Source organism: Phragmites australis, chromosome 22 (assembly GCF_958298935.1).
Source record: "Phragmites australis chromosome 22, lpPhrAust1.1, whole genome shotgun sequence".
NCBI classification, from domain to species: Eukaryota; Viridiplantae; Streptophyta; class Magnoliopsida; order Poales; family Poaceae; genus Phragmites; species Phragmites australis.
Window position 1 is genome coordinate 15256282 of NC_084942.1, and position 72089 is coordinate 15328370.

General features: G+C 41.8%; 2 protein-coding genes, 1 long non-coding RNA gene and 1 pseudogene across 4 annotated transcripts; 3 read left to right on the forward strand and 1 right to left on the reverse strand.

Moving 5' to 3' along the window:
* LOC133904237 (uncharacterized) overlaps positions 1–1282 on the forward strand; it is a 5832-nt pseudogene extending 4550 nt beyond the window's left edge.
* Positions 1283–17826: 16544 nt separating this feature from the next.
* LOC133904722 (uncharacterized) lies at positions 17827–33036 on the forward strand. Of its 2 annotated transcripts, none has more exons than XR_009907497.1 (5): positions 17827–18266; positions 18363–18464; positions 20076–20249; positions 27591–31895; positions 32565–33036. It is a non-coding gene; the product is annotated as an uncharacterized LOC133904722 (long non-coding RNA). The 2 variants fall into 2 exon arrangements; XR_009907496.1 differs by having other exon boundaries at positions 17833–18266; positions 29258–31895.
* Positions 33037–50589: 17553 nt separating this feature from the next.
* LOC133905127 (serine/threonine-protein kinase D6PKL1-like) lies at positions 50590–54672 on the reverse strand. Its single transcript, XM_062346837.1, has 3 exons — positions 54478–54672; positions 52165–53891; positions 50590–51598 (listed from the first exon to the last, which is right to left on the reverse strand). Exons 2-3 carry the CDS (start codon positions 53703–53705, stop codon positions 50761–50763), a joined length of 2379 nt encoding a protein of 792 aa, XP_062202821.1. The 5' UTR covers positions 53706–53891; positions 54478–54672; the 3' UTR covers positions 50590–50760.
* A 15365-nt stretch (positions 54673–70037) lies between these two features.
* On the forward strand, positions 70038–70427 carry LOC133904531 (uncharacterized). The gene has a single exon (XM_062346027.1). It carries the CDS (start codon positions 70038–70040, stop codon positions 70425–70427), a length of 390 nt encoding a protein of 129 aa, XP_062202011.1.
* The last annotated feature ends 1662 nt before the right edge of the window (positions 70428–72089 follow it).

Sequence of the window (72089 nt, forward strand, 5' to 3'; positions counted from 1 at the left end):
TCTCTCTGGCCACAACAAAGCTCCGCCCGTAACAAGAAGTTTGAAACAGTTACAAATGCGCTTTAAATCTCAAGATTGTGCTTATATCTTGTTGTGTTAACTTACCAATGTCCTTCATGTAGGTTAAAGAGGTCATAGTTTCTTAGTACATCTTAATGGAGCAGGGAAAGCCAACTGAACAAGTAAGCATGACTAAATGGTGTTTCATTATATATCAGTTATTTTTATGCTTGGAATATATTGAGCGTTTGTGCCCTCAAGATGACCTTGTCCTACATATTTCTGTTCTTGTTTTACCCTTGGTTGATAAAATTTGTGCTTGGGTGTACAACATCGTCATCCACTGTTAGAAGAGAAAATTTCTGACTGACAATTTAATTATCCTAGAGCCTCTAGAAATTTAATCATACTACTATACTAGAGTAACATTGTATTACTTTGCTTACTGTTGTAGCAGAGTAACATTGTTCAGTTAAGATTCTTTTCGGTGAGAACGTGAGAAAACAAGTTGAAATATGTCTTGGTTTATATATGATGAGTGATTGATAAGGTTGTCGATTTGGTTTGTCGAGTTTTGGATTGCTTGAACTTGATTAGAGTATTTTGATTATGAACTAACTGGAGTTGGAGTTGGAGAAATTTGTGTGTTTGTCTCATAATGTGCAGGTGACAGATGCAATTTAGCGGTCAACGACAGGTGATTAGGGGTAAGCGGTTGCTTGGTGCCGGACGATCAAGAAGGTCGGATAAAGTCAAGAGTGATCTTAGCTGTACACGTGGAGGTCACGAAAAGTATGAAACAGAGGATGAAGACGGCGTGTTGACAAAGTTAAGCGAAAGAGATGCTGGTACAAGTGACAAGGCAGTCCGATGGATCGAGAGCGGGAGAGACTTGCCGGTGGTCCGGATCGCAAGACGGAGTATACGTGTTGACATCAGAGCATTTGCTTAAGGTGTAAGCAAGTGGCGAGTCATGTTTTGAGAAGCGTGGAGAGGGTTTTGCTGTTTGGCCTCAAAACTGTGGGAATACTGGAGGAGTATGTGGCACCATCGCGAAGCTTATGTCGTGGTGAAGCTAAGTCATGAAGACGTTGTGGCCGTCCGATGAATGGAAAAAAAAATGGATCAAAATAGGTAGGATGGTATTACAAGAGAGGGGTATTTTGGGAAAAAAGCTAGAAAACTTAGGGGTCAAATTTCCTAATCTTATAAATAGAGGGGTAAGGCTATAAGAGAGGATGAACTAACCACTTGAGTCTATTGTGCCACTCATTTGAGGGCCTAATGCAGTTTTAAAGGAGAGGAAAGATAAGTGTTTAGCCTATGTATTATGTGAGTTTTGAGTGAAAAATATTTGTAATTCGTTTAAAATAGGGCTGATCTCTTTGAGTAATGAAGTTTATGTTTTTGCATATGCTTGAATTCTCCTCCTTCTAGTTTTTCTCTATCAGTTCTCTTGCAAGTTTGCAAGTTTTTGGTGTTCCGTTATGATTTTTATTTTGGTTTTTGGGCTGAATTTTCTGCTCCTTGTGAAGTCATTCTTGTTGCTAGAAGTATAGAAATCACATACGAGTGTATACTCATGGGTCTTGAACTCATTTGCCTCTAAATCATCAACTTGGAGAATTTTTTAAACCTGTGATCTTATCTTTGATTTTTGAATCTTTTTCTCAAGTTCTAAATTTTATATGGAGACGAGTTATGGATTGGTTTGCTGTGTAACCTAGTGTTTGATTCCAACTATGAGACCTACCTTTGATTGGATCTTCAAGTGTGCTTTTTAAATTCTTTAAGTTTTTGTTCTGTTCTAGACGGATCTTCTAGATTGGGCTCTATGTTTCCGTTGTGTTTCTGTGTTTTGTATTGCGCTTTGTTCTTGAGGTGTGTTGGGTGATAAAATAGGAAAAAACTATCAATTTCGAAAGAAATTTGTTGAGATGTTTATTCATTCCTCCTCTAGTCATTATTCTCGATCCTACAATTAATATCAGAGCCGGTTTGATCATTTGTTGACTTTAACCGGCTTTATGATTCATAGGTGATATGGAGAGAAGTGGGAAGATTTCGTTGTTTGATGGTTATGATTTTTCGTACTGGAAGGTGCGCATGTAGACTTATCTTCTAAGCTAAGTGCAATATGGGAAGTAGTTGATTCCAACTACGAGATCTCTGCTGCTCGCACGACTTAGGTTCAATCGAACGGTATGATGCCAACAACAAAGCTAAAAATATTTTGTTCACCAGTCTGATTCGGAATGAGTTTGACAGGGTCCATTACATCTATAATGTTTGGGAGATCTAGAATACTCTGAGTGTCTTTCATAAAGGCATTAATCAGATTAAGGTCAGACGCCAAAGCACATAGAACTAAGAATATCAAATGTTTGTGCAAGGCCTCAGAGATTATTTGGATGTGATGTTTGCTCGCTTTGATGGGATTGTTAGCAATCTTCAATCAGCTGGTGTTTTGTCCTATTCTGATCATAAGAGAGAGATCAATCTTCTCTATACTCTTGACCGTCGCATATGGGAAATGAAGATCTCAAGTATCGAAGAGTATCCAAATTACGACACGTTGACTTGTGATGAGCTCTTCAGCAAGCTCAAGTCCATCAAGATAGCCAAGGCAGCTTGGATCGGTCTCGGAAATTTCCTGTCTTAGAACATGGTGTTGGTTTCCAGATTTGGTGGTGGCAATCAGTCTGCAATTGGATTTTCTTGTGCTAATAATTCATCGAGTATATTTGCTTTGTCTTCTTTGGTTTTTGTCACAGAGGAGCAGGTGGACGCACTGGATGATGAGGACCTTGCGCCGATTGTGAAAAAGTTCACCCGCTTCTACAACAATTGTCGAGACTGGAGGAGGGATGGTTCTCGTGCCTGCTTTAAGTGTGGTGACACTACCCACTTCAAGGCAGACTGTCCTAAGATCAAGAAGAGGGAGGACAGCGACCACGACTACAACAAGCACAAGAAGAAGAAAAAAAAAGATTCTTCGAGAAGAACCGTAACAAGATGGCCAAGGAGGCTTTTAGGGCATTCGTGGCAGCTCTCAATAACATCGACACATCTTCTAGCAAGGAAGAGAGCTAAGAGGAGGATGAACCACAAGCAAAAAACAAGAAGAAGGCCAAGGACTTCACCGGTCTCTGCTTCATGGAGGACAACAACGACGACGACAGCGACCCTGATTAAATCCTTCTGAGGTATTGTCTTCCTACGACCATCTTTCTATCGAAGTCGATACCTTGAATGATGCTCTCATTAGCCAGGATATGTTACTTAAGAAAGTTGTGCGTAAGTTGAAGGATTTTAGGCCTAAATATGAGTCTATCTCTACTGAACTTGCATTACTTAGGTCTAGACCAAATATTGAGGAGTCTGAGAGTTGCCTGATTGTCATGGCTGAACTTGTCGGGCTTTGTAATGTGCATGCTCAAGTCACCAGTCGGCTTAAGAGTGCTGAGAATAAGCTTCTTGAGGAGATGTCTAGGTCTACTCTCTTAGTTGCTTACAAGAATTGCCCTTTGTTTGGAAAAAATATTGAACTGAAATACAAGCACCTGAAGGAGCTAGAGTCTAGATTAGAGAGTGCTGGGAGTTCCAAGGATGTGCAACTAAATTGTTTCACCTGTACCATCTTTCAGGACAAGCTTAGCTGGGTTAGAGGGAAAGTTCAAGAGCTTTTGACTGAGAATGAGTATCTCTTTTATCTGGTAAAGTACTCAGAGAGCAAAGGAAAAATGAATTTGATCTTGGCCAAGATCAAGATGTGTGCTGACAAGACGGGTTTAGCTCTTGGATTGGGTTTTGAGATGGTGGCTTACAGTGGGGAGAGTAAGATTGTGTTCATCACACCTACTTTCCTAGAAGCTGAGAAATCCAAAATCAATAGGAAACACATTCTAAGATGAGAGAGCCTGTGAGAGAGCCCTAAGTGACCGGCAGATGGTTCTCGAGAGACGCTACCACTACACCTACTGCCAAAAAGAGGGTCACTAAATTGGGTTTTGCTTTTGTTGTAGGAGAGATGAGCGGCGTGAGTGGGAGTGGAGCACTTGGGATATATACCGCTCCTTTGTTAGTGTACATGAGCCTTTTCTTCACTTCCACTCACTAGTCCTTAACGTTTTTCACTCTCGTCCTAGAGGTGTTGTCCGGCGTGGATTTTGTCATGACTCATATGATTTTGATCCACGTGTAAGAGGCTTTGAGTCTTAGCGCTTCGGCGAACCATGTTTTCCTCATCGTGGTACTCGTCCTCAGCATACTAGACATGTTTTACCTACACCTGCTTTTACCACTTCAGGGCGGATGGATCAGTACAAGATTTTCAAGAGGTTTTTGACTAACCCCAGTACTGAGCCATCCACCTATTATTCTTCTCATATGTAGGTGGCATGTTGAGGCTTGGAGAACAAGTGGCTTATTGACTCTATTTGTTTGCGCCACATGAGCGAAGATTCATCATAGTTCTCCAGTCTCACCCCCGTGAAGCAACACGAGTACATCATATTCTAGGATGATCAGAAAGGAAGGGTGAAAGTCAAAGGTATAGTAAGAGTGAATGAGAGATTCACTCTCAAGGATGTAGCTTTGGTGGAGCATTTGGGATACAATCTTCTCTCTATATCTCAATTATTGGATGGGGACTTGGAAGTGCATTTCAAACGCGATATTTCTTGAGTTCTCAATTCTTCTGGCGCTTTAATTTGCAAGATTTCTTGAGTTTGGAGAGTTTTTGGAGCTGATTTTTCTGAGTCTTTTGGTTCTTCTCGTTGTTTGATTACTCAACCTTCTTCTGAGCTTTAGATGTGATATAGGATACTAGGGCACATAAGTTTTGGTTTTTTTACTCGTTTAAGTGCCCTAGGCTTGATTCGAGGATTGTCCAAACTCAAGTTTGTGAAGAATTTTGTTTGTGCTCCTTGTCGGCATGGCAAGGTTGTTGTTGTCTCCCACCCACTAGTCAATCTGGTGATGACTGAACGATTGGGAGAACTTCTCCATATGGACACTACTGATCCTTTTCGGGTTCGTTCGGCGGGCGGGAAGTGGTATGTTCTTCTCATTATTGATGATTTCTCTCGTTACTTTTGGGTCTTCTTTCTTGTGAGTAAGGATGAAGTGTTTTCACACTTTCGGAGCTTAGCTTTGAGATTGTTAAAAAAACTCACTAGTGCATTGAAAGCAACTCGTAGTGATAATGGCACTGAGTTCAATAATTACCTCTTTTGATGCTTTCTGTCTTGAGCATGGCATTGAGCATCAATATTCTACTACACGCGTTCCTCAGCAGAATGGTGTGGTTGAGAGTAAGAATCGTACTTTGCTAGAGATGGTTAGGATGATGCTTGATGAGTATATGACTCCTAGGAAGTTTTGGGCTGAGGTCATTAGCATGGTGTGCTATATCTCCAATCAAATTTTATTACGCTCGATCTTGAATTTGACTTCTTATGAGTTGCGTTTTGGGAGGAAGCCAAAGGTTTCACATTTGAGAGTTTTTGGGTGTCAATGCTTCATCATAAAGCATGGAAATCTTGACAAGTTCGAGTCGCGTTCTTCCGATGGATTTTTCTTAGGGTATTCTGTTCATAATCATGCTTACAGGGTTTACAATCTTGACACTAACACAATCATAGAATCCTGTGATGTGATTTTTGATGAGTTAACCTTTGTGTTAGTTCTATCTTTGAATGTGTAGGTGATCAGGAGATGAGCGAGAGCTTCTCTGTAGATAGCGACCTTCCAGCTCTTGATGACGAGGATGATTCACTAATTCCCTCTACCACACCTGCTCCTGCTTCTTCTACTCTAGCAGAGAGTCTTGTAGCCTCTACTTCCACTTCAGCTACTTTCAAACCTGCACCAGCAGTATTTGAGAGGGAGGTACACTCACAGCATGAGGCCCGTCAACACATTCAGCGGTGACACCCTTCACAGGCAATGATCGGTGACATCAATGAGAGAGTAACGAGGTCCAAATCTGCTTCTCATGCTTATTTTACATATTCTGCATTCGTTGCTTCTTTTGAGCCCTATGATATTGGATATGCTTTATCTGATTCGAGTTAGGTTAATGCCATGCATGAAGAGCTTCGAAATTTTGAGAGAAACCAAGTTTGAGTCCTTATAGAGCCACCCCTAATATTCACATTGGGCACAAAATAGGTTTTCAAAAACAAATAGAGGGAGGATGAGTCTGTAGTGAGAAATAAGACTATACTAGTGGCTTAGGTTTTTACTCAGGTGGAGGGGATAGACTTTGGAGATATCTTTGCACCGGTAGCTAGACTAGAAGCCATTAGGATCCTCTTTGCATTTGCGGCATCTCGAGGTTTCAAGTTGTACCAAATGGATGTCAAGAGTGCTTTTCTTTATAGTTTCATTCAGGAAGATGTCTATGTTAGGCAATCCTCAGGCTTTGAGAACCCTAAATATCCACATAGAGTTACAAGCTTAGAAATCATTTGTATGGGCTTAAGCAGACACCTAGAGCTTGGTATGATAGGCTTAGGTCTTCCTTGCTATAGCATGTGTATGTGATGGGATCAACTGATAAAACTTTGTTCACTCTCAGGTATGATAATGATTTATTACTTGTTCAGATATATGTGGATGATATCATTTTTAGTAACTCTTCTCATGCACTTGTTGTCAAGTTTGCAGAAACTATAAGCAGGGAGTTTGAGATGTCGATGATGGGTGAGCTCAACTTTTTCCTTATGTTGCAAATCAAGCAATACAAACAAGGTACATTCGTTCACCAAATGTAGTACACCAAGGACTTGCTGAAGAAGTTCGACATGAGTGATGCGAAGTCCTTGACAACACCGATGGCTACATTGGCCATGCTTGATACAGATGAAGATAGCGAAGAGGTGGACCAGGGGGAGTATAGGAGCATGATCGGTTCTCTCCTGTACTTGACGGTGACAAGACCTGGTATCCACTTCGCTGTTTGCTTGTGTGTTCGCTTATAGGCTTCACTAAGGATGTCTCACTGCCAAGTAGTGACACACATTAGGAGGTATCTCAAGCACACTCTCGCGTATGGGCTTTGGTTTTCTGCTTCCTCTTCGATTTCTCTTCGAGGTTTTTCGGATGCGGATTGTGCTGGTTGTAGAATTGATAGAAAAAGTACCTCTAGTACTTGTCACTTCTTGGGTACTTCTCTTGTGTGTTGGTTCTCTCGCAAATAGTTTAGTGTTGCGCAGTCTACTGCTGAAGCTGAATATGTAGCTGCTGCTAGCAAATATATGGAATATAGGAGAAGTATGCATTGATGCCTGCCTTGGTGCTCAGCATTAAATCAAGATCACCAACAAAACCCGTCACGTTCCGATTCATCGATCACTAAAAGAGTGAAAATGCATCTGTGAGGAACGGTGACATCCCAAAGAAGAGGGATGATTTAGGACACTTAGAAACCTAAACCAAATTAGCCCCAAAAGCTTCACAAGATAAAACTATCTCAATTTCTATCTAAATATGCTATATGTTTATCTAGTGTATCTACTCTACCGCTCAAGAGGATTGCAACCTACTCTAGCAAGGTAAATTGTAAGTATCTAAATGCGGAAACGTAAATAAAGTAGAGAGACAAACTTAGCATAATAGATTTTTATTCCGTGGTATCGATGACATGAATGCCACTCCTAGTCCACGTTGGAGCTCCACAAAGGATATGTTCCCAGTTGGCACAACTCTTCCTGTCACAGATCTTGAGCTACCAAGTCACCAAGATAAGGTCTCAAGCACGATGAGTCACCAAGCCACCAAGACAAGGTCTCACCACTAGCCTCTTTTCCTATCAATTGCCGTCGTGATCACTTCGGAGCTTGAGCTACTAAGGCAAGGGTCTTCGCGTCTCCATACATGTGTCTTGTCGTCGCTCCACACCAAGTTGGAGGGTCAATAAGCTTGATCCACCAAGGCCCAAAATGCTGGCAAGTCATTAAGACTCCAAGGTGTCGGTGTACCTCTTCGTATACGCTAGGATCACTCTTTGATCCATTCTTCAAGCTGCAGCACCTAGCTACAACTCATTATAGGTCTATAAGCACTAAACACTCTCAAATATTGTGCTTAATTGTCTTGGATAATCACTTTAAGCACTTCGGTGGTTTGGATGTCTTCTCAAATATGTATGAGCTTTCTCTAGACTTTAGCACATGCCACACCTTCAAATGACTCAGTGGATGGGGTATTTATGGTCTCAAACCCATCAACTAGTTGTTTTCCCAGTGGCCCAGAAAAGCTATTAACACCAGATGATCTGGTGAGAATAGTAGTACTAACATCGTATCATCCGATGAGTACAACCTCAGAAACTAGCCGTTTGACTTCCACTCAAAGTCTCTATGAACACCGAACACTCCGGTGTGCCTTTAAATTCATCACTGGACCTTCCGATGAGTTATCTTTAGCCATCTAAGCCTTTGCAGTATCTCTGTGTAAAATACTCTGGTGTTCATTCTATTCATACCGAATCATCTAGTGAGTTAAATTTTCTCTTCTTTTCCCTGAAAATGCTCTGGTGCAACTATCTCTATGATCACCGGACTATATGGTGAGTTGATCTTCATTCTTCAGCACTTACAGTTGCCTCTGCAAGAAATATTCCGGTGCTATACTTCGGTCTGTACAAACCAAGCACCGGACCTTCCGGTGGGTTGATCTTCAGTTTTCTGCACTTGCATTCTTCTCTGCAAGAAATGCTCCGGTGTTACTCTGTGTAGATCATTAGACTATCCAGTGAGGTCCTCAGCATTCTCCCTCTTTGTCAGAAATAATCCGGTGAGTTTATATCCTATTCACCGAACTATCCGGTGAGACTATCAGCCTCTGTACACAATACTCTTGTGAGTGCAAACCCCTCTGCACCAGACCTTCCGGTGAGACCAATTCTCCTAGAACTTCTCCAATTCAATCAAACTTTATCCCAGTTGCGGTGGCTTCTTGATGTATTGCATCTATGAGACCTACTAACATATATTTTTGATAAACATGTTAGTCCCAATGACTATGTTGTTATTAATCACCAAAATCACAATCATAGTCTAATAGAACTATTACTACAGTATCACAATAAGCAAGATGAAATGCTATAAGTATGATTTATGTTGCATGATCATGAGCAAGATGCAACACGATATGTCATGAAAATATTTGCAAAAGAACGCTTGATCGATTGGGCTAAAAGAGATCTAAACATCACATGTGATAAACTAAGCTCACTAGGTTATATGTGTCTCGCGGTCATACTAGGTGAGGTGGCGGTCGGACCGTGAGGGTCGGACAGAGGAGAAAATAGTACTGAGTAGCTATGATGGTCACACCAGATCCATGGCGGTCAGACCATGAGGTCTGGCGGTCAGACCGACCATAGTGACGGTCTAACTCCTGACTATGGAGTCTGAACTTGATTCTAACCAGCAATACCTCGACGAGGCCTCTGGCGAAGGCTACGACCATGCCTTCGGCCAAGAGTGGTACCAAAACATTCCACAAGACTAAGGGAGTTCATATTTTGTGGTTTGGGCAATATGCACGGGGCCAAAAGCTTGGACCCCATGGATCGACGCCCATAGCTAGGTGGAGTTAAGTCCTATGGCTATGGGGAGTGGGGGAACTCAGGAGAAAAGAGGTGAAAGGAGTTGGGGAGGTTCACCTTGGTGTGGAGAAACTTTCTAAGGGTTGGTCGGCTTCAGGGAAGCTTCAATGTGGAGATCGACTTTGGAGTGCTCCAACCGGCCTAGAGATAAAATAAGGGCTTGGGGCTTGCTCCGGCAAAGCGGATATTTGGGCATGAGCTCGGGGATGAAGTGGGGAACTCATGGGAGACCTTCTCCTTCAATATTCAGCTTCTATTGAGCTCTCCTTGCTCCCTCCCTCTCTCTCTCTCTCTCTCTCTCTCTCTCTCTCTCTCGGGTGGGAAGAAAATGAATGAGTGAGGGGGAGAGAGAAGGGAGGTGGTTGATTGGGTTTAAAGTGGGGGTTTTCGAGCCCTGGAGGTCAGACCGCGGTAGGCCCGATCAGACCGTGGGCTAGGCCCACATGCAGTGAGTTCTTCCTCCTTTTCCCCTTTTCTACCAATCGCTACAATAGAAAGGATCATCCTTGCCACTCTTTCACCGTCGGTTCAATAATAATCGATAGTGATAAAGTATCACTGCAGGTTCTTAAGCTCCAGACACGCATCAAAATTTAAGCCAGCAAGAACCAACAGTGATAAATATTGTTATCACTGCCAATTCTTTAAAAGACGAGCATAAAAGATGCACCTTTAATAATCGGCAATGATAATTTTATCTCAACGGTTCATATTCCAAACCGGCAGTGATAATATTTATCACTGCCGGTTTTTGAAAATACGTGTATAAAAATACATGCCTTTAATAACCGACAATGATAATTTTTATCTCTGTCGGTTCGTATTCCAAACCTGTAGTGATAATATTTATCACTGTCGGTTTGTAAGCAAAACCGGTAGTGATAATTCTTGTATGTAATCCAAACCGGCAGTGATAATTCTTGTATAAATAGAATCCGTCTCCCACACACTCTCCTATCTCATTCTCGCTCTCCTGAAGCCACTCTGGAGGCACAGATGTAATCACAGTGGAGCGGTGGTCACGGTCTCCACCGCGGCTGCCTTTGTTCCTTGTGCCTGGCTTCAACGCGTCCTTGTTGTCCGCCCAACCATAGCCACTTCGCCGTTTGCCAAGCTTCGAGTCGCCATATCATTTCGCTCTCCGCACTGAGCTTCAACTTGTCCTCTACACCAAGCTTTGACTCGTCCTCCACGCCGAACTTCGAGCCATCTCGCCATCTCCTGAGCAACCTGCGCAGCCACACGCCTTCCCCGTCTCCCCCATCTCCTCTCCCACAGTCACCTCATCTCTGCTCTCCATCTCCTCTCCCGTCTCCACTGCGAATGTAGATTTAGATAGACGTCTCCACACTACGTCAGGACAAGGTTTTAGTAACACCATTTTGTGTTACTATATATCAAAAAATGTGTTACAATGATCTACAGTAACACGTTTTTAAACTGTTACTATAGCTTATGTTACTGTAGTACAGTCTATTGTAACACATCTAAAAGTTCTTATAAATAATAAAAAGTGTTACATCTATGCTATAATAACAAGTATTTACATGTTACCATAGACCATAGTAATACCTTTTTCTAACTATACTACACTATTAGTAACATCCTTTTCTAGTTGTAGCAACAGATTTGTAACACCTTTTTGTACATGTTGCAACATAATTACATATGGACTAGTAGTGCATCTCTTGTAACATTAATACATTTAGAAAAATTACTGCATGAAGTTTTGAAAGTTCAAAAAAAAAGGCATGACCATATATACACAATAGACAAATATTCATAAGTGAAGTGAACTAATCATAATATATTGCTGTGCAATAAGGAAGTTTGTAGAAGTATTGTTTACATCATTCCATAGCATTCAAAACAAACAAATTCACATGCATGTCTTTTAAAAAGAAGAAATACATATTTTAAACAAAAAGCTGCTAGCAAATATATGGAATATATCTATTCCTATCTAATCTTCATAAATCCTTTTGCTTTTTGGTTAGTTGTTGAAGTGAGCATTCAACCATGAGAATTCAACCATTGATCTTTTGAACCTGCACAAGAAATTTATTATTACTCATCACAATTGCAATTACATAATATTCACCATATATGTACTTCATCATTGTTATAGAAAGCTACTATGAGCATACACAAAACGAAGGCCAAGCAATCGACATTGCTTCAGCATGGGCATATCGCCAATTGTTTTGCAGTGCTTCACTGGCCTTACCGGCTCTCATTTTCTTTAAAAGGATGATTGACAACCACTTTAGTGAACTAGTTCAAAGACATAAAAAACAGCTACTCACTGATTCCTCTAGCAATAAAGTGAGCCCAATGGCCACCTGAAAATAGATTAGGAGTAGTAAAGTTCATCAAGATTGCTGCTGATCCTATGGACAATATAATTTATTTGGTGGTTCCTATCCTTAGAGATCAGGAACTGAAGAATTCTGATTTGTTTTGGACATACCTGATACTAAGGAGCTTCATGTTCTTTCTCCTTTTTCAGTAAAGAAAAAAAAAGAGAGGCTAACCTTTCAGACCATCGAAAACCCAAAGTGTCCTAATCATCTAAAATATATTCTTCTGAGCTTGCTTCGCACAAAAAAGGAGGATGCAACATCAATGTATCAAATCATGAATTGAAGGAAGAAACATTAATCCATGTAAAGTAAACTATCTCACACCTTCCTATGATAATAGCCTGACTCTAAAGCCATGTTTGCAGAGACTTGACTGGATGCATCATACCTCCTCCAAACCTGCCTGCAACTGCTTCCCACAAACATTCCCTCAATACTGCAGCACAAGGTGTATCTTAGCAATAATATTTTTTTAACTATCTCAGCAATAATGTAATGCAAGATTTTGGAAAACACAATGCTCAGGCATAGTAAAACCTTAATACAACTTATCAAATAGTTTGATGTTGAAAATGCAGTGAAAATTGTTGCCATGGAAACATTTACTTAACATTGAATTTGTGTTGCAAAAGAAACATGTATTCTTACTTGAGCAATGAAAGTCTGACAGACCAAACTGAGATTAAGAGTTAATTTACACCTTATTGAATTAAAAGATGTGTATAGTGCAAAAGCTCCAGCAATTAAAAACTTGTATGCACAGCTTATTGCTCTATCATGAGATTATTTTGTTCTTCCAAACAGAAAATGCATCAATGCATGCATTTTATGAGTTTTGTTATCCTTTTATAATGAAATTAAGTGTTTATTAAGCCGAACCATATAATTATTGAAAGGAGCATGTGCTTACACTGTGGATAAAAAAGCATGGCACATGGACAGTGTGACTCAGCTCTCATTTTGCACCATTGCAAGCCATGGACCATTGCACACAACTTCTCATATTAAAAAATAACTCATACTAAACTGCAAATAACAGCTTTGGATACAGTTCAATTACGCAAAAATGCAACGGGGATATACATATATGTGCTAAAAAAGAACACATTTGGTCTCAAGTTGCATTTGCATGAATAAAGTATTTCCTTGTATTGTACATTGAACTAAGGCACATTATCATATCCCACATCGCACATTATTTGCAAAATTTTACATTATGTAAGTAAACTTTGATGTAGCACTGGATATAGAGATGTAAGTAAACTTTCATATTGGTTTTGATCACTGGGTATATAATCAACACCATGTCATATAAGTATTGAAAACTTCTAGAAAGAATATATGCATAAGATTATTTATTTAGTATTGACCTTTGACCAAGTGCAGAGTACAAGACTACACAGGATTGTAAAGAGTCAAGATCCACTACTAATCATCTCAGACCTTGTCCAAGTAAAAGAAAGTATATTAGAACAATATAAATCCCATGGCTAGATCTTTTACATCTTTACGATTTGGTTCAGTAAGACTTGAAAGCTGATATGGCCACTTCACGCATAATTTTGTCACCAACCTAGGAGAAAAGCACCGTTAATTCATAGGAAATAGTATTTTCTTTTGTGAATGATATAATATGCACATAACATTTTTGAAATTTCACGTGTTCAGAGGTGAAGAGAAAAGTGAGAATGAATGGATTCCACATATAAACCAAACATTGATGATTGATCAAAGGTTGTTCCAGTGCGCAACAATTATCAGTGTGACAATACATGTAGACAAATAATAAAAGTTCCGTTTAGTACTTGGATGGCCCAAATAGTTATATTGTAAAACAACCAAGTAGAAAGCCCAAATAACTGAGCTCGCTACAAGCTACAAATTTGACCAGTTGAAAACACAAACAAAATAGAAATAACGGGACGCGGACAAACTATTAGATCAGAATACAAAGATCACAAATTTGAGATAAAGTACACAACACAAATGCTTGCAATGTACATACTGTCAACTGGAGAAGCATACATGAAAGCACCAAGCAAAGAAATATTATATTCTCAGGATCTTCTATTCCCACATTTTACAATCACTTAAACTGTAAAAACTACAATGTACTATGATGGAAATAGGTCTCAGAACACAGATGGACAAAAGGTACAACAACAATAGTAAAGCAAAGATACCAAGGAGCAATTTTCTTTTTATACATGAAGGTTAAGTTGTCAATGACAAAAAATTCACTAAAAAAAGGTGATAAATATATCGCCACTTCACTTCCCCTAAGTTAGTGGCAGTATGTACAGATGATAAATTTGTATTCTCTTTTGTGCAATGCGATCAATTACCTAAAAGACTCTGGAACTTGCCTAAATATTGCATTTTCCTAGAGCTTGAACTCTAGCCACTTGTCAAAGGTATTAAGTGCTGGAAAGCAAGAAAATCATCAGTTGCTCCTAAATGTAAAAGCAGAGTTTAAGGTGGCAGCTACAAGAAAAATGCTACAGTTTGGCTAGCCTCTACATGAAAACCATGTCTTTTGTAAAAATTGGCAAACTACGGCTTCGAAGATATGAAAATTTTTATTCAACAAATTATACGAATGAGGCACATATTTTATTCACATATTATACCTGGCTTAATATGACCTAACTGGATGCCTATAACCGAGCTTAGATGTAACAAGTATTACTAAAAACTACCAGTTAAGAGTGTGGCATTGATTTCATGACAGACAAGACCATACATATGACCTGTTTGTTTGATGTTGGTAGAATGGCCAGACATTAATTTGTTGTCTTTCCTGCCTGAAATTATGTCAGGGTGCCTGTGTGTTTCAACACAATAATATACTATATTTTTCTTTGAAAAGTAATCACAATGCAAATCCTTCTTCTGTAATCAGGACAATAGAATCATTGCCCATAATTTCCTTGTTGAGTATGGATTCTGCTATGCTGGAGAGAAGGTTCAGAAGAGACATGTCTCAAGTATGCAGTCAAACATCTCATGGGACTTAATGCGAAGCATGTGTCAATTAATAATAACTAACATAGACTTTTGGAAGGAATATAAATCTGCACAAGACTATGTCTTCACTATTGAACCTTTGACCAAGTACTGAGTACTAGCCCCACACAGGATTGTAAAGAATCAAGACCCACTGATCAGTGTCTCAGACCTCATTAATATTTATGTATGAAATGTAAATTAGAACAATATGAACCTATTGCTAAATTTTCTACGGTTTGGTTCAATTACACCTGACTTGCAAGATCAGATGGGTACTCATGCAGGATTTTGTGGCCAACCTAGAGGAAAAGCACTGTTAATTCAAAGAGATTAGTTTTTTTTTTTGTCAATGATCATATGAGCATAACAATTTTGCAATTTCACGTTATCAGAGAAGGTAGGGAGAAAAGTGAACAAAACATCAATAATCATCAGTGAGGTCAAAGTTTTTCTTCTACAGAGCTGGCATGGACTGTAGATGGTGAGGCTTTTCACAGAACACATTGTGTTCATACGTGTAACCGGGAGAAAGCCATCCACTCTTATTGAAGCCTAGATGTTCAATCTCTGAGAAATAATCATCAAGAATTTAGTGAGAAGGTACACCAGCCGTGGAAATGGATCCTTTGGGTTCAAACGCCGAATCTTGTAACCTGCTCACCAAGCGTACGGGCTCGCTAACGCGTGGGCTCCCAACCAAACGATGGTCTAAATCATGTGGGTGCGCCAACGACTGGCAGGGCAAGCATCGACGCTAAACCAAACAACCGTCCTCCAGGAAAAAAAGGAGGTGATGCTTATGGCACGAGATGGAGATGTGGAGAGAGATTAGCAGGTTTGTTAGATCTGAAATTTTGACGGTAATCGCTGGAGAAAAAATTGAGATTGGCTGGAAGTATTTGTATGCAAATTTGCGCAAGAAAAACTGACAAGATGCAAGATGTTCCCTTTTGGAAAAATGAGGCAGCACATATTTTAAAAAATTGGTCCACACGCGAGTATTAAATTAATTTACATTTTGTGCATATATGTAAAATTTATCACTCCCTCAGGTAAAAAAAATATAGAGTAAATTTCACCGACCCCTAGGTATTATTGTTCAAGTTGTAAAAAACTAGAAGTGTTTTGACATGTGACACATAATCTCAGGTGTTATAGTCCTATAGTTTCACGAAACCACACCGTTAACTAATCTAACTTGCTGCTATAGCAAAATAAAAAATACATAACTTGGATGGACGCAACTCTTATATAGCGGATCAAATAACTCATAAATTTGCGATGTGATTTTAGAACTCATAAGTACAGTGGACAAAAAATAATTGGTCAACGGTGTGGTTTTGTGAAACTTTAAGACCATAATACCCGGGGTTATGCGCCATGTGCCAAAACCCCTGTGCTTTTGTGCAACTTAGATCATAATACCCGGGATTTTGTGGAATTTACTCAAAAATATATGATCTTTGAATTTTATATCATCTTCGAGATGCGAGTTTGACCACAATTTTACAAAATAAGCTTAAACCTAATAAATTTATAATATTATGAAATTACTTTTCAAGACAAATGTACATATATCATTTGTATATGTTCAAACTAAGTATTTTAAAAGTCATTGATATTCAAAGTTTTAAAAGTTTAACTAGATCTTATCTAAAAAATTGTATGTTTTTTACCAGAGGGAGTACATGATTAACACACTCCCTTAATTCCTATGTCGCTCTGCTCTCCCTTCTCTTTTGTTTTTTGCTGCTACGTTTCCTCATTTGCTTCCTCGCCATGTTTGTCTGCCTTCTCCTATGGCCTCAAGTGTCGCCCCAAACGCATCATCACCGCCCATCGCCAGTACTTTCTAGCAACTCTAGTAAACTTATCCTCATGTTTGTCTTACTCCTACTTGTCTCATACGCATTCCGCCACCAGAGCTACCTCTATCGGACACCACCACCCTCCAAGCTAGCCTACAGCTCCGGTAACACCCTTGTCTAACTCCAAAACCAAACCCATCCTTCTAAGTCGGAGAAGTCATATGGCTACAAGCACACATGATAAGGCGGAATTAGTTGTCTAGATGGTGAGCACGTGGAATCATGCAGGCGAAGGCAGAATCGATGGTAGATGATTTTTCTCTTAAGTTTAATGGAGTTTGCTTGGAATGCGTAAAGTCACATAATTTGGTTTAAATTTCATTATCCAAGCACGTGCTAAATTCCTTAGAAAATCAATAAATTTTGTGCAGAAATAAAATTAATTGTGCATTCCAAATAAAGCTCGTGTGTTTTTCTTAGTATATAGTAGCAATTGTTCTCAGTACGTCACAAAATAAGTTAGTACAAATGTAAAATAGGCGAATGTCCTTGGTACATGATAACAACATATGTTAGTACAACGCAAAATCTTGATAAAATTGTATTATAAAATTGTATTCGTCACATAATGGTTTTGTCAAATCACCGCTGCCTCTAGAGCTTTGTGTGCCATCGCCAAGGATGAGGAAGCACCGCAGCCACCAACATCAAGTCATCGCCGCTGCCAAGTCATTATTGCCTCTAGAGCGCTACCGTTGCCACCGAGATAGATAAGATATTACCACCTCTCAAAGCTCCTCCACCATATTGCATCTAAAGAGGTGGGTATGTGGCTTTCATAAAATTTCATAAATGGCACATTATAAAGAACAACGTGGAAGAAAATATGATAGACTATTATTTGATAGTGTGAACGATTTGGTTTAATTTTACATGGATTAAACTATTTATTGATAATGTGCCTACAAAATTCTTAAAACTTTAGTGTCCGACTTCCATCTCATCTTTTTCTCTCGTTCCTGAAAAAAAAAACTGTTTTTGCTGCTGGTTCCTCCAAAAAATTTATCTTCGCACGTTTCCTCCCTCCATTTCCTGGGTTTTTTTCCTCCTCTTTCGGAAGCAGTTATGATCTAACAGAGAATACAAAACCCATCTCCTTCCCTGTACGCCCTCTTCCAATCTCTCCAGTCTCCTTCCCCAGCAGCTCCACCGTGGACGGCAGCTGCCGCCCCCGGCACGGACCCCTGCAGCCCTGGCCGCGCGTCCCCAGTGCGGCGGTACCGCAGCCCTGGTCGCGCGTCCCCAGGACCCCAGATCCAGTCCGGCCGCGCGGCGTGCGCTCATCCTCCGCGCGTCCCAACGTGTGCGTCCCCGGCGCGCATCCCCTGTGCGTGCCGCACAGCAGCAGCAGCAGCCGCCTCACCATCGCGTATTGACTTGGTGAATTTGTTCCTGGCGATCGAGCAGGTCAAGCCCCCGAGGCAATCGCGTGCAGATCAAGTGTTTGATTATTTTTCTTGGGCACCGATAGCATCTTATTCTAGCTTGCATCATATTGTTCAGATTCTAGGTGACCCGTGTATAGCTTTTGTGGATTTGGGCACTGGGAGGTTATTTGCATCTACTAGCAGCTGCGACGTGGACGTGATACATTTGCAGGACCTGGTGAGAACACTATTTCATAATCTCATATACCATACTAATACAGTCAGTGATTGTGGTAGCATGTGCACATGATCTATTAGAATTTGTTGAGCCCAATCTTTAGCTATCTTGTTTATGCCAAAATTGTTTGGAATGTCAGACTACATTATAGTGAGCATGGCCATAACTTTAAGTTTTCCTCTTGAGTGCTGTCATGTAGGCTTGTAGAATGTAGAGTCCAATCAATAGTATATCAAATTTATCAACGATTATGCTTTTACCAAATTTAGCTATGTTGCTACAAGTGTAAGCTTACTTGGGCAAATTTATTCATAGATACTTAGCTAGAAAACCTTTTTTTTTAAGATACACATTCTTGTAATCATTATTAGTTACCCTCTAGTTCATTATATAGGGAACAATGGTTGAGACCATTCTAGATAAAATAGGCTGTTATTTCAAAGTCCTGTAAAATGATAGCATCTAATGATCTAATCTGACTCACAATAAATGTTATGCCAATCATAGTATTAATCAGTACAACATCAAACATTGCCTCATCCTGCCGTTCTAATACCTCAATTCATTTTTTGTGTTTCAGTCATTGATTATTGGATAAATGAATAGGGATTGGATTAATAAGCCTAGAACAAGTGCTGCATATAACGAAGGATTATTTGTTCCTAGAATTCACATTCTGTGATGTACCACAACAGGGAAAAGTACTCTGTCTTTGTGTTAATTGTCTCATGCAAAGCTATGGTGAGGTTAAGGAACATCTTAGGCGTGATGGATTCTTAAAAGGGTATACTGTATGGACATGCCATGGCGAGAATATTAGTAATACCACAAACACAAATTCCCAGTTTAATGAAGACAACAATATTCCGGAGGCTTATTCTCCTAGAGTAGATGACATGCACGGACTTTTGCATGCCATTTCTAGCTGAATCTAGCTGCATGAATTTAGTAATTTATAGAACTAGTTATGTTCTTCATTCATTGTGTATCAGCTCATTGCAGGGTCATTACTGTTTTTTTACAGTATGTACCAGTAATTATTATAGTTATACATGTACTGTAAATTTAATTTCACCCTGTAACTTTCTTAGGAGCGATATGTAATTCGTTAATCTGTTTTATCAGCATTATTTTGGTTTTGATTGAAGAATTGATGGTTGCAATTGGCAGCTTTCTGCTAACCAGTGAATCAGTAAGTTATGGATGGATGCAATTTCTGCTAAATAGATTAGCTATTTTATTCAGGATTGAGATGCGCACTACAACATGAATAAAACTCATATATATGACTGTACATGTCAATACATACACTAGGATGAATAAAGAACTACGTGAATGGGCCGACAAAATGAGGGTGAATGGGCTAGACGGAAACAACCGAAGCACATAAAAAGGAATCAGTAGTGTTAACTGGCCAACCAAGATGCTTGTGTTTTTTATTTTGTCCTAAGAGGAATGCTGATTTGAGTTCTGTTTTTGGAAAATCTGGCAGTTTTTGATCAAAAAATATGTGGAATGATGTATAGACACTCCTATTCTCATATACAGTCCTTATCAAGGTTGTTCATGTTGCTCGAGATTCTATTCAATATCCTTATCGCTTTTTGTCAGGCCCAACCTCTTTGCACCATGATCTAAGTTGTCAGCCAAGTCTGATCTGCCCATCTGCTGCCTTGCAATTATTCTGATTGAGCCCGTGTACAAGACTGTCCTTCTTTATTCAATTCGGCGAGCGCCAAGGCTGCATGTAAGCTGTATCCACTGGATCCCAACACAAGCCTCCAGGTGCGGTTAACCTCATCTCCACATCTTCAGTGACACAATTTGTTTTGAGTTAAAGTTAAAATTGTACAGTCAAATATATTCACTGGTGGTGGTTAAATTTGTAACACTCCTGTATTAACATGACTTCTTATTTCAACACAGCAAACCGATGGATTGAATTGCTATTAAGCAGTTATTGCTTTTCCCTAGACCAAGTGATGAGTATTTTGTTGGAATAGAGGGTTTCTTGATTTTGCATGTAGGGGAAAGAATCCTGAAGCTAAAATCCGATGCCCATGTAAGAAATGTGTGAATAAGTGATTATTAAAGCGGGTTGAAGTGCGTGATCATTTAGAATGTGAGGGAATTTTACTTGGATATACTATTTGGGGTTGTCATGGTGAAACAACATCATTCATCTTTGCTAACAAAGAGACACAATCGCAAAATGGAAGAATGGATAGTAACATGCGCCAACTAGTTGAAGATGCTTTTGGAAACATAGACAATAGCCCTCCAGTGAATGAATATGATGCACCAAATTCTTCTAATAGTGGACCAGACTCTGAAACAGAAGTGTTCAATGACTTAGGCCATCTCCAACAGAGGTTTTCACTGCTACAGTACCCCCCCCCCCGAAAACACTGTAGCACTCGATTTTCCTCTCAGGCGGATGCTGTATCCAGTGCTACAGTGATGATGAGAGAAGCTGGCACTCCAAAGTTGCTGAAACACTGTAGCACCGCAAAAATACTGTTCATAGAGGTTGACTGTGGGTCCGGAGGGAGGAGAAGAGCAGTAGAAGGTAGGAAATAGGGTAGATGAGAGAGAATCTGGTACTCCAAATTTGCTGAAACACTGTAGCACGCGCAAAAATACTGTTCATAGAGGTTGACTGTGGGTCCGGAGGGAGGAGAAGAGCAGTAGAAGGTACGAAATAGGGTAGCTGTTGGAGATAGAAAAAATAAAGAGTACTGTAATAGTGTTAGAGGATGTTGTAATAGTATTATAGGGGATGAATTTTTAGAGTATCTGTTGGAGATGGCCTTAAGGTCTGTTTGTTTAGGTTTCTCCCTACTTTTGCTGGCTTCTGGCTGTCTTCTCGAACATACAGGAGAACTGCGTATCTTTGTATTAAAGAGAGAAGGAACAGATACAAGCAACCCTCAGGGGCAACTGATACACACACCCCAACACACCTCAGTTCCTTAACTAAACATACACGCCACAAAAAGTAAACACAACCAACTGCACTATCTGACCTAGAGCACGCCATCCAGCCCTGGCTAGAGGGTTCTCAACCCTTTCGCCCCAGCTAGGCACCAAAGCCGGGCCTCATCGCTGATAGCTCGAAGCACATCCGCAATTCTTGGCGTCGCTCCATTGAAGACGCAATCATTGCGATGTTTCCAAATCCATCATGCTCCCAGGATGATAAGGGAGTTTATCCCTTTACGGCGTGGGCTTGTCGACCTGTCGGTGTACATGGCACCACCGATCCGAGAAAACCAAGTCATGTTGTTTAGGCAAGATGTGGCAGCCCGACCTGAGAGAAGAGAAGAAACCAGACTTGCCGGGAGAAGACGCAATTTGCAAGGAGATGTTGGGCAATCTCGTCCTCTTGGTCACACAACGAACAATGCAATGGGTGTTGTAACCCTCGTCAGGCAAGACGATCTGCTGTCCAACATCGATTCTGTATTGCCAGCCATAGGAAAAATTTGCACTTGAGTAGTGCCCATGATCGCCAAAGCTGTTTCCAAGGATTAAACCCAACAGCTCCCGTGAAGTATGCTTTGTAGGTTGTCTTAGATGAGAATTGTCCTAAACTTGAGTGTCTCCATATGTGATGATCTTGCTCATTTGGTTGCAGGTTGATGTCTTATAGCGCATCTCATAGTCGTAGGTATTCTATCAGGACGGCAACAGACAAACCACCTTGTGTATCTTGTATCCATTGCTGATCTTGTAAGGCCTGCGCTACTGTCCGCCTCCTTTTTATCCAAGTCGACACCGCAACTATCTGCAAGCATCTTATCCGCAACCTTCTCAATCAAGGGAATCAAAAGCTTTTGAAATGTCAAGTTTCAATAACAACCGAGGCTCCTTTTGTCTCTGTAGAAGCTTTAACGTCTGTTGCACTAGGACATAGTTGTTGTGTATGCATCTGCCCCGAATGAAATCGCTTTGGTTTAGAGAGACCATGGAGGAGAGCCACGGAGCAAGGTGGTTAGCCATTATTTTGGTGACTAGCTTAGCAAAGCTATGGATCAAACTTATGGGCCGAAAGTCCTTGGCCAAGATAGCATCTGCATTCTTTGGTCAAAGCGTCAAATATGCTGAATTTAGCAATCCCAATTTGCAACCATCGCCTTGCTGTAGAACCAGAAGAGCAGCCATAAGGCCCCCCTTAATAATTCCCCAGCGACATCGATAAAAATGTCGTTTGAATCCATCGGGGTTGGGGGCCTTTTTCGATGGCAGTTGTTTTATTGTTTCCTAGACCTCATCTTCTGAGGATACCGCATCCAGGGAAGAGAGATCAATGGGGTCACAGTAGCAACTCTGAAGATCAAGAGTGGTGGTACGTTGCTCAGTCGAACCAAGAAGATCTGAATAAAAATTGAAGACTAGATCATGTTTGTCAGCTTGTGCAGTTAGAATTTGATCACCCAACTGAAGCTTAGCAATAAAGTTTTTTCTCTTGCGGAAGCTGGCTTGTAAATGAAAAAACAATGTGTTAGCGCCATCATCTTTCAGCCAATCAAACTGAGAACAGAGTTGAGCAATCGTTCTCACAAGGGAGGCTAAGTTGAGATAATGTTGCTTCAATTCGTGCCTCAGCCAATCTTCAGCCGGAGAGAGAGGGTGAAGGTCCCGGGCAATCCCAAGACAGTGAAGAATCTATGTGGCTGTTTCTAACTGGAGTTTGACATTTCCTACTTGCCAATGGCCCCAAGATTCGGATCGGAGTGCACGAGTCAGCCGCTTAAGCTTGATAGAAAACTACTCAACAGGGCATGAGATGTTAACCAGAGCCTCCCATGAGGCTACCACCGCTTCCATGAAGTCGGGAAGTTTGGGCCAAAAACTCTCAAAGTGAAACCATCTCTTGCCCTTGGTGCCCATCTTTTAAACCCAGAACTAGAGGACAATGATCTGACATTTCAGTCACATTGCTTTGCAAGAGACAGTCTAAGTGGAGTAGCTCCCAATCTGCTGTACACAAGATGCGATCAAGCTTTACCAGAGTTGGTGCCTCCCTCTTATTAGACCAAGTATATCAGCGAACAAGAAGAGGTATTTCTTTCAGTTCAAGATCATCAACAAAACACCGAAACCTGCCCATCATAGCCCTATTCACATTTGTGTTATTCTTGTCTTCCAATTGATATATTAGACTGAAGTCACCTCCTATTGCCCAGGGATCAGAATAGACCGATCGGACGTCACAAAGCTCTTGGAGAAATTCAATCTTCTCCGCATCAAGCTGAGGAATGTACACTCCTGTGAACCACCAAGTCGGTTCATCAGCCGGTTTGAATTTCACAGAAACTGAATGTCGATCAACATGCGCGGCCTCATCTTGATAAACATGACCTTTCGATGCCACCAAGATGCCTCCCCCAGTGCCACCCGTGGGAAGGAAGACAAACTTATCAAACTCCGAGTCCAATAGAGATAGGACTGTGTGGTAAGAAATTAAGGCTAGCTTCATCTCTTGGAGACAAACAATATCAGGATGGCAAGAATCCACCACCTCACGGACCACATCACAACGCGCAGTGCTATGATGACCGCGAGCGTTCCAAGTTAAAATTTTGGAAGCACTCATTATGATAACCAAATAGAGTGACCAATACAATGGATGATGAGAGCTCAGGAAGCAACGAGCTCCACCGGGTTTACCTGTGCTTGGGCGTCAGTAGGTGCACTCTAGCCGATAAGTGCTGCCAAAGCTGCAATGTGGGTGTTGCTGAGAGGAGCATCAAAACCCCTTGCGTACTTGTCCAATGCAACTAGGGTGACTTGTTCTTGCTCTCCTAGAAAGCCCAAATAGCGCATAACCCGCTTAGACGCCTGGTGGCTCACATGCTCAGGTGAATGTTTAGTGATCCTCCTATGCCTAGGATTGAAGTTGGAAGGTAGAGTCTTTTTTCTCCTTTTGTGAATGACTGGGATGGCCATGACAGCTGAGACTGGCTTGGAGATCTTGCTCAGGAATGCAGAAGGAGGGTGATTCATTGCTTGTGGTGGAGGACCCAGCCGTGGAAGGAGGTGGACGCTTCGATGTGGGTCGTCTTCTGGAGTAAACCTTGCTACAGCTCTTACAATTTAGTGGTCTGGCACAGTAGGACCGTTGTCATGACGCACGATAGTAGTAGGAGAGGGCGCAGCTGGCTCAGCCTGGGGTGCCTGATTCGAGGGGTCCACAACAACAACGGTAGCGGGCGTTACGTGTGCCTCCTCTAGCGATACGGAAGTACGACTCGAATCCAGCCACAACGCGCAGGGGTGCTGCTGGAGAATCACTCTGAGATGTAAGTGTACCCATACCCATGGATGTGCTATCTCGTGTAAAAAAATGTCTGGTCTTATGCATAGAATTCTGAATATTCAGATTTTGTACTGCAAAATAATGTTGAAAGTCAGGAAGAAAAATATTGCAACGACAACCAAGAAAAGGTTAGCAACAATATTGTTAAATATAAATTGCAGCTAACATTGTAGCTAACTTTGAGGTTTGAAACTCAAACATTTTATCTTTCAACATAGAACACAAACTCAACTTAAGTAATCGTCAAGTAGTGGGCTACATTTTTATTTTCTACCTAAAACCTTAAGTATAACTACATCTATAATGCAGATGACAATTTGTTACATGCATATGCTTAATTGTGATTTGGAGTGGTTTTTGTTGAGTTGATTCATTTGTATATGTGTAATCTATTCTTTATATATAAAATTACTAATAATAGAATATTTTTATCTTATAATGTTAAAAAATAGTGAAAATAATGTTATTTATGTCGACTGAGCCTGAATGGGGAGTCGTGGAACACGGCTTTGACCCTGTTTCCTGTGATAACACTGTTAAGCAGGTTCGTGCTCGAATCTTAATTTTACTTTCAGGAAATGTGTCCACTCTTTGGAGATTATACTTGATGTCATGCACTATACACAGTAAATATTTTTCTTGTAGATTGCAAATGAGACAGAGCGCATTTTGGCATTCAGAAGATATGATGCATTTTGCACTAGCTGCGTGGAGCTGCTAGATTACGATCGCATGTAGCCAAGGGGATACTCTACTTATGAAGTTTTAGAGAGCTTATTTGAAAGGGTTATTTCCAAAACAGGAAAGAGATATAAAAAAGAACAACTTAAAGATAAATGAGACTCCTTCAAAAAGTTGTACGATCTTTCTTGTTTTCGTGCGACGGTGAGAAACAAGAAACTGTTTATAAAGAAAACAAAAGTACTCTCTTGCACACATATGTTTGATTAAATCTAATTAACTATATTGCGCCAGTAGTATGTTTTAATTATGTATTGTTTGGTTTTCAGAAAGCTACGAATGTCTTTCCAATAAATTCCATTTTTATGCAAAGCCCGATCAGCCGGCCCAGACGACCTCACATCGTCCCAAAGGAAAGTCTCGATCTGCTTAGTCTTGCTATATTCTGAAAGACATTCGTAGCTTTCTAAGAAACCAAACAATATATAATTAAAACATACTTCTGGTGCAATATAGTTAATTATACTTAATCAAACAGATGTGTGCAACAGAGTACTTTTGTTTTTTTTTCTAAACAGCTTTTTGTTTTTTCATCGTTGCATAGAAACAAGAGAGGTCATACAACTTTTTGAATGAGCCCTATTTGTCTTTAAATTGTTTTTTTTATCTCTTTCCTTTCTTGGAAAGAGCCCTTTCAAATAAGCTCTCTAAAACTTCATGAGTCAATTGTCCCTTTGACTGCATGTGATTGTCATCTAGCAGCTTCACATAGCTAGTGTAAAATACATCATCATCTTTGTCTCATTTACAATCTACAAGGAAAATGTTTACCATGTAAAGTGTATGACATCAGGTATAATCTCCAAACACTGGGCATATTTCCTGAAAGTAAAATTAATATTCGAGCACGTACCTGATTAATAATGTTGTCATAGGAAATAGGGTCGAAGCCATGTTCCACGACTCCGGAACGCTATCCCATTTCAGGCTCGGTCGACGCATATGGTATTATTTTCACTATTTTTTTAACATTATAAGATAGAAATATTTTAGTATTAGTAGTTATATATATAAAGAGTAGATTACATATATACAAATGAATCAACTCAACAAAAACCACTCTAGATCACAATTAAGCATATGCATGTAACAAACTGTCATCAACATTATAGATGTAGCTACACTTAAGGTTTTAGGTAGAAAATGAAAATGTAGCCCACTATTTGATGATTACTTAAATTGATAGATTTCGTGGTTGATTTAATTCTTTGGAGAAAAAACTCAAAAGTAGAGTCCATGTTCTATGTTGAAAGATGGAATGTTTGAGTTTCAAAGCTCAATATTTAACAATATTGTTGCTAACTTTTTTTTGGTTGTTGCAATATTATCCTTCCAGACTTTCAACTGTATTCTACAGTTAAAAATTTGAATATTCAGAATTCTATTCATAAGACCCGACATACTTTTTTTTTTACACGAGGTAACACGTTCATGGGTATGAGCACACTTCTCAATGTGATTCTCTAGAAGCACCCTTGCGCGTTGCGGTTGGATTTGAGTCTAAAAATACATGATTTGGAAATGAAGTTACGAATACACAAAAGGTTAAGGTCACGTCACATGCATGCAAATGAAGTTTCAATAGTCATGTTAGAAAAATAACTTGATAAACTATTAACTCGATATCCTTGTCATTAGCAGCAGAGATAGACTGAAAACTGCTATATGTGCTGAAGAACAAAAACTGTTCAGAAAAGAGGGTGCTCAAGCGCCGAAATGTATAAATATATTTTTCTCCAATTATTTTCTAAACTCAAAATGTGTTGCTAAATAATATAATATGAAAGACACAACAGAAAGAACAAGATCAGGATCAATGGAGGATTTGTTGAAAATAGTGTGATATAAACATGAGCAAACATTTCAGGCATATTCCTTTTAATACAAAAATGACTAAGCAATCTAGTGCATAGAGAATTGACATACACAAAAGGAAAATAAGCTTATTACATAATTTAGTTTCTGTGTTAGTATTGCAGAGGATTGAGCCAGCCCAAACAAGAATTAAAACAGAAACAACTAGCATAATGCTTAAGTTGATTCTAATCAATTTGTGCTCTCAGGTCTCAAACTACAGGTTACTGGAGATGAAACACAACACCAGGGCTAGAAATGGGTTACAAGTTGAAATAGACAATTTTACAAGTAATCAAGGCCTTGAACTACCATTTTCGAATCATACACACCACGTACCTGGAACTAAGGTTCACTGATTAGACTAGCTTACATGAAAATTCAGTCGAATAGCTTGATTAACAATAAAATTTTTACAGCTAGCTGAATCAATTAGAGGCAAGAACTATGACACTTTACTAGCAAAAATCTCACGGAAAGTACCTAACAGAGTACTAAAAGCATGTTCCAGATGACAAGCATATATAGCAAATACTAATTAGTGATCAATCCTGACATGTATTACCTCTGTTTTCTTTTACTTGTCGTTTAGGACATCGACACGTTCTCCAACAAGCATGCTTGATCAATATTTTTGACAACTACCTTTTAGTAAAAGTTGATAAAAATTAGATGATTTCAAAATATTTTTCATGATAAATTCACTACTATTATTTTCATGTACCAAATCCTAATAGTTTTGTGTATTTTAGTGGTCAATGTTTCTAAAGTTTGACTGCACGTATTCTAGGACGACATTTATTTGAGAACAAAAGTAGTACTAGTTATGTTAGAAACCAGATAGTAAAGGACTACCAGTTCAAGGCCAAAATTACAATGCCAATTCTTTAAATTAATCTCTACTGACCTTAGTACAAACAAATGCTGCAAACTGTCCGAGGAGAATGCCAAATTACTTACAAATGAATAAGCACTCGAAGTTGTTCAGAAGCACAGCAAGATTGCCGCTGTCCTAGAAATCCAATTTCCGCCATTTGTGCTGCGGTCTCACCGATAAGGAAGACGGAGATACAATGCCCCTTTCGCACGACATGACACACCGTGATGCGGAGTTGAGCCTAGCTACTCAAGATCGCGCCTCAAAGACTAGGTGAAGCACCCTTCCTTTTCCCTTGAACTGCGCAAAACAACCTCACTGGAAACCGACAAGCTCATTGTCGACTCACTACAGAACCAGCAGGTCTCAAGGAAGCAGAGAAGAGCTCTCGATTGAAGTGTTTTTCTATGTGTATCCTCGAGAAGAAGACGTGGGAGAGCAGATAGAAGAGAGGAAGGAGTTGTCGGCCGCAGAAATAGGACGCACAACGCAATGGCCTCGCGCCCACGTCCATCCTATTGGGCCTGTTCAATAAAGCCCTCCGTTAGCCCTTTTTGGATGCACGCACTTGGGTTGAATTTGTTATACCGGCATGACACTACGCTGCTGCTTTATGATATGCGACGGGTTAAGTTCTGCCTAGCTGACCAAGCTGGGGAAGATTTGGTTATCCTGCCTGGGTTGACGTAGTTGGGGCCATTTCGAACGCGTACTCTCACGGGTCCGTCGTCACAACCTATGGGGATCGTTCGACTCAGTTGCATGTATAAGTTATATCTTAGTTGCACCATGGCTTTGTGACTTTTGTTGTACCTGATGAGGAGCTTCCATTAGATAAGGATGGTACCATTGTTCCTGAGTATGCGCATAGCAGAGAGAACCCAACTTTTACCCTTGGGGCCACATTTGCTGAGAGTGATACCTTCAAGCTTGCTATAAGGCAATACACCATTTTATTGTTTTTTGTGTAATCTAGAATAGTTGCTTCTTTCATATCAGGAAGATTTCAGATGAACATACATGTTTGTGCACAAGCAATTTGAGTGGCAAGATGGCTTCACAGGCTTGGGTTGGAGATAGAGAGAAAGGAAATAATGATCAAGGAACTAAATTTTGGAGTTAGGAAGCTTCAAGAGAAGTTGGAAAAGAAGTACAATGTTACCCTGAGGACTGAGGTATGGGAGAGTGTGGAATGGGAGGCAAAAGGCTTTGGACGATATACATGGATCATGTTGGAATGACAGTTTTGAAGGGCTTTTGAGATTCAAGGCTGCAGTGGAGCCAACCTACGTAGCATTGTTTATATTGATGTTAAGAATCGCAATGGGAAGGTGGTCTTCAATATGCTATTTGATGGATTCTTGAAACGATGTAGTATCTGGGATGTGACTCATAACTTTTCTGAATAGGAGGTACACATGCTAGCTTGCTGCAGCTACTGCGGTAGATGAACATAATTGGTTGTTCCCCGTGGCTTATGGTGTGTTTGACAAGGAGATTGATGATAACTTGGAGTGGCTTATGCAACGACTGCAACAATCAATCGGCACACCTCCTGGGTTGGTGATACACACTGATGTGGAAAAGGGACTTGAGTCTGCTGTTAGAAAGGTATTCTATACTGGTGTTGAGCATAGAGAGTGCTTCAAGCATCTCCTTGGCAATTTCAAGAAGTATAAGGGTGACATAATTGTCAAGAACATGTGGCCAGTTGCTTGGACATTTGTACTAAAAAGCATTCAAGCTTGATGGATGAGATGGAACAGCATGCCCTACTGCTATTGCCCATCTAAAGAAAAATCAGAAACATTTGTGGACAAGGAGCAAGTTTTCAGAGTTGTCCAAGGTTGAGTATGTGTGCAACAACCTTGTTGAATCTGTCAATAACTGGATCAAGGGGATAAAGGACTTACAACTTGATGATTTTGTTGATAAGATAAGGCAGATGATAATGGTTTGGATGTCCAGTGTGGAGGGTAGCATTTTGCCTAGTGTGGTGAAGGCTCTCAATGCCAAGAGTAGGGTGCTAAGGTATGAAATTTTCAGGAGTGGAGACAATGCTGATGCATCAGGGATTGATTCTAGAATCGACAAGACATGGAGGCATGCAGTATTGCTCAAAGAATGCCAATGTTCGTGTTGGCAGTAGCAGGTTTCTGGGAAGTCCTGCCTCCATGCAATTGCTATCATATGCTTTCTTTGGCAAGCGAAAATGGAAGATTATGTGCATGAATACTTCTCGGTGGCTAGATTCAAGATGGCATATGGCAGTTCTATCTTACCTTTGGGATATAAGGATCTGTAGCCTCAAGTTGATCCTTCCCAAGCTTGGAAGATTAGCAGGAAGGCCCATAGTAACAAGCATTAAGTCCTCTGGTGATACCGGCACAAAGTCAAAGCAATCTGGTAGATGCAAGAGTTTGGCCACCACAAGACCAATTGCAAGGAGCCTGAGTGGCGAGAGGGAGATAGCCTTCCAATCGCAGCATGAAAGACTAGAAAAGGCAAGCTATAACAGCGTAAATGTATTTTTTTTAACTAAATTAATTATTTCCTAAACTTGTGTATCTGGAGATGTAATATTTTGCATCCCCTGCTTGTCTCATGTTATTATACTGAGGATTGCGGTTATGAACTATCAATTTCTTTTGGACCTACAGAAGTTTGCACTTTTTATCACATATATGATACTGAATCTTTCACCTTATTTGACATGTACTGCTGAATATTGTGCTTTTGGTCACATATGTGCTACTGCAACATACACTGCATATATGATGATTCCGAAAGCATCTTTTTTTGCTCACAGAAGTGCTGCTGGAACAAGCACCATTTGCTAACAATTATGCTGCTGAAACAAACACTGCATATATGTTGTAAAAACAATAAGCAGTGTTTGGTCAAACAAGCACCATTTGCTAACAATTATGCTACTGAAACAAACTCTGCATATATGTTGTAAAAATCAGCCTGTTTGGTCACAGAAATGCTGCTGGAACATGCATTCTTGCTCAAGTACATCAAGTATTCCTTTCCACTTCGATTCACACATACTGTACATTCAATTTTGCACATGTACATGCTGCTGAAATAATACAATCTGATTCACATGCAAGTGTTTCTGAAAAACTAGTCACAGGTATGCTTTTGTTGACATGTTGAATGAAAATTCGTGTTGTACAAATTCTCCTGGTTACAATCAGCACAAGCATATCAAAAACTGGAAACTAGTTCACTAGAATCAAACCAAATGAAAGTAGTTGACAACCAGAAGAAGCAATCTTGTTGTAAATGTGCTCCGCGCTGGAGTGCTTGGGGCAGATGCGGCGAATTTCAGTACGACATGGACAAGAATTGCGTATCTCTGATCGACCCTCCGGACAATTCGTTGGGGTTCGCCGGCGTTAAAGGAAGGTGAATCCCGAGGGAGTTGCAGGATGGGTACAATCCAATGCAGGGTCATCGAGTTTGAGATACTGTTCCCATCGACAACCCTTACAAGCGAGCTAGTGTGTGTGATTGGTTTTTCTGAGGGTGTTAGTGTCATCTTCATCAGCATAGATGTCGGCGTGTTCACCATTGAGCTCAACTCAGGACTACATTTCCCTCTTACCCTTCACACGCTTCTACACTCCAGGTTTGGCGCTAGCCTTTAGTTATCTGATATCGTGTACCCTACCCAAAGCTCCTATATGTTTGCGTAGCTGGTCGGTTTTGGTTTGTGAACAATTAGTTATAGTGTAAATATTATTTATTGTATTCACATATAGAGAATACTAGATAACTTTTGTGCTAGAGCAAACTGAACGGAGTATAGCACCTGATTTTGATTAGTTTCCACTTGTTAAGGGCCATGCATGGGTGGAATTGCAAAAGGAAAAAGCCTATTTTATTACCTCAAAGTATCACATTTGTCCAGATAACCTCTAAAGTATTTTTTGTCAACTTAACACCCTCAAGTGTCAAACCCGAGTCACTTTACCCCTTAAGCTGGTTTGTATTGGTGGTTTAGCCACGGTCTAAGTAGACAAAAAAAATACTTTATAAGGTTATCCGGACAAACTTGATACTTCAGGTAGTAAAATAGACTTTTTTCATTGCAAAAATATGCTTACAAACTTGTTTATCTAGTATATCTTGTTACATTGTTTTACATTTTTTCTAAAAAAAAAAATATATTATGTTATTTTCTGGCATAGCTGAAGCTCACATCTCAAGCTGTCTTGTAAACCTTTGCAACTAGTTACGAATTTTAAAGTTTAAATGCTGATACGGTTATGAGTTTTGTGCTTGGTATCTTTTTCAGATCGGGGTAGATTGTCATGGCCAGCAAGGACTCTCCCTGATTTGAAATGTGTCGCTTAACCGTAAGACGTGGCAACATGGACGAATCCATCATCATCTTGAGTCAGCTGCTGTTGGCTTCTTGCAGAGCTACTGGTTTCAAGTGGTTTCTATCGTGGTTTCAAATGGTGCAAGTCATTATGGTCGATTATGGTTGTTTTGTCGAGTTCGTCCAGGTCTTATAGTCGAAAACTGTTCAAGGATCATTAAATGCAATTGCAGAACTAGGACTTCGCTCATCAAAACCGGTTGAGACATACTTGTCGTACTGCATGTTTCAGTAATTTCAGTTTGGTTTTAATCTGCCATCGTGTTGCTCACCCCTACTCTTACAAGCCACAAGGCACTACTCCATGAAGAAAGGCGCTTCAATGACTTGTGCAGGATCGAAGAACTTTTCAATGCCTGTTAGGATAATCTACACCCAATGTTGATTGGAGGGGATTTCAATATATTAAGGTTTCGACAGGAAAAGAATAATGGCAGGTTTTAAAACAGATTGCATTTCCTATTCAATGCAGTCATTGATAGCTTGGATCTAAAAATCGAACTCTCAAGTTGTCAATACACCTGGGCCAACAACCTACGTTTGAGAAGCTGGATCGAGCGTTAATGACCACATAATGGGAAGCGAAATATTCATTGGCCATTGTTCACGCTCTTGAACGGTCGACTTTATCGGACCATGTTCCCATCCTCTTAGACACCAGAGACTCTTTCTCTTGGGTGGGTCGCAAACCTTTCAAGTTCGAGTTAGGTTGGTTAAATCGTGAGGGATTCACAGAACGCGTCTCAGATGTGTGGAATCGATCATCCACAGACCAAACACACATTCAAAGGTGGACAGATAAACTTAGCTCTGTTGAGACATAATCTCAGAGGCTAGGCAGCGAGCACTGCTAGTGCATACAAACAAGAGAAGAAAAAACACTTGGAAATCATTGATAAACTAGACAAAATATCCGAGACACGAGGGCTGACGGATCAAGAAATAGAGCAAAAAAATCAGTCTAATGAGAAGCTGGTTAAACTCCTCCATGAAGTGGAGATAAAATGGTACCAAAGAGTGAAAGTGAATGATATTCTCCAGGGTGATAGTAATACGAAATATTTCCAATCGATAGCAAATGGCAAGCATAGGAAAAATCGTATTTACTGCTGGAACAAGACAAAGGTACAATCGATGGGGAATTGTAAATTAAATCCTACATTACAAAGTATTACAAAGAACTATTTGGCCCACCAAGAACAACCACTTCTCAATGATTACATCACAAAGAGATGACATCCCTCAGGTGATAGAAACAAAAAATTATATACTATCGCCCCCCCCCCCCCTTCACCGGAAGGAAGTGCGGGATGCGATTTTCCAAATGGAGCACATACTAGTGGCCGTTTCTTTTTAGAAACCCTCTGGATAAAAGGCTTCTCACCTAAATGGTGCTCATGGGTGGAGACCTTCATCTTTAGGGGCAGTGTTTCGGTCAAAGTCAATGATAATAATGGCCCATACTTCCAAACAAAAAAGAGTCTTCGCCAAGGATACCTGCTATCTCTAATTTTGTTTAATATTGTCGCTGACATATTGGCAGTCTTTATTGGGAGAGCTAAAAAAGATAGGTAAATAACTGGTCTGGATAAAGCAAGAAACATGAATGCCTTACTCTATGCTTTTGAAAAGCTCTCTAGTTTAAAGATCAATTTTCATAAAAATGAATTGTTCTGTTTTGGTGCATCTCAACACAATTCTGAACAGTATGCCAAATTTTTTTGATGTAATATGGGCGAGTTTCCTATGCGCTATCTAGGCATTCCAATCCATTATAGAAAACTCAACAATGTATATTGGAAAGGGGTCAAGAAAAGATTCGAAAAGAGACTGAGTAGTTGGATAGACAAGCTTCTATCAACGAGAGGCAGGCAAGTCCTTCTTAATTAATTTTTTAGTAGTCTTCCTACATGCATGATGTTTTTTCCTTATTCCATGAGACATACTAAAGAGACTTGACTACTTCTGCTCCAGATTCTATTGTCAAAGAGATAGTCTAAAAAAAATCATCTCACAAAATAGTGTCATGTGCCAACCCAAAGTCAAGGTGGTTTAGGGATTCGAGGCCTAGATGTTTAAAATACGTCCTTGCTTTGTAAGTGGCTTTTAAAACTAGAAACCGAAGAAGGAATCTTGCAATAAATGCTGAGAAATAAATATTTAGGTTCCAATCCTTTGTCATAAGTCAATTGGAAACCAGATTATTCCCACTTTTGGGGTGGTCTCATGAAAGTGAAACAACATTTTTTTTTCTTTTTGGTTCTTTCATCTTAAGGGTTTATCCCAAATCGGATTATGGGAAGATCGTTGGTTAAGAAACTCATCATTAAGAGATCAATACCCAAGCCTATACTGCATTGCGAGAGGCAAAGAATGACTCAGTTCCAAAGTGCTACAGTCCTTCCCTTCGGATGTATCATTATGTAGGGATCTGATTGGACCTTGTATAACGTTATTTTGTGGTATATTTGCACCAGTGTACATACACATATACATAAAAAAATAAGAAAAGAAAAGGAAAAAATGGCCTCGGCTGGCCCTTTTGCCTTTTGGCCGGCCCGGCTCCCTTCTCCTCTTCTCTCCCGGCCAAGCCGGCCCGGCCCAAAGTGCCACCACCTCCTCTCCTTTTCCCGGCCTCCAGCCCAGCCCAATCACCCCCGCTCGTTATCCACCCGCACCCAGCCGAGCTGCCCTAGGGGGTGCCCTGTTTCTCTTCTCACTTGCGCCCGAGGCGTCGCCTCTCTCCCTGCCGCCAGCACTCATCCCCGGCTCCCTTCTCCTCTCTTCCCATCCTTATCTCCTCACATCCTTATCCCTTCACCCAACAAACTCGATTCGATTTCCCCGGCCAGATATGAACCCCGCCGCCACTATAAAGGTCTGGAAAGGGGTGCCCCGGGGGCGAAGGAGGCCGGATCTGCGAGATAGAGAGAGGGGAGAGCTCTTCACCCTTTCAATCCACCACTTTGCCGTCGCATTTTGGCTTTGCCTGATAGCTATGGCCGTCATTCTTGCTGGTAGGTCTCTGCAATAGCTACCTCCTCCCCTTCCTTCTTGCTGCTACAGCGGTGGTCGGCTGGCGCTTCGGCGTCATGTTCGTGCGTGTGGTTTGGCCAGTCGACGCTTTGGTGTTGTGTTCGTGCTGTGTGCATGGTGATGCCAGTCGACGTTCATGCCACGTCCGTGCGTGTGTTGTCCTATGCCGAGGTGTTCGTAATTGAACCCGACTGATTGTTCTTGTGGTTCTATGGTCCAGCCGGCCATCGCGCTGTGTTCGTGGGATGATGCTATGCTGTGATGTTTTGAGGTGGCCGGGTGGTGATTTGGTGGTGGCCGGTTTGTGGTGTTTGCCTTCGTGGCTGAGTTGCCTGGGGGATTGAGTTCAGAGGTTGTAGATAAGAGTTTAGAAGCACTGCAATTCACGGGGCTCCCGAAAGGTTGTAGCTGGTAAATTGTTATGTAGCTAAACTCTCTCTCCCTCTATCCTCGTGTAGTACCTGAGGCTACGACCAATGATGAGGGGTTGCATGTCTGAGGCCTACATGGCCGATGATGACCCGGGATATATAAATAGTCCATAAGGCTCATGCTAGACCGTTTGTCCCATTTCTTCTACTGTTTTGATTTCTAACGTTTTCTTTGTTTTGTTTGTGATATATGTGACTACAACCTTACAGACTCGGAGACGACTTGACGACAATCAGCAACAAAGCAACTTAATCGGAGGTTATCCAGGCGAGAAGCTAGACGTAATTAACCGGCAGCCTCCTGAGGCCTCGGGAACAAGGACAGCAGTCGTCGAGGAAGTTTAGTCAGATTGCATGTGTGTATGTGTGTGGAGAAAATGTTGTAATCGAATGAAACCGTACTTTATGATTCTACAATGAATGAATAAAGTTGTGTGTTTCAATTACAATTGTCTTTGTTTCTTTCGTCTATTTTACATATACTGGCATGCCCGCGACATATACAGTTACAATACAGCAATTCAAAAGTGCATGTTTTGAATCCGCGAAGCAGACCTAAACTAGTAGCATGGAACGAATTAATACAACATCTTATCCATATTAATTTTTCACAAGAACGTGATGAGTTTCGATGAAATTTGACCTAGTCGGGAAAAGTTTGTGTCAACTCTCTATATCACACACTCCTTCATAGTAAAATGCCAACAATGAACAAGCAACTGTGGAAAATGAAAATACCTTTAAAAATTAAAATCTTCCTATGGTACCTCCGTAGAGGGGGTTCTTTTAACAAAAGGCAATCTAGCTAAAGACAATGGCAAGGAAGTTAGAAGTGTTGCTTTTGTCACGAAAACGATGCGATTAAGCATCTTTTTTTTACTGTCGTTTCACCAGATCTGCATGGTTTATCTTCCAAGTGGCTTTGAATCTTTACCAACCGTGTAGTGTCCCAAATCTATTCGGAACTTGGTTGCGTGGTATTAGTAAACAATGGAAAGCCAAAATCATTGTGGTTGCGGCAACCTTTTGTTGGTTGTTCCGGCTATGCAGGAATGACGTTGTCTTTAGCAAGGAGATGAACTTTTCTCTTTTGCAGGTTATCTATACATGTAAGCATTGGCTCCATACGTGGTATGTTCTGCAGCAGCAGGAGGATTGAGAAATGATGGCAGCTACATGCACACACTTGGAGTGGGTGGTTAGGGAGCTTTTTACCCGATTTGGATGATATTTTAGGTTATGGATAGAGGCTCCTCCACAACAAACCAATATTTTGTTTTTGTTTCCTGTTGTTTCTTGTTTTGACTAGCTACATGCCCGTTCGTTGCAATGGAAGAAAAAAAAATTCATGAGATAATATAGTTAATTGGATGAAGCACATGCAAAATAACATTCAAATTCCAAGCCCAATAAGCTGGTCGATCAATGCAATCAAAACTTCTTAGCCAATTTGGTTATTAAATATGTTAAGACAAGTATGATTGTCTGGCCTTAGTTGGGAGCATTTCCACCAATGTTCTTCTACTCTATTTCTCCCACTTTACAAAGACAGTAGTACAACGAAAAAAAGCCTCTATCTTCAGTGCTCTTATAATGAGCAATCCTATGTATTTGACAAATGCATGAGTAAAGCAAAAAATCAAATTACTTGAATAAGGATCAACACTACACAGTTGCAATATTAAGTACAAAATGCACCTTCATTACCGAATCCTCAAAGAAACCAAGAAAGAGTATAAGGCTATACAAACCAATACAATTTTCCTCTTTCCATAAGTTGAACATAGATAACAAGGTTCATGCATGAAATTGAAGGAATAGAGGAAAGTTAGATATAGCTATTGCTCCCCACTAATCGAATTCAAGTAACCAAGAGATTAATATAGTTTTAACCGTAGAAAGAACAGAAGACAAATAAAAATTTCAAGAGACATAAAGACCTTTTTTAGTTTGAGATCTTGCCATAATCAGTTATCCTCCTTATCTTTTTCTACTGCTTCTTCACGTTCTGTAGAACCATCATAGTAGCAGACACTACATCTGCATCGCCTCACTGTTGAGAAGATAAAGCTTTTTCAGATAAGAAGGTTCATGTGAGAAACAAAGTTGCATTAAAAAATCAAGAGATTCATCTCAAAGCACTTCCACTCCAGTTGGTAGAGTTATGATCATAGTGAATCGAAGGAGTGGGATAGCAAAACATTGGTGGATTCATCCCTGCCCGCGACTCGTTTCCCACGATCCTACAGTTCGGGACACTCCCGCCGGTGGTCATCATTCAGCACAAGGGTGCCATCTACTCCAATATGACGAAGGAGCCAGCTTAGGCTCTCGCAACAAACAGGGCTCAAAAGAGGGCCTTTTCAGAGGTTAAGGAGGAATGCAACAACATCATCGCTAAGGCAAATGCCATGTTGAAGGGGTTCCCCCTCACCGGGAAGATAGAAGCTGAGTTGGTCGTGGCACTAGACGTGGTTTGCGGGAACTTGCGTCGAAGCGTTACCCTTGCTTGTTCAGATGGGAGGCTGCACGCACGTCGAAATTGCCAACACAGGATCGCTAAAGCTAGGGGCTCTGACAGCGGATCGCCTCTCATCTCACTCCAGACTGCACTACAGATGAAGAAGCGGCTTCAAATAAGGCCCTTCCCTACGCATGGACTCACCATGCGTCGCCAACTAGGCTCCTCGCTCGGGAAGCCATTGTAGAGGAGTGTTTGTCTCAGTGCCTCGGAAGGAGGTGTAGGCTCTACAACCCCAGTCTTGCTGGCTCTTAGCACTGGGTGCCTTGCTTCCACGTTGATGCGAAGTTTGACCCGTCTGCTGCGAAGGATACAAACCAGTTTGCCATGCTTCCAAGTGAAGTGCTGGCGCCTTATCCAGATGAGCTGCAGAGACAAAGGGCAGTTACGCACGGTTGCAACAGCACTGCTACAATAGAGACTTCATGGCCTGGGGGCAATCCACGTCCCGCGAATCGTCATGAACAGCAAGATAGGTGCACTAAGGCTCCTCGGCTAAGAGGCCCTCCACCTTCGTCCTATTGGCCATGCCAAATGCGGCCGCCTACTAGATGGGACCAAGAAGCACGGCATCAAGAATATGCAAGAAGGCCTTTTGAGCGCGACCGGAGACCCCCCTACGAGGCAGCTTCTTCCAGTCATGAGGCCCCTAGGTGTGAGGGTCCTACACGACAACGCGTCGTCCCGCTTCACCTAATAGATACCCAGCTCTGTATGCTCTCAATGAGAATCAGCGGAGGCGTGAGCGAAGGAAGAGGAACCGCCAAGCATGATTCCAGGAGCTACAAGACCTTATGCTATGTTAGGTTCAAGTCCATGTCCGAGCAGATGGCCAAGTCCACTCAGAAGATGGAAGAATGAGTGTTCAGGTAACACCGAACCTTGAACAAAATCCTAGGTACAATTTTCTCCTGGAACACCTGGCGCCAAGGCCACGCCAAACATGCACAAGATGCCAGCACTGCCCCTATTGCAACAGGGCCTGCCATGTAGCAGCAGAGGGTCGAGACACCTCAACCTTCGTCCATCATTGTTAGAAAAGGAAGTGAAAAGCCAACAACAGAGGGCAAATCTGAAACTACCCCTAAGGAAGCGGCACCACCATCTATCATTAATGCACCACAGCAGCCTGTAGAGCCAGACTTGGATGCGTCGACAAATTATGACACTATGTCCGAAGGATCGAAGAAGTCCAATGATGGAGACGTCATGATGTGCGGCACCATCGGGGTATTGAATCCCGAAGAATCAGATTTAGACTGGAAACCTCTTCCCATCACACATGAGTTAGGGTACTCCTCCGACAAAGAGATTGTGCCAAATCTGAAGGCTTGTTTTAGCACGTCCTTGCGGCTTGCTGCAAAGCTACAGAAGGAGGCAATAGTTGCCCCTTGCTTTCCTATATCTGGAAGATGCAAGTCACTTGACGGCGGGTCATCTACTTACAGGAGTATTCTATCACAGTTGCCACAAGATAAAGGGTAGTTACGCAGGGTGGCCACACGTTCTGGCCCCGATACACACTTGAAGATGACTGCTCGTCAAAGAATAGATAGTAGCCCCATCACATCCGAGGATGAGGGACAATATAGCTCCGGGGCTCATACATTAGACTCTCTTGAAACACGCTCTCAGTCGCCGCACTATTCTCAGCTGGCGCATTCGGCTTTGTCTGGGGATGGAGAGGTAGAAGGCACAAATGTTGCACCTGTGAACATGGCCAACAAAAATGAATGCGCTCACAAAGAACCACCCGTAGGGGCAGGTATAGTGGGTACAAGTGGTCAACACCAGCAGGCGCCCCCGCATCCGGGCACTCAAGATGAGCAGAATAACACCCTCGGAAGACAAGTGAGTGAGTTGTCCGCAAGGGTGGATCAACTTTGCACCATGATGCCGCACTTCACATCAGGAGGCACACAACTACCACCGCCTAATACGCTACATGTTTCTCAAGTTGACTCACGATTTGCAGAGATGGAAGCTGCATCTCAGTTGTGCAATCCTCCTCCCATGGGGGTAGGGGCGCACCTATCCATCAAATGGGCGCCACTCCTCCACCCGCCATTACTACGCTAGCAAATTCAGCCACACATGTTGTGCCGGCCATAACATTAAGAGATTACCACAATATTACATAAGATGTGGTCAACAAAAGAATGTGTCAACTAGCGGCCGATCAGGCCCCAAGACCATTAGAGAGCGAGCTCAACAATCCATATGAGGCGTGGCACGATCGAGTCGCATTCCCCGCAGGTTGGCATCTGCCGAAGTTCCATTTGTTTGATGGAACCGGGGATGCCATTGAGCATCTCGTCTACTTTGAGTCGGTGTGTGGAGACACCGTGAACAACCTATCACTCTTGCTGCGCCAGTTCTTAGCTTCCTTGATGGGGCCCGTCTTCCACTGGTATAGCCGTCTACCTGCGGGTTCAGTGCCCAGTTGGGTTTCTATGAAGGAGCTCATCAAGTCACACTTCATCACCATGAGGAAAGACATCTCGATTCTAGAGTTGTCTCAAATCAAGCAAAGGCAGGATGAGAGAATTGAAGACTACATCATCCGCTTTAGAAATAACTACGTCCGGCTCGCAAGGGAGATGCACCCGGAAGACGCCGTGTAGATGTGTATCCACGGCATGCTACAACATTGGTTGGTCGACATATCTAGACGCGACCCCAAAACATTCAATTTGCTTGGCGACGCCGTTGCAGCTACCAAGCTTGAATTTGATAAAGTACCCCACATCATGGAGATGTACAAGAACGCCGGCTCCGTTGATAACACTAGAAGATTCGGGTCTTCAAGTAAGCCGACCGGGAATGGCAACAAGAGAAAGGCACCTGTTGAGTCAAACGCTACAAGTGTCGTTCCAGTCTTCAACCCAAAGAATGAGTGGCCAAGACCGACTGTGCATCCTAATGTCCGGGAGATGCTAAATAAGCAGTATGTCTTCCGACGGGACCTCATCAAAAGCCTCTTCGAACAGATGAACGAGCAAAATCTTGTGAATCTGCCTACACCGGCAAGACCCGAGCAGGTTGCCATGACTGACAACCCTTTGTACTGTCCATACCATCGGTACATAGGGCATGTCATTGAAGATTGCATCGCTTTGGGCTGCTATGACGGTCATCTTTGATGATCTCATCCACCAGTCCATATAATGCTACATCGACGAATTGGTGGTCAAGACCCGAGACCATGAGCATCATCAAAAAGATTTGCGCGTCGTATTTGACAGACTGCGCAAGTGCCAACTCAAGATGAACCCGCTCAAGTGTGCCTTTGCCGTATAGTCCGGCGTTTTCCTAGGCTTCATTGTGTGCACCGAGGCATTGAGATCGAGCCCAAAAAGATAAAGGTGATCCTTAAGATGCCTCCGCCAGAGAATTTAAAAGAGCTCAAGTCTTTGTAGGGAAAGCTAGAGTACATCAGACGCTTTATTTCTAATTTGTCCGGGCGAATTCAACCCTTCTCCAAGCTCATGAAGAAAGGTGTGCCGTTCATTTGGGACGAGTAATGTCAAAACGCCTTCGACGGCATTAAGCAGTATCTGCTTCATCCACCTGTGCTGATGGCCCCCATCAAAGGGCGGCCTCTTGTCTTGTACATCACAGGACAACACGCTTCTATCGATGCCCTTCTTAGGCAGATTAATGATGAAGGCAAAGAAGTCGCATGCTACTATATCAACGGGACCATGGTGGGAGCTAAATGCAATTACTCCCTTATTGAGAAGCTCTGTCTAGCGCTAATCTTTGCACTCAAGAAGCTACACCATTATTTGTTAGCACATGAGGTTCAGCTCATTACACGAGCAGACCCTGTGAAGTACGTCCTTAGCCAGCTCGCTCTTATAGGCAGGGTCAGAAAATGGGCGTTATTGATGATGGAGTACGACATCATGTATGTTCCTCAGAAAACGGTCAAAGGGCAGGCATTAGCTGACTTTCTAGCAGCGCATCTCGTTCCGGATAATTCGCCCTTAGTCACAGAATTACCTGATGAAGAAGTATTCACAGTCAACATGGAAACTTCATGGGAGCTCTATTTTGATGGCGCTTCACATACGGAGTCTGACCATGATGGGACTCCTCATAGAAGAGCCGGTGCGGGGATAGTGTTTAAGAACCCCAAAGGAGAAACACTATGCTATTCCTTTTCCTTGCTTCAGGAGGAATGCTCCAACAATGATCTTGCTACGACTGCCAAATACACGGGAACTTCAAGCATCGTCCCTCAGTTCCATTACACTCTATTGTACCCTCTTGGCCCTTCGATGCCTAGGGTATCGACATAATTGGAAAAATTGACCTGCCCTCTTCTAAAGGGTAGCAGTTCATTCTTGCAGCCACCGATTACTTCTCCAGGTGGGCGGAAGCAATCCCTTTGAGAGAAGTGAAATCCGACAATGTTATCAACTTCCTCGAATGTAATATCATATACCGTTTCAAAGTTCCTCACCGTATTATCTCCGACAACAGGCTGTCTTTAAAGTCAAATAAGATCTATAAGTTCGCTGAAAAGTACAAAATTCAGTGGAACTACTCCATAAGGTACTACCCTCAAGCCAACGGATTGGCTGAAGCGTTTAATAAGACCCTTGTGGGCATTCTGAAAAAGACAATCGCAAAACACAAGAGGGACTAGCATGATTGTCTCTTTGAAGCATTATGGGCGTATCGGGTTACTGTTCGTACCCTGACATAGTCAACGCCCTACTCGCTTGTCTTCGGCCCAGAAGCCGTTTTACCACTTGAGGTGGAGCTTCCCATGCTCCGGATTGCTGTACACAATAAAATTATACAAGATGAAAGGGTTTGCCTTCGGCTCCAAGAATTGGATGCCCTCGAATAAGAGCACCTCAACGCCCTCCAAAATCTTCAATTTTATTGACAGAACATGATCCGAGCATATGACAAGCTTGTCAAACCTCGTGTATTCAAGAAGGGCGAGCTAATACTTGTTTTGAGGCGCCCGATCATACTCACCGGCAAAAGCAAAGGTAAATTTGAGCCGAAGTGGAAGGGGCCCTATGTTGTGGAACATGTCTATGATGGAGGCGCCTATTAACCCATTAATCAGGAGGGCGTTCGTCCGATGCCCCCTATTAATGGCTGTTTCCTCAAGAAGTAATTTGCTTAAAGCTGTCCTTTGTTCCCCTTGGATTAACATTGAAAAGGGAGAACTCCGAGGCTCATTTCATAAATAAAGGGTGTCGATCCACCCAACAGTGATCACGGCTTTTCTACCCATCCTCGAGTTACGATCTCAGGGTATGGCCACTTGCAGGACTCACCTCTGGAGATGTATGAAGTGTTGTGGTAGTTTTAAGCTGTGATAATAAATACACACAGCACAGAAGGCACATGTTCCTCTGACTACGCTTGGGTGTCGAGGCTAGCTCATTTTGCCTCTGAAGTGACCAGCCGTTGTTAGTCCTGTACTCTTCCACCCCATCATCAATTCACCCGGGGATGACTATAGGAAAAGAGCAAGAGAGGGCTAACTTCCAGATATAAGTTGTGGGTATGTGTGCAGCTTCTTGCCACCCTGGTGTGATCAAAACAAGGGCCTTGTTACACCAAAAGTTGCCCACGAGGTTTAAAACCACAGAGCGTTGATGATGGGATCTCAAAGGCATTCGCAATCCCAAGATCAAGCTCAAGTACAAGCAAATTCAAAGGCTCCAACGAAGGTCAATCAAAAGTTCAAAACACCCAATTGAAGGTGTCAACAGTTCAAAGCCCTCCCAAAAGTTAAGGGAGAAGAATCAACAAAGTGCAAGAAAATTCACCATCAATGGGTGGCATGAAGACTGCGAATGCTGGAGAGTGGCCATCATTCACCACCCTCGCAGAAAATGGAGGCTACCATGATGTGGCTTGCTTCCCATTCATTGCCAATATGTGCCATACACAAATACAACCTCCAGGGAGTATAGGATTGTCAACGTGCTCTAGCCAAGGAGGCAATTTGGGGAACCCCCACCATTTTCAGAAGCTCTTTCAGACATGTGTTCTTTACACGTACACTGATGTACCATACAATTAAATGCAACTATCATGACTCTTTATCGTCTTCGGAGGAAGAGTCTCTTGTGGCCATATTTTGGGGTTACCTCATAGCTCGGTGACACAAGAAAGGCCCATATTTCAAAAAAATCAAATGCATCAAACAAGGCTGTTAGTATGCATTTCCCCTATATTATTAGATAACCATGTTTTCACAACTATTGCAGCTTGATGAAGCAGAGAGGTACACCATCTTTGTGTTTACGGATCTGTGAAGTCTCCATCTTCACTGGCTGGCACCTTACAAGGTCGCAGTGGAGTTAATCATTTCTTTGACAACACTGGCTGGCACCTCTCAAGGTCACAGTGGAATCGAGGACCCCCTTGGAAGTGGTGTCGAGTTTCGCCACAATTGAGGACTATCGGGAGCAGTGAAGTGTGCCACTACGGTTCACGTGGAGTTGTGAAACCCTTCAACCAAAGGGCCGATTAATGAAATCAAAAATTCTTAGCCAATTTGGTTATTAAATATGTTAAGACAAGTATGATCGTCTGACCTTAGTTGGGAGCATTTTCACCAGTGTTCTTCTACTCTATTTCTCCCACTTTACAAAGACAGGTAGTACAATGAAAAAAGCCTCTATCTTCAATGCTCTTATATTGAGCAATCCTATGCATTTGACAAATGCATGAGTAAAGAAAAAAAACCAAATTACTTGAATAAATCAACACTACACATTGCAATATTAAGTACATAATACACCTTCATTACCGAATCCTGAAAGAAACCAAGAAAGAGTATAACGCTATACAGACCAATACAATTTTCCTCTTTCTATAAGTTGAACATAGATAACAAGGTTCATGCATGAAATTGAAGGAATAGAGGGAAGTTAGATGTAGCTATTGCCCCCCACTAATCGAATTCAAGTAACCGCAGAAAGAACAGAAGACAAATAAAAATTTCAAGAGACATAAAGACCTTTTTTAGTTTGAGATCTTGCCATAATCAGTTATCCTCCTTATCTTTTTCTACTACTTCTTCACGTTCCTGTAGAACCATCCTAGTAGCAGACACTACATCTGCATCACCTCACTGTTGAGAAGATAAAGCTTTTTCAGATAAGGAGGTTCATGTGAGAAACTAAGTTGCATTAAAAAATCAAGAGATTCATCTCAAAGCACTTCCACTCCACTTGGTAGAGTATGATCATAGTGAATCGAAGGACCAGGATAGCAAAACATTGGTTTTAAAAATACCAATAAATTTTTTAACATAATAAGGCTAAGTGAGCAAGACTACTTCCACAACTACATTTTCGCATACCTGCATTCCATATCAGGTGAGGTATTATCAATAATATCACATATATAGTCAAAATGGTTTGTGATACCTGCATTAAATTTCAAGAGAGCTACCATGACACTCCTACCTTATTTGTTCTTATTGTACTAATTACCGTTCAACATTAACTAAATACATGTTACATACCTATAAAATTAGTCTCTTTGAGACCAAACAGGACCATTGAGCAAAGCATTCTGATCCAAAAAAAAAACAAAACCAAAACAATTGGCAGCAAATAGGGAACATTAGAACAACCTACCAAGCTGTCATCCAAAAATTTTGTATCCCTTGTTTGAAGTATAACAAATCAGAGAAGCTACACTGGAACCCGACCTTTCTACCCACTCAGCTTGAACATGACTTTTGCACTACAATTGCGCAACATTATCTGACTCTCACAATCAAGAAAATTCAAAGGCTGAACTACACCTTGAAAGGCCAAACTAACTCACCTAGATTCAGGAACAATACATTGAGCTTGTCCCACCAGCATGAAACTTAATTGATTGAGTAATGCTAAAGAAGCATACTACTACACCATAAGCAATTAACTGATTGAGTAATGCTAATGGCATAGGTCTGCATCACATGATGCTAATGGCATCCTTGACAATGTCAAAACACAAGTGCAGCACACCTACCAAAACAATGCAAATGAATTGCACTAATCACATGAGGACTGAAGGATCAACCAACATATAGCAGACATCTAGGCCAAACATCATGCAAGCACTACGAGTAAAAGCATAGCAATATTCCCATGACAACCACAAGCAAAAAATCATAACAATCATCCGCAACTATAGAGTAAATCACTAACCAATCATCCCTTACATCACGTGTGTCTCGAGATCTCACCGCTAATAGCGCTCACGCAGACTACCAGCTCAACTAATCGGCAACGACGCATGCAAGGACGAATCAAAAAGCGACAAAAGGGAAGGTAGGGCAATACATTTGGTGAGGTGGGCGAGCTTCTGGGAGGTCTGGTGGATCCCGAGCCCAATTTTGGAGGCACGGCGGTTGAACTCTAAGCGCGTTGACGAGGCCTCGAGCAACGCATCAAGGAGGACGGGGTGGTGTGGCAGCATGAAACATGTTGGTGCGGTCGCAGAAAGATGCCTGCACGGGCCATGTTGGGTTCATGGCTAGCGGTGCTGGATCTGGATCTCGCGCTTGCCCTCAACCTCGGTGGTTGGGGAGGACCATAGGAGCACGCGATGAGGGAGGGAGACGCGGAGGTGGAGCGATAAAACCACATATCGAAGCTCACCTTCTCTGGTGCCAACGAGGCCTAGGGTTTAGCGCTTTGCCCCGCGAACAAGGGGAGGATAGGGGAGGGGCGAACGAGGGGAGGATAGGGGAGGGGAGTAGTGGAGTTGGGTGCGACGATAGACTGGAAATGGATGGGCTCACGCGTCACGAGATGGCAACAAGGCGGAGGGCCCACGTGTCAACATGGGGAAGTGGGAGTGTGCAGCGGACGACGGAAGAAGCGGGCAGGAAAAAGCTAAGGATGCATGGATTATCACTATTTTAAGTAGGAGAGATGGGCAGTGTGCATCTTAACTATGCAGAGGCTAGGAGTGTTCTATTTATACGACTTTAAAATAAAGCTTCCTTTATCCAAAAAAACTTGTTGCCGACCACCATTGTATTTGGGAGAGGAATTGACCTGCCATGGCTACGATTCTATGGACCGTTGAGAACTTGGGTCCTTGCAGCAACTTAAATTGTCCTTCAGATGATTCAAGCAGTAATTCCATCAGCTTTAATCACGTGTGGCGTGCTAACATCACTCTAACTCATGCTCCAATTCACAGCTACAGTGACATCTGGATTAGTTCATGGCATCCTTGTTGACTCCCTTTCTTCGGTAATTTAGAAGTAACATCCATCCTTATCCCATTTATTCAGTAATGTAGAAGTTGCCCTTGAGCCTTGAATTAACATACATAATCCAAGGTTTTAGGAAATATCGCATGCATCTCGCTCTGAAATCTCCCATTGTATTGCAGCTGCATCCATTATCGGACATGAGAAAAGACCAGGAATTTTGAAGATAACCGAAAATCGAGAATTTCAATTCGCTCATCAAAATAGATTCCAACATACTTGTCATACTTTATATTTCAGTAAATTCAATTTGGTTGCTTTTATCTGTCGTCTTTTATCCTTCGATTGGTGCAACCCATGTGAAAACTTTGCCTTAGTTCATTTGATTCGTTCTACTGTAAACTCTCTCAGCATATCTTTACATTCTGTTAGAGCTACTTGGAATATGACTGCGTGATTCTTTTATTGAAAATGCTAATTTGGTGTAGAACTGCATCTTCTTATGCTTGTCAGACATACTTACTGATGAGGTTATTGTTGTACATGCAATTTCTGAAATTCGATAAATTTCATCTCCTCAAAACATTTGAGCACCATTCAGTCTGATATCACACAAGTTTCCAAAAGAACAATGGAAATGGCCATGACACACCGGCAGCACAAGTGAATTAATTAATCAACCAATGCAAGCCATAGCTGAGTGAGACAAGGCATATAAGCTGCAGAAATTGCAATGGGATTTTACTTCTCAATTGGACGAAAAGACCTGATTCTATTTCATTGATCGAAATGAGTAAACAAATTACGGGGTACATTTACAGAGATACAAAAACTACACTCCATAGATGTAAATTCAAGAAATACGACATGAAAAACTATTACAGTTTGTAACTGAAATCACAAAAGAAATACACCAGGATACCTTGGGGACATGCTTCAAATGATAGTGGAGTATTATTAAAATATAGGAGGATGGAATATGAAGGGTAGAATATCGATAGTCTAATATGGAGAGGAAATCTTTTTGGAGGACACTCTATATGAAGATATGGAAAGTGCAATATGGAGTGCCTCTCGGAACTCTTTTTTCTTAGGAATCATATATGCGGCTAATCATTGCAAGAACATGGATCTCCACAAGACCTGTACTTAAATCACACTCTTTGAGCATCTCCAAAAGTGGAGTGGATGTTGCCTTACCTGCTTAGGGTAGACATTCCATAGGATGCTACAAAGTGATCTGCATCCATGCCTAAATGAATGAATCTTCTGAAGGCTGTCGTGGCCATTACTTTCATGGATACAATTCCATGCCTAAAGGAAAAAGGCAAGGTGGCTGTTCAGCTTTCAGATCTGCCTGCAGGTTGGTTCACTCTTGTAAATGTGGAAGGATGCTTCCATAACATGGCACTGTCACAAAGGTTTCAACTGTTGTGTATTTTTCTATCTAGTCTTTTCCATAAATGTGGATCCAATAAGAAATTATCATTCGTGCTAGCTTTTTTAGGCGTAGGATGAGATGCCCGATTTCCTTTGTTGAAACCGATGAAACAGAAGGCCGAAAGACAAAGGCAGGGATGCAAGCAGACTGGGTCATGTCGACTCATGAGTTCAACTTAAATATTTTAATTCAAAATGAGTTATCAATTAACTAAAAATGAAATAAAAATTGAGTGGAGTGGGTTTTACGTCGACCCAATTCCATCCCTACACAAAAGGGCGGGTATCCATCATTCCATCCACGGCTGACACAACAGAAGTATTAGGAAAAGAAATTATCCGAGAGACAGCAACCTAACACCGTCAGCTGCTAACTTACAAATCATTGGCGCTAGTAATAGCAGAAGAAATTTTATTTTGTCAGACTATATGGTATCAGGATTCAGGAATACCCTTATACGACACATCATAGCCATTTCGGTTGCTGTATGGTTAGGTGTTTGCCCTGATCATGGTAGTGTCGGTCATGGATCACGAATGATAGACCTTCAACAGCCACAGGCAAGCGTCCTTGTCATGTGGTCATGCCATTGGGGCTCATCTGACAATCCGTGCCAGTTAGTTGCAAGATTGCAGTCAGGCCATCAGGTAAGATAAAATTGAAATGAGTTCAGAATTGCATTCTGCTGCTTCAGCTTGAAATGTGATAAATATTGATTGGTACTGAGACAGCTGAAATGCAACTACCGTGAATAATGCACAATTCGGAAATGATGCTGTAGACATGTGGATAGTATGCAGGCATAGGATGCGTATATGAACAAGTGGTGTTGATGCCTTCTGCAGCAGAATCCTAGGGAGGAATCAGACAAAGGTGTACTATAAGATAATAGGGAGTTGCAGCAGCTTGATTATTTTGTGACCCTTCTTGGGATTCTTCAATTCATTGCCTTGAAACTGGTTATGAACTTATGGGGACCAATAAAAAAATTGGGGTTTATTTTTATTTATTTAATGGAGTCTCATTTGATCTGGAAAACAATATAGTTTTGTAGCTCGGTTTCATATAGCTGTAAATCTCTGCTGTACTTGTATTGTAGATGAAACGCATCAGGAGAGGACTTCAATAAAAAAAACACAAATTACCTCTGTAAGAACACGGGTTTAATGATTAGCCATTTGCAAATATACAAAATAAGTCTTTCGTGCTTACAGTTGCCAGGAATTCATCAGTTTTAGCAGTTAGCAGAACAAGGGGCAGCAAAGATACATACAAAGTACCAGTAACATCCACTGGAGCCTCCAAGAGAAAGCAAATCATATGCAGCAGCAATGATGATGGCATAAGCTCTGCTTATTCTTTTCAATTTAGTTATGCTATTAACAGGAACATCACAGTTACTGAAATACAAGAATCTACATGTACACCCCCAGCCTTTAGCTACTCAAAGAAAAATTTAGACTATTGACTAGTGGTTACTAAAAAACTTCGAATTCCAGATCCTCGGAGTTACTTCTGAACTCGAGACATTTGCCTTCTTTCTTCTTTCGCGTCGTCACAAGAGTCACGACATTGCAAGGTTGTGTCTCCGGTGGAGCTGAGGACCGAATCAGGGCCCAATTCAAGCCGTCAAAGAAAGGATGTTGCTTGATCTCAGCTGCTCCTCTCAAGGATCCGAGTCTGTTCTCTGGCTCCTTCACCAGCAAACCTCTGATGAGGTCTTTGGCGTTGCTGCTCACAACTGGTTTGTCCGGGAAACGAAGATTCTGTGATACCACATTTGCCAATGTTTCATCGTTCCCAGGTCCTCTGAAGGGTGTCTTGCCATACAGAAGTTCGTAAAGGAAGACACCAAAGGTCCACCAGTCCACGGCACTTCCATGGCCATCCCCTTTGATGATTTCTGGTGCGAGGTACTCATGCGTGCCAACAAAGGAATTGGAACGTGCATCAGTGGGCTCTACAACAAGTTGAGGAAGCCTTTTCTGGGAAGATTTAGGCTTCCGAGGCTTTGGAATAGACGGTAGGCGTGGTGTGAAGCAAGATGTTTGGGCACAAGAGGGCTGGATGCATGACGAATTGATGCAGTAGTTCTCTGCACATGGTCCTGCAAGTTTCCGAGGTTGGTGGTTTGCAGCTATAGAGGATGATCGAAGGAGCACAGGATTCACTGAGCACCTCAGCGAGAGGTCAAAGTCCGATAGCATTATATGTCCATCTTCACGGACTAGAATGTTCTCTGGCTTCAGATCCCGGTATATGACCCCTAGCATGTGAAGATATTCCAGAGCAAGGAGAACTTCTGCAACATAAAACCTGAAAAGCAACTATTTCATCAGTATGTCAAAGTACAACAGACTCAGTGAAGGCTAAATGAATGTACAAAAACAAAACCAACAGGACTTATAGGATTCACAAGTACAATATACTAGAAACACCAATGGGACACTTGAATCCGGTTCCAGACAAACCAACTAAGACTCACATGTCAATAACTACATTCCTGAGTGACAGTCAAATGGAAGCATGCATGTAAGGAGCTAAACATGCTAGAGAACAAAAATATATCTTCAGAGTTTTCTCAAGGAGATATGTTTTAGACTAGCCAAAAAATATGTACTTATATCTCCATCCGTCTGCACGTGCATATTTTAGCATGCAATTCTAATATTCGGCAAACAGGAAAATTGGATTATCACAGAACAACTTTGTAAAGTAGCCAATGTACGATATATATTGGAGATTGCATTGAGATTGTGATCACTAGACAAATTTAGTTTTAGAAGAATAAAGTCAGAAAAGGAACAGAAGTAACCATGGAGACTTCCAGTGCATTGAATATAAAATAATGCCATAAATATCTAAGTATTAAATGGAATTACCTTGCAGATGGCTCCGGAAAGCTTCTTCCAGGTTGTCTTTGACGAAGAACGTGCAAATCACCACCTGGACAGTACTCCATGACCAAGCATGAGAGATTGTCTGTGGTAAAATGGGCATAAAGGGTTGGAAGAAACGGATGATCCAACATTTCTAGTATCTCCCTCTCAGCCTGTGCTCGTAGCATCTTCTTTCTGTTAATCAGGTACTCGATATCCATAACCTTTAAAGCAAATAAGCAATCTGAATCAACTAACTCAGCGAGATACACAGTCCCAATGTCCCCGCAACCAAGCCTCTTGAGAAGCTTGAAATTGTCGAGTCCTAAGGATCCCTGCTGCAATGCCAACTGGCGAATGGTTAGCCAGCGCAGATCCTTTGCCATGTGCGGCCTGTTACTATAGCCACACAATCCAATTTGGCTCTCGTCACTGATACTTGTGCTACAACCATACTCACTAATACTGCTCTTTGAATTCTGGGAGCACTCGCCTTTTTCCTCTGCTCTTAACCACTCAGACGATTGCTCATCAGATTTTTCTGGCCCTGGATTTGATTTCTCTTCTTCTGCACAGCTGGTGGGATTTGTAACACTGGATGTTGAAGAGCAGCTGGTTGATGCAAGGGAGATTGACTCCTTGGAAGAGCAGAATTTAGTACTATTGGAGGAATCACCCAACGAAGATGGTTTATCTTTCACTTTCTTCTTACTGACAGTCTTGCATCGAAAGACTGGCTTGACAAGTCGGGATGTAGTGATGGGTTTGCTCAAGATCGGGACTCTGGGAGAGCTATCATTAGTAGCTGCAGAAACTTTATTTCCTAATTTCCCATTTTCCACCAAGGAGCTCCCGCTATCTAAAGGGTCACCACTGATGACATCTTGGATCCTGATCTTCCGTGTCTCACCTGAGGTAGACGATGCAGAATGGATAGAGGTGATTGCACTTCCATCAGCTGTCTCGAAATCACAGTCTTCACTGAACTCGCTCGTTCCTCTAGATGAATTCTTATCGATCTTCTCCGGAGTGATTGATATTTGAATCAGGTTCATCTTTTCATCATCATGCAGATAACTTTCATCATTACTTTGGACCATCAAAGAGGCATAAAGCCTGTGGATAGTCCCAGCTTCAGATGAACTTGATGATCCAGGTGACATCGACAACCTCCTCATTGCAGCCATTTCCGACGCCTGGGAAATGCACAGCCTTCTCAGAGCTTGCTTCATATTGACAGTCTTGGAGGATATCCCGATGCCCGCATTTTGAGACAACCCTGATCTAGCTGGTTTCTTGAGAGCACACTTTCCCAGCGGATCTCCACGGGTATTGCCAGGACTAAGTGCCCGACGGAAGGTCCTGCTATCGATCGCTTTAAGAAGCTGGTCGAGGTCATCTTCCACAGGATAATCACGACACTTGCCGCCTTTCTCTTCAGCTTTCACTTTAATATGCAGCAAGCTGGAGCCACCAACAGGCACACTGTTGAATTCTTCTTCCGTGGACTCAACTATCTCCAAACTACAGCCGGACGACCCCATGACCCAAGTAGACTGATTCAATAGACAGACACAGAGTACGCCAACTTAGCCCGTCGCCGGCAGCAGGCAAGTCATACTACAATGCTTGTACCTTTCACAGAGACGTTATCCAAAATGGAAGCATCAGAGAGCTCCAAAAAAAAGCAAGCTTTTTTTTAATAACAAGTGCAGCAACCAGCGGTCACCCTGCAAAGATCATGAGATCCAGAGTTAGTGATTGAGACATGGAAATAGCTACATCTCCCAAACTGCTGAGGAATTCTAGAAAAGAAATTCAGAGGTAAGCACTAAACAAGACGCCAAGAACAAAGATATACTTGACAACCACATCAACTGAAGTGCATCTGTGACTATGTCACAAGACTCACAACTGGCAAGCAGCGTTCAAGACCTTGGGAAGCCAGAGTTTGGGGGAGAAGACTGCCAGATTCTCCACCGAGAACGCATCTTTTACTCCCCGTTTCGATTCACCAGGTAGATGAAACGGAAGCGGCAACCGAGACAACGGACTTCTTGCAAACCAGGGCAGTTAAATCAACTAAAAACGCCAAAAGAAGAGGAAAAATTGAAACTTTTCTGCTCAAGAAATACACGGAGCAGGCTCCAGATCCAGGCGGCGGCAGCGCCAGGTCGGCACCGGCGAGGCTGCATTTGTCGGAAGCCGCTACGAACTCCGTCGGAACAGCAAATTCGCGTGTAATCTGAACACTGACGCGCCGAAAAACGGGATTTGGGATCGGGAAAACTGCTCAAGAGCGGAGCTGACGCTTACCAAGAAATGCTGGCCCGGATCTCCAAGCGGGGAGTAGAGGCGGTGGCGGCGGAGTGGAGCCGGTGGCACCGGGTTTTCGGGGGACGAGCTCGGCTGCTGCTAATCTTGGGAATGGCGGCTTCGGAGAAGGTGTAGAGAGAGAGGGAAGGGAGCGAGAGAGGAGAGAGGAGAGAGAATGGGGTAGAGAGAGGAGAGGGGGTGGGCCACACGAAGACGAATCGGGCTAAAAGGGCATCCAGGATCCTCCGTGCAGAGGGCAACCCTTCGGTGCCGTTTCGGCGCGTCCCAGCCGTCCGATCGCGATCTGGATGGCTGAGATTATTTACTGTAGTAGAGGAATTTCGGCCGTGCATATTATTGGTGTTCAATAATGAGATATTTGCAAGTTCAAGAAATAAAAACAACCGAATTGTCTGACTTTTTTATGAGATCTTATATAACTGCTCCACCCACGCATACACAAATGATAGAAAGCCCTATTCTCCACTGCCTCTGATCTTCAATGCATGCCTTTGATCTTTAATTTTTTTAAGTACTTTAAGATTATCAAAACTATAATAATTTGCTATCCAAAGTTATCAAAAATATAATCATTTGAAAGTATTTTCCATTACAAATCTACTAATATCATTTGTGTATGACAAATCTTAATATTCTTGTGTATATTAATGTGCAAAGTTTTTAAAGGTTGATTGTATACATCTCTAAACGTCATCTATTTGAGAACGAGGGGCGTAGTAGCGAAGCCGCCACAGCGGTGGTAGGGGGTCAGATTTTTCCAGCATGATTAGATTTCATGTGGTTGAAGTTCCCCTTGCAAAAACTTGTATACATCATGAAAAAGAGACCGTACCCAACCAGCTAGATGGTGGAGACAGATCACCATCATGCAAGATCACAACTCAAATGCTCATAAACACACTAAAAAGTCTTGTACATCACCTAAAGCTTTAAGAAGATTTCTGACAAATGAGGAGCAACTTAGTTACCAATGGTCTGTGTGCTAAGCATCACAAGTCACTACTATAGAATAGACTTTATATGCCAGCTTATCACTGTCGGTTTCTTACAACAGTGATGGAGTATCATTGCTGGTCCATATCAAGGACCAACCTAAAAGTGTATTTGAAAAGAATCGGTAGTGAAACTTGACTATTACTGTCAGTTACAGTCACGAACTAGCAATATACTATCATTGCCGATCTTTCTTATGAATCAGCAGTGATGGACTGACTATCACTGCCAGCTCTAGCCACGAATCAGCAGTGATAGTTCGTCAAGTTTCACTGTCAGTCCATGTTACCAACCGGCAGTGATAATAGGTATCACTATCGGTTTGTGTTACGAACCGGCAGTGATAATAGATGGAAGTTTATCTTAAAAAATCGTAACTTTTTTATACGAAGTTGGATGGAGATAAACTTTATATAAAAATTGTAGCCCTCGACGAGATCTACAATTTTTTAGTTGAAAACCTTTTTATTTGAAGTCATTTAGATGTACAAATAATCATTTAAAGTTTCAGACATAAGAAATAAAAGGATTGCATATACAATTGTTATCACAAGTATTTTTGTGGTGGGATGGTAAGGACGTATCACGCGAGCTGACTGATCCTAGGTTTGAATGCCATGAACCGCACGTGCGTGTATTCGCACGACTTGTAACTTGCGACTACGTGCGCATGGGGTGCCTGGTCAGGCAAAAAAAATTCCCTTTTTTCGAACCAAAAAATATTGATTCGGGCATGAACTATCAATGCCAGCAGTGATAACACCTTCACTGCTGGTCCCCAGGTTAGCAGTGATAGTCAGGACTATCATTGCGCGTTACTCACTACTGGCTCCAAAACCGACAACGAAAGCCACTTTAGAGCCGATAGTGACTTTTTATAGTAGTGAGTTACTTACAAGTGTCTTTTTCAAATAAGGGTTACTTGCAAACGGTGCAAAAGATCTTGACCAAATTGTTTGATTTTGGTAGACTTTTCATTATGGGTTGCTACTTAAGAGTAGGGCAAAGAAGTTGGGGGTTTGAAGAGTTTGCTCACCTCAGGAGGAAAAAGGTGTCACATACTCACACGTGCCGAAAGTGGCCGAAATAAATTCTTTTGTTAGATTACGAATATTCTGAACATTAATACACGTAGAAGAAAAAAAGGTTGGGGGGGGGGGGGGATGGGTGCCGATAGAGATGAGTAAAGACATTGAGTTCATGGAGCTAAAAAGAGTAGTGAAGTAATTTCCAAACTCCAAACCCTAAACACACAGTACTTTACATACAGTACTCTCTTCAGTTACAAAAATTCGTCATTGTCATTGTTGCATCTTGCGCAAAAACCATATGGCATGACTGCGGGAGACAAGTACACCTATTGAATGCCGTGTATACGTATTAGGTTACAGTAATATGGTCCCGGACAGTATATGCTGGCCAATGTCGGTTTCGTACAACCTTCAGACCTAAATGGATGTCCTTTCATGCATTGATAGAGTCTTAACGTACACTTATAGGTTTGACCATATTGTTTTTGGTTTTACTCATTTAGAAATCTAATGAAGTTATAATATTATGATAGTATTTTTAAGCAGTGGTGGATCAAAAACAAATTGTTAGGGGGGGGGGGGGGTCATTGGCAGGCCGATGGTGAACTAGCGCCGGAGTTTGCAACGAGTTGAGTGCGTGGCAGACGAATTGATTTGAATTGAAGTGTCGTCGTTTATTGAGTGGATGAGTTGTGTGTGTGGGGCCGAAGGGCAGTGTCTGGGCTGTGGGGTTTATAACCCAACCATGTATTCGTTGAACTCCAAGACAAAAATGAAATGAAATAAGATTTCTCTCATTTCCAAATTCTTCTTCTTCCTCAAGTTTTCATCTATGTCTGAGAATCCTATCTAGCTCACGTTCTGGCGACTTCGTCGGCGGCAGTGGGTGTTACACTCATCTTCGACTGGTTGCCGCGATCTCATCTTCTTCCTAGCCTCAGGAGCGCCCAGCAGTCTTTGGTGAGCACGGCAAACATTCGAAGGGGGGCTATTTTTAAGATCCTCTACTATTTTTAAGACTAATCTATATGTATCATTGTGATATGCTCATATGTATGTGCATACTGTGTATATTAGTTAAAAATAAACTGAAAAAAATAGATTTGAACTGTTTATATTTAATAATGAGATCCTATTTTTAATTTCATGCTGAGCCATCGAAATGTCAGAACCGAACCTGTATATATCATAGTGTTTTTAAGAGGGAACAATATTGTTTAAGTGTTGCGTCGATTTTTAGTCGCTTTGGATGGCAAAGATGTACATACATGTACAAGATGGGAACGAAAAGAATTTGCTTACCTCACGGGACAGGACATGCGAAGGCCACCATACATTTCTCCGGCTACGCACGTACGTGCACCATGCATGCATTTGCCGGCTGCCGTGTGTGAGAAAAGGGGACGCGAACGTACGTAGAAATATTTATTAAGAAATGGACCAGCTCGTACTCCTACTACTGCGACATGCTACGTGAAAAGCGAATCTTAGTCGGTAACGGCAACGACCGACTGATTGATTGATTGATTGATGGACCGATTTGATGGATTAGTTGTTTTATAGGCCGGATACTTTAATTTGTTGCCGAATTAAGAATGCATGCATGGCAGCTGCATGTCGTTGCTAACTAACCCATTATATTGATTAGCATCCATTCTCCTACGGATAAGATTAGTTTGTGTTAAATTTAGACCTTTACTTTGTGTTAAATACGTCGGCGAGGGACGCGGCGGTTGGCTGATTCAATCACCATGCATCTTACTGATGATGGACACCTCAGGTAATCAAACAATATCAGCAGCTAGCAGGCAATCCAAAATACTGTATCTTGTAATATGAACTCGAACATGGATAATTGTTCGATGGAGAATGGTGGCAACGCCGAGACTACTCGTTACTACTACATAATCTATTTAACAGAATATCTCTGTACAGACGGATCTATAGAGCCGTCTATACAAAGGGTACTACAGACGGCTCCAAGAACCATCTGAGAAAATGGTAACGAGTAGTTGCAACAAAGCGGAACGCTACAGTACAGACGGTTACAAACTGCAACCGTCTGTATTAATAGTACAGATAGTTCTAGTTTGGTTCTAAATTAGAACCGTCTGCACTATTGACAATAATAGTACAGACGATTTCAAATTAGAACCGTCTGTACAAAAAGGAACAATATAGACGATTCTAAACTAGAACCATCTGTACTAATAGTGTCCCACTTATTTTGAATATATATCTTATGTAGATTATTTTCATACAATGATCAGCAATGAATGACAGGTGAGACGGTAAGGAAGGTTAGAGGTTGCGAGTTCAACTCCTAGAAAACGCACTTGTGGTATTTCGCGTGAAAAATAGTGACTTGCGACCGCGCCTACATAATAATATAGGGGGCTGGTATGGGTAGAAAAAATATTTTTTAATCCAGAAAACTTAGTACAGAAGGTTCCAAAACTGAGCCATCTGTACAAATGATTTGTACAGACGATTCCAATAACGAGCCATCTGTACAAATAATTTGTACAGATGGTTCCAATAACGAGTCGTCTGTACAAATATTTGTACAAATGGTTCAAAAACTATCTGTACAAATCTGATTTGTACAGACTCTTTTCCACAGACGATTCAAAAAAGTGTCCCGCACGGGGTTCCCGAATCGTGTGTACAAATTATTTTTCTACTAGTGCGTATAGGTACTACTATAGAAAAGGTCATCACTGTCGTCTCCAAAATCACCTTCAATACCAGTTTTGGAGCTGACAGTGGGCAACAGGCAGTGATAATCTCCGACTATCACTTTCGGCTCGAAGACCGACAATGATAGTCGATCCCTGATCGATATGTTTTGGCCCGAAAAAAAGCGATTTTTTTCCCGACCAGGCACTCCCTCACCTGCGCCGTCGCAAGCCACAAGTCACGTGAAATACGCGTGCGTGCAGTTCGTGGCACTCAAACTCGGGAACTCTCAGCTCGTGCGATATATCCTTACCATCCCACCATAAAAGTACTAGTAATAACAATAGCATATGCAATCTTTTTGATATCTTCTGTCTGAAACTTTAAACGGTTATCTGGACATCTAAACGACTTCAAATGAAAAGGTATCAACTACAAAGTTGTAGATCTTATCAAAGGCTACAATTTTCATACAAAGTTTGTCCACATATGACTTCTTACAAAAAAGTTATGATTTTTTTTAAAATAAACTGTCATCTATTATTACTATCGGTTCGTAACGAAGTATCACTACTAGCTCTATCACTACCGGTCATTGGCTTCAGCCGATAGTGATGATAGAGCTGGGCATCACTGCCGGCTCAAACTATCGACCGATAGTGATGACCTTTATCACTGCCGGTTCATAAGCCAAATTGGTTGATTCTTCCCGTGTGGCTTATAAACCGGCAGTGATGCCCCATCACTGTCAGCTCATTAGGAACCGCCAGTGATGGACCAGTATATAAGGTCAGTTTTATAGTAGTGAGGTGTGGTGCGCAGTGTAGAATCGCAGATCCAAGTGAAAGAAATGTAGTCCAGTGGCCGTGTAGATGCACCACCCAGAAATCTAATTATTGACGCATGCATGTGAGCTTTGCAGCGATGGCTTGGCAACCGACCCTGCTAATCAACTCACACGCGTTAGCAGGGCCACTCGTGCATGAAATCAGACAACAAATGACAAACGTGCGCCCTCCGCATGAGCACGCTAGACAGCCCTCCAACTTTCCTTTTCTGGAAAAAAGTTTCCCTTCGTGACTTTCCATTTTTGGAAAATTCTGTTGAGAAACCAAGTTGAAATGTGCATTGGTTTATATGTGATGAGTGATTGACAATATTGATATTTTAGTTTGTTGATATGTGGGATTGCATAAGCATGTATATGTACTGCAAATATGATCTTGGCTAACTAAAGTTGCAAAGAATATGGAGTTTGCGTGTTTGTCTTTGAGTCTAGAAAAATTGTACATGCCGGATGATTTGGCGCTTAGGATTTTGTACATGCCGGAGCATTTTCTTCCACAGAGGTTGCAAATTGGCTCTGGTGGACTTACATGTGCCAGATGGTCCAGCAACGGAAGATGTAAACGCTGGAGAATACGCCAGACCTTTTGTTGCAGAGAGGATGAAAATGGTGGTCCAATCAAAATGTATACGCCGGATGGTCTGGCAATGAAATGAAGAGCATGCAGGAGCATTTTTTGCAGAGAGGATTGCAAGATGGCCGGTCTGATGAAATTGCACATGCTGGATGGTCCGTCTTTCAGTAGGATTGTACACCGAAACATCTGGCGTTCACATTTTCTGGTTGATGTCTCTTTCAATAGGGATTTTGATTTCTGCTAACTTGAGATGGAGTTGGAGATATGTGTTTACTTGTCTCGTGTTGTACATGTGATGGATGCAACTTGGCGGTCGATAGTGGGATGATCAAGGCCAAATGGGGTGCTTGGTGCCGGACGATCGAGGGGGGGGGGTAGAGTCAAGGGTGATCCTAGCTGCGCACATGGAGGTCAAGCAAAGCATAGAAGGAAGGATGAAGACGACGTGTTGATGAAGTCAAGCGAAGGGGATGCTAGTGCAAATGACAAGACGGCCCGAGGGATCAGGAGCTGGAGAGATTTACTGGCGGTCAAGATCGCAAGACGGAGTATACGTGTTAACATCGGGATGCTTGCTTGAGGTGAAAGCAAGTGGCAGCAAGTCACGCTTTGAGAAGCATGGAAGTCAGTTTTGCGGTTTGGTCTCAAAACCATGGAAGGATGGAGGGCACATGGCATCATCGCGAAGCTTGCATCGAGGTGAAGCTAAGTTGTGAAGGTGCCACAGCCGTTCGATAGATGGAGCGAAAAATAGACTAAAATGACCTGGTGGTAGGTAGGAGGCTATTGGAAGAGAATGGTATTTTGGGAACAAGGAAGCTTCAAGGCTAAGCTACCTCCCTAGGCCTATAAATAGAGGAGTAGGGCTATGTGAGAGGTTTGAGCCAACCATTTGAGTTTGTATGCTATGGTTTAAGAGGAAATTTGATAGGAGAGCTTAGCTTTTGTAATATGTGAGAGCTTTTTGTGAGGAAAATACCTTATAATCTGTCGAAAAGAGGGCTAACCTTTGCAAGCAATGAAGTGTATGTTTCCTCCAATGCTTGTGTTCATCTTCTTCTAGTTTTCTTCTATTTGCTTCCTTGCTTTGTTGTGAGTTTTTTTCTTTTTGGTTGTGATTTTTGTTTTGGTTGATGAGCTGAGATTTTCTCTCCTTGGAAAGTTGTTCTTCTTGTTGCTAGAGGCATAAAAATCACATATAAATGTATACAAGTGTGTCTTGAATTCCCTTTCCTCTAGATCATCAACTCAGAGAACTTTTTCTTTCAGTGATCTTTTCTTTGGAGCAAAGGCTTTTTTCTTCAAATTGCTATCTTTCTGTGGTGATGACTTGTCGGATATGTTTCAAAGGAACCTAATGTTCATTTACATCCATGAAAACCAAGCTTTCTTTGAAAATCTTTTGTTGCAGCGCGTCTTTCTTAAGTTTTTGCTCCGTTTTTGGTTTTGAAGTGCGTTGGGTGACAAAATAGGAGAATGCCATCAAAGAAATTTTGAGCCGCCTATTCACCCCCCCCCCCTCTAGTCGTCGTTTTTAGTCCTACATTTGTAAACAAACTTTTTTGTCAAAACTTTTGAGAAAAGGTTAAGCTCAAACTTTGGAGAAAAACTTTTTGATAAAGAGTTTAGCTCAAAACTTTTGAGGAAAAAAGTTACAAATGACTTGGGCTTGTGGGTTGTCGTGGACTGTCACACACGCTCGTGTGGTTTACTGTGGGCCTATGCATCGTGCGCGAGCAGGCTGTCGTGTGCTATCACGAGCTCTCGTGTGATTTTGTCGAACATCTAACTATGTGGTATATGCGCATAAGGAGTATATCATACACAGAAAGGGTATGTGCAACACATATTAGGCAGCTCCAGATATCACGGAACCGAATCAGTGGTACTTGATACACCCGGAATCAAGAAAGTGCATACTAGGAAGGTTTAGATTGGTTACCCAACTCGATACAATTAGTATTTAAAATGTATCTATCTACTTAGACGTCAAGGAAGACAACTCCCTATCGACTACGACTGGATAGGAATCGGTACCTCACCCCTATATAAGGTGGAAAGGCTGAGGGGGAGGAGGACACCAAAAACATGACTAGGAGTACGAAGAGAGAGAGGCAAGCATCAAGACCCTAGCAGACGACAACTTTAGCCCTAGGTTAGATAAGATCTGATCTACTCCTTGTATAGTCTTATCCACATTGCTTGTACTTGAGATCATCAATATACGACACAACACCCTCACAGGACGTAGGGTATTACTCCAGTCGGAGGCCTGAACCTGTATACATCGTTTGTCTTGTCTCATGATTAATCCCCACACTCGAAGGGTACGCATCGTTTGTCTCGTCTTATAATTAATCCCTACACTCGAAGATACTCAGTCAATTTACGGACATATTGTCAAGAACTAATCTTCGACAGATTTCCTGTGAGCCCACGCATCGTGCTATGACATTTGATCTGACTAATGACCACACCAATATGCGATATGTACTATGACATTTGATTGTACTAGTAACAGTGCACATGCGATATGCACGAGCAATTGTACAACTACAGTTTCTAAATTATACTAACGTGAATCATCATCGACGGAGTCAAAGCTGTAGTATACCTTATTTTTGCCTGGAAACTTGTCAATCATCCTTGCATTCAGTTCATCCACGTGCCCATTCTTTGTTGAAAGGATAGCACATGTGCTCATGTAAGTCCCTGATGTAGCATTGTTATGAAGACATGGGAATACATTTTCAATGAGCTTGTCAAATGATTCTTATGCGGTGTTGTAACCAATCACAATATCATTAGGGAGGCATACATAGTCATCACCAATCATCTCTTCTGTGACATAGCCAATTCTAAGGAGGTATTCAGAGAACCATGGGTCAGACTATGCCCTCATATTGCAGGTGAGGCATATCTTACTTATCTTCTACCATAGATAAGATTTTTGCAGTGTAGCATCAGTGACTTGTGCTCTCGTACCACGTGTGACTACAGGAAGGACATACCTAAAATCTCCACCAAACACCATAACCTTTCCCCCAAATGGCATAGAACATCCTATTATATCTTGTAGTGGCCTATCAAGTGTCTCAACAGTGACGCTTTATCATAGCAACTTCGTCCCAAATTATGAAGGACGCCCTACGAAGCAACTCCACGATACCACTTAACTTTGTAAAACTACACATGCTATTGTCAGCAAGCTTAATGGGAATCTTGAACTTGAAGTGAGGGGTGTGTCCACCAGACAAGATCGACGCTGCTATACCAGATGTCATAGTTGCAATGGCTATTAGGCCCAACGAGCTCACCCTAGCAAGCAGTGCCTTGTACAGGTACATCTTCCTCATACCTCCTGAACCATTGACAAAGAAATGCTATGTAAGAAAACATCAAAAGAGGCACATCATTAGTGATGGCTCCTCAATATGCATCACTAATGTACTATTAGTGACTACTATCTTTAGTGACGGGTTGTCAGTGACCCGTCACTAATGTTAAAGTCAAGTGATGGGTCGTACTTGTCACCCATCACTAATATGACAAGTGCCCTTATAACTATTGTTCCGTCAACCACTTCATTCTCACTCTACTCACTCTCGCCCTAGCCATCACCATCTCTGGCCACTCCATCTACTTACCCCTCTGACGCTCAGATCGACGCTCCGACGTCATCACCACCTCCGGCCACTCCACGGTCTCCATCACCACCACCGACTTCGCTTACCCCTCCCATGCCACCTTCATCCGACGATGACATAGAGGTTGCACTGGAGTTATCGGATGATGGGGCATTGTTCGCCAGCTCCGACGGATCAGAGGCCTCCGATCTTGATTAGGAGCACTTCCTCGATGAGCCAGCTTCGAAGAAGCCATGCTTGGAGGAAGGGGAGGAGGAGGCGTAGGAGGATGAAGAGGAGGAGGAGGAGCTAGAGGAGGATGACGATGACAGGTGTGACACGTGGGACGACTTCGATAATGATGACATGGGCCCCGATGATGACTTCTAGACGTCGATGACAACGACGACGATGGCATGTAGGATGTTAGTTAGGGTTATTTTGTTGATGTAGGTATAGGATGTTCTTTTGCGATGCCACGGCGAGAAGTATTTTGCGCGTGCAGGGCAAGAAGTTGGAAGTAGCTTCTCTCTAGTTAGTTAGGGTTACTAATGTTATTTTATTGTATAGTTAGAGTTAAGTACTCTAATTTGTTAAATGCGATCTGTTGAATGGGATCGAAGTTCAGTTCTGTTATGTTGAATGCGATCTATTGAATGCGATCTGTTTGCATGCCTCTGTTCTGAAATTTGATCTCTTCTGAAAATGTGAAAGTTGTTAGTGATGGGTCGTAGTCATCACCCGTCACTAATGTAGTTCTCTATTTGCATGCCTCTGTTCTGAAAGTCGATGTCTATCACTAGTGACGGGTCATAGTTGTCACCCATCACTAATGTGAAAGTCATTAGTAACGGGTGTCCTTATCACCTGTCACTAATAAGTGTGCTGTTATTTTCTGCTCTGAGCAGCACGACCAGACAATGTCTGTCCGTCGAGATCTCGGCAAAGGGGCAAAAATTTTTGGCGATTCTATCGAGGACCAATCATCTTAGTGATTTGAAGTTGGGATTGTCCCTTGGCCTTTGAAGGTTTGCCTCCCCCCTCTCTTCCTCCTCCTCTTGATCATGGTGGATTCTAGGGTTTGAGATGGAATTAATAATTGTGCTCCTTCTCCCAAATCTTGATACATGTGGATTGTCCCCCTTGGCTTTTGAAGGTTTGCATCCCCCTTTTCCTCCTCCTCTTGCTCCTATTTGCTAGATTCTAGGATTTGAGTTGGTGTTCAAAATTTCTCCTTCTCCTAAATCTTGATATGTATATGGCGCAATTATATTAATTGTATTCATAAAAGTGAATTAGTGTACATGCGTAATCTACGTCTCCCGTTCGTGAGTGTTTGATTATTAATATGACTTGACAACTTGTTATATTTATAAGAAGATGCTCCTAAATTATCCATGTACTTTGGATAGTTCGAGGATATGTAGCCAAAGTAGTAGGTTTTTGTGCTCTTATATGGTTCTACAGAGAATTTCAGTGGCATCTCCCTGTTGTTCTCTGGATACACACCCTCTTGACTCGTTATCGAGATGTGTATTCAGAGAACAGTGGGGAGCTGCTGCTGAAATTTTCTCTAGAACCGTACATGATCATAGAAACCTACTCGAGCCACATATCCTCGAATTGGATTAGGACCTATCTTTGTCTATGTAGAAATTAGCTTGGATCGTTTGCTATAGATAACATGTATCATATTTGGATGTTAATTATTGGCTTGAATCTCACTAGAACACACGCACACACTTAATTTAGTTAAATTGAGTTATAATTTTTATACTTATTCTAGCTACTCTGTTGTTTCTATTAACAATGAATATTTTTTCAATTTCTAGATGGTGGACCAAAGTTGGATGTACCTTGATTGCCGTACTTGTAATGAGTATATGAGCGGGGTGAAGTCTTTCATGAGTGCCGCGGTGGCGGATATGGAAAGTCGGGGCAAAACAACAATGTGGTGTCCATGCTGTGATTGCAAGAATAAGAAGAAGTTCTCAAAACCTAACAATGTGTGCGATCACTGCGATCACTTGTTAAGGCGTGGATTCAAAGAGAGTTATCACATTTGGAACAAACATGGTGAGGAAGGATTTAACGAAGAGAAAATGTATCAAGTCCTCCCGGATGACAGTATGGATCAAGGACTCCCGCCAGCCGGTGATATAGATGATTATCGCAGGGACACAAACATATTACGATTCAATGATGACTACATGGATTTAACGGAGAATATGGACCAAATGGTGCACGATGCTGAGGGGCACAATGAGTATAGAGATGGTGAGTTTGCCAAATTACTGAAACTGGTGCGGGACTCAAAGACACCATTTTATCCTAGCTGTAAGGAGAACTACACACTGCTATTTGTGGTGCTTACGCTTCTGCAATTGAAGGCAACGCATCGTTGGTCTGATAGGAGTTTCAAAGCAATGTTTCATCTGCTAAGGGATATTCTACCAGAGGGGAACAAGGTGCCAAGACCGTCTATGACGCGAAGAAGATAATTTGTCCTTTGGGATTGAAAATAGAAAAAAATACATGTATATAAGGAGGATTATGTCGTGCTTCATGGAGAGTATGCAGACCTAGATCAATGTCCTGTTTGTGAAACCCGTCAATACAAGTATAGAAATGACGATGGCCACATGGAGGAAGGTAGCAAGAGAAAAAGGCCACCTAGAAAGGTGATGTAGTATTTTTCTATAATTCTCCATTTGAAGCGTTTGTTCGCAAATGAAAAGGAGTCCCAATTGCAGCGATAGCACAAGGAGGGTCGTAAGAATGATGCAATGATACAATACCCCACAGATTCAGTTCAGTGGCAAACCATTGATTCCACATTTGGTTAGTTCGCTGAAGAATTAAGAAATATTAGGTTTGCTATGAGCATAGATGGTATGAATCCATTCGGTAACATGAGTATCTCACATAGTACTTAGCCTTTTTTACTGTCTATCTACAACCTTCTACATTTGCTTTGTAAAAAGCGAAAATACATTATATTGTATACCTTAATTCCTGGTTCGAGGCAACCTGACAATGACATCGATATGTACCTCAGACCTTTGGTGGATGATCTTAAAGCACTCTAGTCTGAAGGTGTTGAGGGTTGGGATCAGTACAGGTGAGAATACTTCACCCTACATGTCATGTTATTTGTCACCATCAATGATCTGTCAGCACTTCGTAACTTGTTAGGGCAGAGTAAAAGAAAAGGGGAAGATTGCCTCCAATGCTTAGATGACACTGAGGGTATATGGTTGAACGAGTCAAAGAAAATAGTGTGCATGCGACATTGACGTTTCCTTCCTAGAAACCACCCGTACCGAGAAATGAAAGCTCAGTTTGACAGCACAAGGGAGAAAACGTCACCTCCAAGGCATTTTAGTAGGCAAGATATCTATGATAAGGTTAAAAATATCAGTGATGTCATTGGCAAGCGAAAACGATCCTCTACGAGTGATGAAAATGGAATGTGGAACAATAAATCAATTATCTAAGAGTTTGATTATTAGAAATACTTAGATGTTTGCCACTCTATTGACCTCATGCACATATAGAAGAATATCTGTGACAGTCTCCTCGGTACAATGCTCAACATGAAAGGGAAAACAAATGATCATGAAAACACATGAGCTGGTCTCGAAGAAATGGCTTAAGGACGAAGCTTCATGCCAAGTATACAGATAAAGGAAAATTTCTACCCCCATCTTGCATCACCATATCCAAGAAGGAGAAAAAGAATTTTATGAGTTCTTGCACAATGTGAAAGTTTCCTCCGGTTATTCATCCAACATTAGAAGACTTGTTTCGATGAAAGAGCTGAAAATGGTTGGCAGCATGAAGACTCATGATTGCCATGTGATGTTGAAGCAGATGATTGCGGTTGGAATTAGAAACATGTTGTCAATTGGTGTTCAAGAGGCTATATGAGCCTGTGTTTTTTCTTCAATGAAATTGGTCAGAAGGTACTCAATCTGGAAGCGCTAGCCAAGCTAGAAAAAAGACACTTCAAAACTCTATGCCTTCTCGAGATGTATTTCCTACCATCCTTTTTCGATATCATGGTCCATCTCACTACTCACCTTATGAAGGAGATTTATTTCCTTGGCCCTGTGTTCCTGCATCAGATGTATCCATATGAGATATTCATAGGCGTTCTTAAGTCATACGTAAGGAATCAAGCTTTGCCTAAGGGTTGCATCGCGTAGGGTTACTCTACATAGGAGATAGTGGACTGGTGCCTTAATTACATGAACATAGATAACCTAATTAGGGTGCCTCATTCTCGCCGTGAGGACAGGCTCACAAGTCAAGGCATTCTGGGGAAACACACAATTACTCCTAACCCAAAGGCATATGACCAAGCTCATTTTCTCGTGTTGCAACAAATGACTGAAGTGTCCCCATATATGGACGAGCACAAGCAGTTGCTTCTTCAAGAGAATCCAGGGAAGACCGAAGCTTGACTTGCAAAGCTACATATGCAAAGGTTCAACACTTGGTTTCAAGATCAAATCGATCAATCGAGTACACCTGTAAGTGATTTGATCAGGAAACTAGCAACATGACCTATATACACAATTACAACATATCAAGGGTATAATATAAACGGTAACACATTTTACACGATTGCCCAAGATCAGAAAAGCACATACCAGAACAACGGTGTCCGCATAGAGGCTTATAATAACAACATGCACAAAAGCACATACTACGGTCATATAGAGGAGATCTTGGAACTGGATTACTTGGGATTCAAGGTACCCCTACTTCAGTGATGTTGGGTACACATGACAAAGGGCGTTACGAAAGACAAGTACTGTTTCACTAGCATTAATCTCAAACTTGTTGGATATAAGGACGAACCTTTTATACTCGCTAAATAAGTTGCCCAGGTGTTTTATGTGACTGACGTGGCAAATAAGAAACTTCATGTGGTTCTCGTTGGGAAAAGACGGATCATCGGAGTTGAAAACATGGTTGATGAGGACAAGTACAATCAATTTTATGAAATCCCCCTTTTGCTACTGCAATCATACCACATGTTGCACAGAACGAGAGACTTCATACATGTGTTCCAACTATAATGAAAGGATCCATGTCATGAATGCACGAAAGCGGCGAGTATAGGCCAAATGATGCATGAATCAATGTAACCTCAAATATGTAATACTTGTAATATTCAATTAAGTCTAAATCTCATGAGGCCCTAAGTTTGAATCTATGACACCCGTCAGTACCTTGTTATCATATTGTGTTGAATATAATTTAGATTACATATGACGAATTTAAGATTTTTTTAATGAACTTATATGAATGTTATGAATTTTTAAGAATTTGTGCAATTGTAAATAAATTCATAAAGGAAATAATTAAATCATAAGGAAAAAAATAAATTCCATTCTTAAAAGAAAATATATCAAAATCCCTCCGAAAGTCATTAGTGACGAGTCATCTCTATGACCCTTCACTAATGACTTCATGTTAGTGACAGGTCATAAATATAACCCATCACTACTGACTTTCAAACCACGGGCATCCCGACCACACGTCCAGACCACACATCATTAGTGACGGGCGATACTAGTCACTAGTGACGGGTCAGAGCTATGACCCGTCACTAATGATCTATGTATATGTAACAGGTCAGGGAACCCTAGCCTTCGATTTTGCCTAAGTCCCGACGCCCTCCTCCTCGACGCTCGTAGTAGGCCTCCTCATCGCCGCGCCTGTCGCCCACTCCTCGAAGGCATCATGGTCTATGCTCCTCTAATCCATCGTCGGCTATGGCCGCCAACGACAAGGAGTTGGCATCATCGTCTTTGGTGCCAGCCCCCGACGATGACTACGTAGATTGGGACCTCTTGATGGTGGAGGCAGAGGAAGAGGAAGAGAAGGAGAAAATGATTGCCAACGACAAGGTGATCGCTCACGCCATCCATGAGGAGGAACTCATCAACGCAGCAGAGGAAAAGGCAGTGGCCATCATCAATGACGAGGCTATCGCACACCTCTTGGCGACAGAGGAGGAGATGGGCGGTGACGCTGAAACCGACAACGAGGTGGAGATGGGCGACGACTCTGACACCGACGAGGAGGAGGAGGATGAGGAAATGGCCGGCACCGGTGGCAACTCCGATGATGACACTAATGAAGCTATGATCTTACTTACCTAGGTTTATGTATGGTAAACTGAATTTAGCAATTTGGATTTAGCAGCCTTTTGCAGTCTGGATGGTTTTTTTTTGTGTAATCCGGACCTTCTTTTGTATACACTGATGAAGTGATGATCTTACTTAGCCTAAATTAATGAGAATGTCAATTAAGTTTTTAGTCTAAATTTTATCATGTGTTTTTGATGTATGAATTAATTAAATTCTCACTACTCTTACAAGTTTAAGTGTGGAATATACACGGTTTTTTAGTGAAAAATCCGACCATTCATTAGTGACGGGTCTGACCTATAACCCGTCACTAATGAGTGGTGTATATATAACGGGCCCAGGAACCATAGCCCTCGATTTTGCCTAAGTCCTGACGCCTTCCTCCTCGACGCCCGCCGCCCTCCTCCTCACCACCGTGCCCGCCGCCCTCTCATCCTGCACCCTCATCACCGAGGCTGCCCCCTCCTTCTCCCGGCCATCCCCAAGGCCACCGCTGTCTCCATGTCGTCCCCATCCACATCCCCGACGTCATCTTCCCCTACGCTCTCATCCCCAACTAACCCGACGCCGAGGAGCCCACACCGCCATCGCTGAGGACCACCACCCCGATGCCATCATCATCCTCATCCGTTGAGGTAGGCCTCCCACTCCTCCTCACCGACGCTCGGCTGCTCTACTGTCCAGGTAACCCTGCCATGTTGTCATGCTGGATAGTGTTGTTCCCTAGCATGTGCTTAGCTCAATGATGATTGTTAAATTCTAAGATTGGACAATTCTTACAGTACTCTAGTTTATATTCTTTGCATGGTGCCATGTTGCTCTGGTTGGATTATTGCTGTTGCTAGCACCTGTTCATTGGTTTGGTGATATCTTTGTTATGCTATCAGCCTGAGAAACTCTTGTTTAGTTAATTGTTCAAAGAGCCATGTAATTGCAGTTCGACATGAGCTTTACATTTTCCTAAATGCTAGTTGGTTTCGTGTTGTACTGGCAGTTTGTGTCACCTACGTCTCTCGTTCGGGAGTGTTTGATTATAAATATGATTTGAAACTTGTCATATTTATAAGAATATGCTCCCAAATTATCCATATACTTTAGACAGTTCGAGGATATGTGGCCCGAGTAGTAGGTTTATTTGCTCTTGTATGGTTCTAGAGAGAATTTCGGTACCGTCTCCCTGTTGTTGTCCGGATACATACCCTCTCGGCTCATTGTCGAGACATGTATTTGGAGAACAGTGTGGAGGTGCTGTCGAAATTTTCTCCAGAACTGTACAAGAGCATGGAAACCTACTCGAACCACATATCCTTGAATAGGATTAAGACCTATCTTTGCTTATTAGAAATTAGCTAAGATTCTTTGCTTCAGATAAGAAATACATCATATTTTCATAAATTCATATAAAAGTGAATATAGTTACTAATACTTATACAATTGTATCTGCATATTCGTATCTATTAGATGTCTGCCAACAAGTCTTCATTCAGATCCTCTGACGAAGCACAAGCTCCCAGTCAGACGTCTGCATAACCTGCTCCCAGTGCCTATGGAGAAGAAGGCCTTGTAGAGGTTGCAGAAGTTCACATGCCTTAATGCTCACGAGAGGGTGCCATTGATCCTTCGGAAGTTCGATGACCTCACTATGGCTCAAAAGAACACCTTGTTCAATGATGG

Bases quoted from the DNA above. Each gene is read 5' to 3' on its own strand.
- LOC133904531 (XM_062346027.1), top strand. From the start codon at position 70,038: ATGGCCGCCAACGACAAGGAGTTGGCATCATCGTCTTTGGTGCCAGCC.
- LOC133905127 (XM_062346837.1), bottom strand. From the start codon at position 53,705: ATGGGGTCGTCCGGCTGTAGTTTGGAGATAGTTGAGTCCACGGAAGAA. The intron at 51,599-52,164 runs GTAATTCCATTT...GTTGCTTTTCAG, and splicing joins TTTCCGGAGCCATCTGCAAG to GTTTTATGTTGCAGAAGTTC.